The 72,089-nt window shown below is 40.6% G+C and overlaps 2 protein-coding genes across 2 annotated transcripts; one reads left to right on the top strand and one right to left on the bottom strand.

The window, feature by feature from the left end:
- The first annotated feature begins 17,626 nt into the window (after positions 1-17,626).
- spata6l (spermatogenesis associated 6-like) lies at positions 17,627-43,904 on the top strand. The gene is made up of 12 exons (XM_070993376.1): positions 17,627-17,674; positions 25,876-26,013; positions 26,381-26,429; positions 27,745-27,786; positions 27,961-28,085; positions 28,606-28,698; positions 29,412-29,645; positions 39,833-39,932; positions 40,132-40,178; positions 42,425-42,540; positions 42,836-42,935; positions 43,815-43,904. Exons 1-12 carry the CDS (start codon positions 17,627-17,629, stop codon positions 43,878-43,880), a joined length of 1,158 nt encoding a protein of 385 aa, XP_070849477.1. The 3' UTR covers positions 43,881-43,904.
- A 4,395-nt stretch (positions 43,905-48,299) lies between these two features.
- On the bottom strand, positions 48,300-68,782 carry slc1a1 (solute carrier family 1 member 1). The gene is made up of 12 exons (XM_070993346.1): positions 68,379-68,782; positions 64,710-64,850; positions 61,245-61,337; positions 60,950-61,064; positions 59,686-59,728; positions 59,447-59,542; positions 58,831-59,015; positions 57,722-57,829; positions 56,238-56,360; positions 55,887-56,081; positions 53,394-53,528; positions 48,300-53,279 (listed from the first exon to the last, which is right to left on the bottom strand). Exons 1-12 carry the CDS (start codon positions 68,488-68,490, stop codon positions 53,039-53,041), a joined length of 1,587 nt encoding a protein of 528 aa, XP_070849447.1. The 5' UTR covers positions 68,491-68,782; the 3' UTR covers positions 48,300-53,038.
- Between the last annotated feature and the right edge of the window lie 3,307 nt (positions 68,783-72,089).

Below are 72,089 nucleotides of genomic sequence, written 5' to 3'. Positions count from 1 at the left end.
TTCCTACCTGGAGAAGGAGTATGCAGAGATGGAGAGAAATCTGAAGGCCGCGCTGTATGAGGTCGACTTTGTGTCAACTACCGCGGACATTTGGACTGCTAACAACAGATGCTATATGGGAGTAACGCTCCACTGGATCAGTAGATCCACATTAGAGCGCAACAAGGCTGCATTGGCATGTAGGAGAATTCGCGGCAGGCACACGTATGATGCTATTGGTGCAGGAATCGAAAACATTCACTCTTCATATGGACTACTCAACAAAGTAGTTGCAACGGTGACTGATAACGGATCCAACTTTGTCAAGGCTTTTAAAGTTTATCAGCCTGTCACGGAGTCCGATGATGAGACGGAGGAGGAAGAGTCCACTCCTCCAGATGATGATGTCATTTTTTTAGATCTGTCAGCAATCCTCTCAGACCAGAATGAAAGTGATGGCCAGCTGTCTCTTCCCCCTCACCACAGGTGTGCTTCACACACCATCAACATCATTTCCACAACTGACGTGGAGAAATATTTAGGCTCCAATGCAGAGAGCAGGGCTGTGTATAGGAGTAGCACAGCAAAATGCACAGCTCTTTGGACAAAATCAAGCAGATCTACTCTTGCATCAGAAACAGTGGAGGAAGTCACTAAAAGAAAGCTCCTGGTACCGACATCCACAAGGTGGAATTCGTTTTTTGATGCTGTAAAGAGAATCACAGAAATCCCCATGAATGAGCTGAATACTCTGTGCAACAAGTTGGGAGTTAAGAGCTTCAAAGACAAAGAGTACCAGTTCCTGCACGAGTACTGCACTGCCATGAAGCCTCTGACTGCAGCACTGGACATTTTACAAGGTGACTGTCCTTATGGGACTTTACTCCCCACACTTGAAGTTCTGATGCAGAAGACCCTAGCTGTCAAAGATGCCCTCTCCAGGATGACTGCAGGCCTTCCAGATGCCATAGTGCAGGTATGCATCTTTAAGCTAGTTCAAACTTCTTGCATCACACTATTCATGAACATGGAACAGAATTCATTATCACTGCAAATTAAGATTAAAAAACAAATAAAAATGTCATTAAGTAACCTAAAACAAAATTAAATCCATAATATTGATCCCACATTAGACATGGTTTGCAAGTAATTCAATGACATAATAAATAATAGGCCTTGTAGGCTACAACAAGATAATACTTATAAGCACATCAATTATATTTTTCAGTCTATCCAGACGCGGTTTGCCAGTGTGCTGGACAACAAAGATGCCCTTCTTGCAGCTGCCAGTTGTCCAAAATTCAAACTCCGATGGCTGAGAGATGAAGGCAGGAGGGAGCAAGTAAAGGAACTTCTGACAGCAGAGTGTCGTACAACTGCTCCTGCAGCACAGAGCCCTGCTAGTGTGCCCTCCAAGTCTGCCAGCCAAGGTGAGATGGACTTTTTTGCTTTTGAGGCAGAGACAGAGGAGACCTACTCGGCAGAAAAGGAGGTCATGGACTACCTGAGGTCAGGATATGACCTTCAGATTCTGCATCAGTTTCCAAACATAAAGAACATTTTCTTGAAGTATAACACTCCAACCCCATCAAGCGTTCCTGTGGAGCGGCTTTTCAGTCTGGGAGGTTTGGTCCTCACGCCTAGAAGAAATAGACTTTCTGACAAGAGATTTGAGAAGCTTCTGTTAATGAGGTACAACCACTGGTTTACTTGCCCCGATCCACTGTTTCATCCATCAGATAAGATTAGGCCAAAGTAACAAAATTAGACAGGATATCAGCCTGCATGTAGTGTTTTATCTGTTTTGTTTTGTAAAACCACTCCTTGCTGCTCTAATGCTGTGAACATCAGGTTTAATGTTTCTAAAACAATTTAATAGTTACAATTAAACAATGTAGATTATAAATAGTTTGTTTTACCATTACAGTTAAATATGTGAGGTCTAGAAAGACTGGCTTTATTTCATGTTTTGTTTTGTTTTTTAAAAAGTGTTTATGTTAAGTGAAGAAAGACTGGCTTTATTTCATGTTTTAGAAAAAGTATTTATGTTAAGTGAAGAAAGACTGGCTTTATTTCATGTTTTAGAAAAGTATTTATGTTAAGTGAAGAAAGACTGGCTTTATTTCATGTTTTAGAAAAGTATTTATGTTAAGTGAAGAAAGACTGGCTTTATTTCATGTTTTAGAAAAACAAGTGTTTAGGTTAAGTGAAGTCAAGAAAGACTGTCTTTATTTCATATTTTAGAAAAATTTATTTTTTTTCAGGAAATAGTATTTAAGTTAAACTTAAAATGTCAGGAGATACATTGTTTACTCGACGCCACTCTTAAAAATGCACTTCCAATAAAGTGAGTATTTACAAAACTGGTTGTCATTTCTATATTGAGGCAGGGGGTTGTCAGCAGCTGCTTAATGTAACTAATAAAGTAACTAGTAATCTAACTTAGCTACTTTTAAAATCAAGTAATCAGTAAAGTAACTAAGTTACTTTTTAAATGAGTAATCAGTAGTCAATAATCGGATTACTTTTTCAAGGTAACTGTGGCAACACTGATTACAATACACTGTAACTCATGTCATTCTCTGCACTGTGAAGATCATATGTGATGCAGCTTGCATCATTACAGATGTAGAAGCCAGGTGGCCTGGCTCTGTACATGATTCCCAGATCTACTGGGAGTGTAGTCTGAGCAACAGATTTGCACGTGGCAAGGAAGCTAAAACTTTGTACAAATGTTCTTTGTCTCCCTTTTTAATGTGCTCAAATGCGTCCTCTGTAGTTACAGGAGTGCTTGATGGCTACCTACTGGGGGGTCGAGGCTATCCATGTCAGCCCACTCTGTTGACCCCTTACCCTGACCCTGGGCACCAACAGCGTTTTAATGTGGCCCACTGCAGGACTGGAGCCCGGGTAGAGATGGCCATAGGCATACTCAAATCCTGGTTCCAGTGCCTGTGTAAGCTCAGGGTCACCCCAGAGAGGGCATGTGACATCATTGTGGCATGTGCTGTTCTCCATGATATTGCAACTATTAGAGGAGAGCAACACCCTGCTGTACAAATGAATGACCCTGAGGATGACCATCCCATCCACCCTGCAGACATGCAGGATGGAAGGGCTGTAAGGGACCTAAACAGCAGAAACTACTTTTGATTAAAACTGTCAAATAATGACAAATTCACATGTGGTTTGGTCTTCCTTATTCCCTAAAAGTACAAAAGCAGCAGTTAGGATTTGTAAAATAGCTCCATCCATTAACATATTTCACCTGTGAAGTGCACCAACCTCAACTGGGGTTCCAGTAATAGAATTTCAAGGCTACGCTGTGGAAGTTCATGGACCTTCCTCCTGGTGATGCCCAGTTGTTCTGTTGAAGGACAAAAATGTGCTGGTTATTTGTCCATCATGCTCATCACTTCAGTACATGTCAAACTCCAAATTCCACTCCAGAATGTAAAGGAATGTGAATGGGCAGAGCACTGCCAGTAGCTATACATAATATGACACGCTTCAGTAGGCCTCTCTGGATCGCTCGCTGTGGCAGCAGACAGTGTTTCATCATCATCATCATCATCATCCTCCTGTGATGAAGGAAAATATACTGTTTCAGAATACTTTGGTGGTGGATGTGGCCCTCCACCCATTTTTCGGGCCTCTGCCTTCTCTCTGTTGGCTGAGCAGAAATCAAATGTTAATTTTTTTTAAATTAGTATTTTATTGAGTGTTCATGGACACATCATCACATTTTAAATGACCTCAATACCTATAAAATAAAAATGTGCAATCTACTAATAGGGATATTAAGTGAGGTGACATGTTAAAACAACATGTTGTTAGGGGTTTAAATTGCTACTTTAAGTCGCCACTGAATTAATATTTACTTTAATAGCCTCAAGTCAATTAAAAAAAAAAAAAAAATTAAAATCAAAATGAGGTACAATCATAGCCTAGGAAAATATGCCTTACCTTTTTGAATGATGTTTTTATATTTCATTTTTCGCTGCTTCTTTCTCCGCTGTTGGATTGCACCTAAATGAAAATCAGTTTTTATTCCTACTTACATTCATAACTGTATGCTACAATCTTAAGTATGGTTAAATGTTAAGTCAATGGAATAGTACATTCAAACTTACACGTTGTCTCAGGTAGCAGTTTTCTCCCATGCCGTTTCTCTCTCCTTTGCTGCTGCAGCGGTGATATATTTATGCCGAAATATGTGCTCATACTCAGCATAGGCCTGCAATAAGACCTCCAACTCTATCGGGGTAAAATAACTTGATTTATTTTATTTTTTTTTCCCAGTTGTCATGGTGACTCGTGGTATCGGGGCTCTATTGATGATGGCTTTTTATAGTGGTTGTGCACGCGCGCAACTCATGGTTAACATACTCAGAGTTGATTGAACTAACTCAGATCAGCTGTTCTGGAACCGGAAACTCAGAGTTCAGAGATAAACTTAGAGTTTGTTGAACCTCCTACCTGGAATACCCCCTGCTGTGTGACTTTCTACACAAAAATAGTTTATTTGAGGATTTCCAGTCAGGAATTAGAGTTCACAGAGACAGCACTGGTTAAAGTTACAAATGACCTTCTAATTGCATCTGATAAAGGATTTGTCTCTGTACTAGTCTTATTGGATCTTAGTGCTGCATTTGACACCATTGACCATGGTATCCTATTGCAGAGACTGGAACACTTCATTGGCATTGAGGGAACTGCGCTAAACTGGTTTAAATCCTACTTGTCAGATTGCTCTCAGTTTGTACACGTTAATGACGACTCCTCTGTGCTCACTAAAGTTGGCTATGGTGTTCCACAGGGTTCTGTGCTTGGACCAGTTCTATTCACCTTATATATGCTTCCTTTAGGTGAGATTATCAGGAAGCACTCAATAAATTTTCATTGCTATGCAGATGATACCCGGCTATATTTACCAATGAAGCCAGAAGAAAGCAGTCAGTTAACTAGACTACAAGCATGTCTTCAGGACATAAAGACCTGGATGACCTGCGATTTTCTGATGCTAAACTTGGACAAAACTGAAGTTAAAGTAGTAGGCCCTAAACATCTTAGAAACTCACTTTCTGATGACATAGCAGTTATGGATGGCATTGCGCTGGCCTCCAGCACCTCTGTAAAGAATCTGGGAGTTATCTTTGATCAGGACATGTCCTTTTACTCCCATGTAAAACAAATTTCAAGGACTGCCTTTATTCACTTACGTAATATTGAAAAAATCAGGCATATTTTGTCTCAAAATGATGCAGAAAAACTAGTCCATGCATTCGTAACTTCCAGGCTGGATTATTGCAATTCCTTACTATCAGGCTGCCCAAATTCCTTAATGAATATTCTCCAGGTTCTCCAGAATGTTGCAGCACGTATTCTGACAAAAAGGAGGAAGAGAGCATATTTCTCCAATATTAGCCACTCTGCACTGGCTCCCTGTAAAGTTTAGAGTAGAAGTTAAAATTCTCCTCCTTACTTATAAAGCCATAAATGGTCAGGCACCTTCTTCATCAAGCTCCTCTCCCGTGGAACCATCTTCCAGTCTTTGTCCAGGAGGCAGACACTGTCTCTACATTTAAGAGTAGGCTTAAAACTTTCCTTTTTGATAAAGCTTATAGTTAGGGCTGGCTCAGGCATGTCCTGGACCAGCTCCTAGTTATGCTGCTATAGTATTAGACTGTCGGGGGACCTCCAAAGATACACCAAGCTCCTCTGTTCTTCTCTTCCTCTCCATCTGCATGTTTCTATGTCCTACCACGGTGTGTTACTAACTTAGCTCCTTCCCCGGAGTCTCTGTGCTTTGTCGTCTTGCAGGTTCCCATGGACAGTGGCTAAATCAGGATTGTGGATTACACCTGCGTCTCCTGCCATGGCCCTACCTGACATCCACTGCAACTGCAATTACTGTTATTACATCCACTGTTACTGTTTCTGTGACTGCATGTGTAGGAGCCATTCTTATTTGTCTTGGTATTTGATTTGGCATGTCTTTTTGGCTTGTTTTGGTTGGCTTTGGTTTGGTATTGTGACACCTGCTGGCGGAAATTTGTACCTGCATGTTGGAAAGGTAAGGCTGTGTGGTGATTCACCTGGCTTAATTGGCCCAGGCCAGGTGAATAATCAGGCGTTTTTCTTTTGGAACAAAGAAACAGCTCCTATTGAGCATTGGGCATTGGACTTTGGGCAGGAACAAAGAGACGCCAGCAGGCAAATGATTTTCAATTTCACATATTTTATGTTGTTTTACTTGACGGTTTAAGTTGGAAAATGGACAATTAATGGACTTTGAAAACTGGAAGAATCTTTTGTTGGAATATGGAATAAACCGTTTGTTGAACAATTGAAAACATCTTATGGCGTCAAGATATGTGCTTAATAGAAGACACAACAGCATGTCTGTCTGTCTCTCTTTGTCTCTCTCTCTCTCTGACTGCATTTCTGTCTGTCTCTGTCTCACTCTCTCTCTCTTGCTCTCCCTCTCTAACCCAACCGGTCGAGGCAGATGGCCACCCACCCAGAGCCTGGTTCTGTCTGAGGTTTCTACCTGTTAAAAGGAAGTTTTTCCTCGCCACTGTCGCCAAGTGCTTGCTCATGAGTGAATTGTTGGGCCTCTGTAGATAAAGAGCTTGGCCTGTACCAGCTCTATATGGAAAGTGTCCTGAGACAACTTTTGTTGTAATTTGGCGCTATACAAATAAAATTGAAATTTAATTGAAATGTTGAGTCAATTGGTCACGTGACCTGGGAGCTATTGCACTAAATGCTAATATTTACATGTAAATAATGAATAATAATAATTATTTGGAGATTTAAAATGTAAAAACAAGAGGTGTATCTCATGCAGCTAGTGGAGGACTATTATCCCACACTGATTTTGAGTCAATTGGTCACATTACCTCGGAGCTGTTGAGCTAAAATGCTGTTATTTACATATGAAAAAATTATGAAAAATTATAAAAGGAGTAAAATGTAGCTGCACGGTGGCGCAGCAGGTAGTGCACGTGCCTCACAGCAAGAAGGTTGCCGGTTCGATCCCCGGGTCAGGCGGGGCCTTTCTGTGTGAAGTTTGCATGTTCTTCCCGTGCATGCGTGGGTTCTCTCCGGGTACTCTGGCTTCCTCCCACAGACCAAAAACATGCTCATTAGGTTAACTGATGACTCTAAATTGTCCGTAGGTGTGAATGTGAGTGTGATAGTTTGTTTGTCCTTACATGTGGCCCTGCAATCGGCTGGCGACCAGTTCAGGGTGTACCCCGCCTCTCGCCCATTGTAGCTGGGATAGGCTCCAGCCCCCCGCAACCCCGAAAGGGATAGGCGGTATAGATAATGGATGGATGGATGGATGGAGTAAAATGTAAAAATAAGACGTATCTCATGAAGACAGTTGAGTAACATAATGCAACACTAATAGGGCTACAGTTATTTTATTGTAACATATGCCCCTTGTTTCAATTGGCATAAGGGACATTTCCAGGTTTTGTCCTTGGCATCCTCTATGTCCATGGGCAGACATGAGCCATGGAACCACCAATCACAGTTATCACATTGGATCTGTTTAGGTAACAACAAATTATATATTTTATTATTTTTAATTTTCTATTTACTATCATTTGAGACTTAAACATTATTATGGGTTTTTATGGCTATATAATAATTCAATTCAATGGGTTCTATTTTCGACTCTGCTGTCAGTGCGGTGCAGGCGTGGCGCAAAGTCAGGTCTGCTTTGTCGATGGGACATGGCGGCGCAGACTTTGGTATTTTCGTGCACTTCGCCGCCGGCACATCTCCTCCTCCTTCTCATCTCAGTCCCACCCAGCAGCGCAACTCGGAAAGAGGGAGGGGAGAAGGCGCGGCTTTTTCAGACTACGAGTTTGAGGTCTGCGTGCAGGTGTAGCAGGTTGCAGTTCTGGATCTTTATTTTCAGGCAGAAAACCACATGGAAGTAGAAGGTCTCTGCAATGTTCGAGTTTTTCCATAGGAATTAATTTCAGGTCGCACTGTGTAAACAGGGAGATCGCCTGCATGTTTAACAGCAACATAGATGGCTTTCTCCCACTTGTCCTCCAACTTATGTTTACCATGAAGCCTTACATTCCGGACAAGCACTCGATCTCCTTCCACCAGAGTGGAGGGTTTAACTTTCTGGTCGAAGTGAGTTTGTTTCTTTCGGTTGACTTGGCTGCATTCTCGGAAGCAAGTTGGTAGTTTTCTTCCAGCTGAGAGTGAAGGTTCTGCACATATGTTGAGTGCGATGTCAAGGGTGCGTCTCTGACTGGTAAGCCAAAAGCAAGGTCCACAGGTAACCTTGGTGAGCGACCAAACATGAGCTTGTAGGGAGTGTAGCCTGTGACCTCATTTCTGGTACAGTTGTATGCATGGACCAGTCGCTTCACATACTCCTTCCATCTCTGTTTCTGCTCCGGCTTCAGAGTACCCAACATGCAGAGTTCGGTTGAATCTTTCAACTGGGTTCCCACGAGGATAGTATGGGGTGCTCCGAGTCTTAATGCCAGCAATGTCACAGAGTTCTCAGATGATATGGGACTCGAAATCGGGGCCTTGGTCTGTGTGCAGACACTCTGGAATGCTGTAATGCACGATATAATTCTCCCAGAGACACTTAGCAACCGTCTTCGTCTTTTTATTGGCAGTTGGGATGGCCACGGCGTACTTGGTAAAATGATCTGTGAGGATCAAGATGTCTTTGGTGTTACTTTTATCTGCCTCGAGCGTCAGATAATCCATGCACAACAACTCAAGCGGCCTGCTGGTTCTGATGTTTACTAGTGACGCAGCCCGTTTTGGAAGGGCTTTCCTTCAGATGCAGCGATTGCAGGTCTTTATTTTCTTTTCCACATCTGCAGCCATGCGTGGCCAGAAGAAACGAGATCTTACAAGGTCAAGAGTTCTCTCAACCCCCAATGGCCCATATCATCATGGAGGCTGGTGAGGACCACTTGGTGTAACTCTTCTGGTAGTACGAGCTGGAATGATAGATGCCCTCCATCCTGCCTCCTTCTGTATAGAACGTTGTCTTGGAGTTCAAGGTAGTTTCTCTCTCTGAACAGAAGGGCCAGGTGTGGAAGTTCTTTCCGCACCCTGGGAGGGACGTTCTCACCAGTCTGTGCTGTCCAGCTGTGACATATGGCGGCCCCAACATCTGGATCAAGTTCAACTGCCCTGTCATCAACATGGTCGTGAGTGAACTATTGGACCATGTCTCATTCTTTCTGACAGTGAGCATCAGATGGCTGGTGATGGGGTCTTTGGGAGAGTGCATCATCATTTCTGTTTTGGCTGCCAGCTCGAAATTGAAGTTTGAAATCATATGTGGAAAGTGCAGCAAGCCATCTGTGGCTGGCAGTGCCGAGCTTGGCACAGGTCAAGATGTATGTTAATGGATTGTTGTTGGTTACGACAACAAAACTTGTTCCATATAGATAGTCGTGGAAATGTTTCCGTTACGCTCCACTTCAAAGCCAAAAACTTCAGTTTGTGTGCTGGATATTGGGACTCACTGGCAGATAACCCACAACTGGCGTACGCTATGACACAAAGTTGTCCTTCCTGTTCCTGATAAAGTGCTGCTCCGATACCTGTAGTGCTTCCATCTGTGTGCAGGATGTACAGCTGTTTTGGATTTGCAAATCCAAGCACCGTGGCTGTCATCAGTCTGCCAATAAGTGTTTCAAAGGCAAGTTGGCATTGCGATGTCCATCTCTCATTGAAAGGCTGTTTGGCATCGTGACTTGGGGTGGATGTCCCCTTTAGGCCTTGGCGACGGGCTGGAGTGTACCCCCTCATCAGGTCGTTCAAGGGCTTTGCAATTTCGGCGTATCCGTGGATAAACCTGCGGTATTTCCCCACAAGTCCTAAGAAGGACCTTAGTTCTTTCAGTGTCTGGGGAACTGGCCAAAACTTATTTTCTCGGGATCCGTCTCCACAACGATATGGCCGAGATGCACAGATGCTTGAAAGAACTTGCACTTCTCTGGTGACAACTTGAGGCCATAGTCTTTGAGCCGATGAAATACTCTCAAGAATCGACTTTCATTTTCTTCAAGGGTATCAGAGAAGATGATTAGGTCGTCCAGAAAAACCAAAACCTCTTTGAGACGCAAGTCGCCCATGCACCTCTCCATGAGGCACTGAAAAGTGCTTGGTGCATTAGTTATGCCTTGCAGCAGTGTGGTGGTTTAGCTTGCGGTAATCAATGCATAGCCTCACATCTCCATTCTTCTTTCGGACGACTACAATAGGTGAAGCTCAATGGCGGAAGAGTGATGTTCTGGTCAGATTCATTGGTGATCATGATAGGAATCCTGTGAGGTGCGTGGCTGGGCAGGGTAACAAGACAGTTCCTTACACACAAACCTCCAGGCAGTGGAGTAGATGGTTGTTCAATCAGAGCACACTTGCCGGCTGGTGGTGGATTTGCACGGACAGAACCCTTGATGACCATGGTGCAGCCTGCTGGAACTTCGATTGGCGATTTACTAGCCAACCTCACTGCTCCGTCATTGGGCCCCTGGGTCTGCTGATGCCACAGCTGGAGCAAATGGAGGACAGCTCTGTAGCCATGCCGGGATGGTTTGTAGCTGGCACACTCACTTTCCAGATGTTGCTCGTAAAGCGGGTCCAGTGTGTGTGTGTCCCAATCCGGACTTGAGACTGGAATCCTGGCCTGATATTTGGGACCACCAGTGCCAGGGTGCACATGTCCATATCATCCCCGATGAACTCTTTTGGGAATGTGATAATCATTTCAATGTAGCCCAAATATGGGACTTCTTGCCCAGCAGCACCCTCCACTCGTAGCAAGTCACACAGTGGCTTGACAGGTTGATGTGAAAAGTGTTGATTGTAGAAATGAGATGGGTATTGTCGTTATATGTGATCCAGTGTCCAGCAAGCATGAAAATTCCTGACCAGCTATGCTTATTGGCCAGTGCATTTGGACCCAATTAAACCTCTGGGCAGGTGAATAGTCTTGGTGGAAGTGGAATGTGACTGGTGGACACACTTCACTGGCGTCTGCTTGGTGGGACATTGTTGGTCCTCTGCAGTTCCCATTCACCCCTCAACAGGAACCCAATCTAGTTTAAAGACGAGGCACCGTGGGGGTTTGGTCTTAGCCACTTTCTCTGTTTCTCTGTGAACTGTTTCTTCTTCATAGCTACAAGTGAGGGATTTGGATCATTGTCACAGTTGGATGTTATATGTCCATCTTCTCCACAATAACCTGGCTTTGATCCGGATGATGGAGTCTTGTGAGAAGAGCGAGGAGTAGCTTTGCTGGGTTTCATGCTTTCACTGAGTCTACTGACGTGAGTTGGGTGGGATAAATTGGGCTGCTTCCGATTGGACTGAGCAGTAAGGGATGTGAGCTGCTTTTGAATGTCTGCAAGCTGCTGGGTGAGCTGCTAAGTGATGGTAGTCAGCGTGTCAACTGTTGTCTCTTCTGAAGCGGCAGAGGCATATTGGGCATGCACTCTGGCTCTGGCTTTCGAACCTAGATGCTGCTTCGTACCCTGAACCTTAACAGGTTCTCTATCTTCCTCTGTCCGGGGTAACAGCAACAACTCAGCGAAAAATGGGGGATGGGACTTACGCTGCTTGAGATGGAGCTCTGATATGAGTGTGTTGTCCTAGCAGCCACGACAAAATTGGTTTAGCAGATGTCGGTCCAGTACAGTGGCTGGAACCCCTCCCCTCTTCATAGCCAAACTTAGCGCTACCTGCAGATGTTGCAAGTATGCCGATGGCTTTTCACCAGCATCCTGGAACAGCTCCATAAACTTGGCATACAGCTCATCACCATCTTGGACTGTTCCATATGCAGAGTCAAGGATCTGGAGGTAGGTCATTGGTGGTGTTTCTGGCATGAGATGTCTCACCATATCTTACTGGTGAGAGTAGACTTTCGAATATTTTCCTGGAGCGTTGCAGGTCTGAAACGGCAGGATCTTTCAAAAGGAGATCAACCCCAGATCACCAGGCCTCGTAATCAGATTCATGCTGTGGTCTCGGAACACGTCCCAAAAATGATCTGAGTCTTTGCGCTGAATGGATTGCATTGTCATCGCCTTTCACAATGTGTTTCACAACATATCACTGTATCCCCAGTGGATTGAGATCAGGGAGAGACAGCAGGAAACGAAGGCCTTGCCATGCTCTGGCCATTGGGATTTGAAGGGTTTTGTGGCAACTCATCTCATGAATCCTGTGTCTCAGCTGTAGCACCTTGAAGTGGACTGAAGGTGGCAGTGTTGGGCAACTGTGCAGGGATAGCAGTGCTGGGAGCAAACAGCACCGCTTCCTCAATGGCGCCAGTCTTCACTTTTAGGGCAGGTCTTGGCTCAGCAATGGACTGGCTCAGTAGAGACATTACAGTCTTCAAGACCTCAGCGTAGTTCTGTCCCAGCCAAATCTCTCAGTTCGCCCAGGTACTTTTGTGTTTTTAACTCACCAAAAAAATCAGAACAAACAGTTGAAAGTTCGAGAATATCATCAGGGAGAATGAGGCTCAGCCTCTCCAAAAGTGCTGTGGCAATGGAATCAACTGTGGCAGACTGCAGAGGAATAAACTCAAAAAATCTCTCCTGGACTTCATTCACTCTGTATATGTAGCAGACCACAAGAGCAAGCTGACACTGAGTGCAGATGTCCATTGTTTCGTCAGCCTGGATGGAAATGAAGTCTGCACATTGAATTTCCTCAATAATAGACTCTCTCAAAACTGCCAGCATGCAGTCAAGGAGCTCATTCCGCACTGTTTTGGATGTCCCTTTAAACACAGTCGCAGTCTGAAGGTGCTCATGGACAGCTGCATCTAGTGATGCTACAAAATCCACCAGTCCCCTGAAAACACCTGAATTTTCTGAGCTTTCACTCTCATCATGGCCTCTCAGGGCGAGCTCTAAGGCACCACAGAACTTAATGCAGTCTATTATTTTCGACAGGACATGCCTATTTTTGCTGACCTCTTTGTTATGTTTACGGATCCCTATCCTGTCGCCATCATCAAGCTGAGCAGCATTGTTAGCTCTGCCTAACATGCCCAGACCCATAGCATTCTCCATGTGGGCTCCTAGCTTGCTCGTGCCTTTTCACTTTCTCACAAAAATGCTTTACATCTGCCATACCTGTCTGAATCCACGCTTGATCAGTTCCCTTGGTTTGGAAAAGCAGGCAACGGAAGCAAAATAAAGCACCTGTGTCACTGCATCCAGTTAGCCAAGGCATCTTTTCATACCAGCGACGTGAAAAAGAGCGGGTATATTTCCTCCCTCTGTCTTCAGACTGCTGTCTAATTAAAACGTCTGGCAGGTCAGGTCCGAGCTCCTTCACTCTTAGTTTCTCCTGCAGTGTTCTCCTCTCGAACTGTGTTTTTTTCAGTGACTTCACTGAATTTTCTCTCTCCATTTTCGGCTCTCTCTGTGACTAGCTAATGATCTTTGCTAACTCCGACACTCTGCGCTCACGGCGGTTTTATTACAGGCTTGCGGGTGAACAAACTGCTCGCTCTCAGCTGCCACCCCAGGGCCGGTGGTGTGTAAAGCAGTCAGGCTGCACCCCGCTGTCTCCTATTTCTTGTATTGAAGAGGAACGAACTGCGCATGTCAAACTTATAACGAGAGTCAATGGGGAAAGATGTGTGTGCCCGTGGCCGGATATATGTCAGCTATTAGTAACTGTAGACAATGTACGACATTTCTAATCTGACTATTCAGTGCAGATTTTACATTTTAGTAACTCACTTCAGACTATATTATTCATTTTGCCTTTTTAAAACGTAGAATATACATGTAAAAGTCATTTTAAAAACTTTTTATATAGGAAGGGCTGTGTGATTCTATGATATGAGACAGAGGGGGCGGCGCCCTAGCGCCCTCTATCGGCCAGCCGCCCCTGGTATTTACAGCAAAAAATGTGTGCAGTTTCAGATGATAGATAAGTGTAAACCATGGACCCTATGTGCAATATTACAGTAGTGAAGATTATATGTAAAACACAAGAGTTTGTGAGGTTGGTGGAATAACTGTTTAAGTTACTGTTGTACAGTGTAATTGCTTGTGGCAGGAATGATTTCCTGAAGCGGTCTTTGTGACAGCAGAGCTGGAGCAGTCTATTGGAGAAGGAGCTCCGCTGTCTGTCTACGAGGTGGTGAAGAGGATGTTCAGGGTTATCCATAAAGGATAACAGTCTGTCCAGTGTTCTCCTCTCCACCACCCTCTCAAAAGGGTCCAGTTTGCAGCCAATAACAGAGCCAGCCTTCCTGATCAGTTTGTTCAGTCTGTTGGTATCAGCAGCTCTGATGCTGCTCCCTCAGCGCACTGCAGCAAAGAAGAGTGCACTGGCAACAACAGACTGGTAGAAGATCTCCAGCATCTTGCTGGAAATAATCAGGAAATAGAGTCTGCTCATCCCCTTATTGTAAACAGCGTTGATATTAGTTTTCCAGTTCAGGCTGTTTTCGAGGTGCACTCCAAGGTATTTGTAATCCTCAACCATTGTGACATTCTCCCCCAGAATGCACAGTGGTTGTGTGGTCGTCCTGTTCCTTATGAAATCAATAACCATCTCCTTGGTCTTGGCCAGGTTAAGCAGCAGGTGATTTCTACTGGACCATTCCACAAAAATGTCCATCACTGCTCTGTATTCCTCCTCTCGTCCATCCTTTATACATCCCACCACCGTTGAGTCATCCAAAAACTTCTGTAGGTGGCACAATGAAGAGGTGCACTGAAAGTCTGAGGTGTACAAGGTGAAGAGAAAAGGAGATAGAACAGTCCCCTGTGGTGCTCCTGTACTACTTTCCACAGTCTTAGACAGAGCATTGCCCAGTCCGACAAACTGTGGTCTGTCTATCAGGTAGTCAGTAATCCAGGAGATTGTGGGCACGTCACTCGCAGCTTCTCACCCACCTTGTTTCACTTTTGGTGCTGTGGTCACATGACCTTCACATTGAAAGCACACTCCTAACCTCTGACTTCTCTGACCCTCAGCAGAGACATTCAGACATATTATGGTTGTATACCTGCCTGTGGCAGGTTCTCCACATGTGTTTTTCTCCACAGAGGTCACAGCAGCTCATTCTAACAGTTCTTTGAGTTTATGGGAAGGGAAAATCCTGACACCTGGTGGACAGATGACACCATTGCAGCTTGTCTAATCACGTCTTCAGTGTGTGTCTCCAGAATAACCATGTACCAGTGGTGAGGTTCCCTGATGGATTCACCCAAAGCCTGCGCCGTATTGGACAGCTGTAAGTAACATACACACACATCAATGCAAAGACACACAGTGAACACACAAAGTGAACACAGAGACTGAGCTTCAGTTTGCATCGTCACAGACACTCTTTCAACTGTCTGATGTATCTGTCTGTCTCTTATTATCTGTGTAGGAATGGAGAGCCGCTGTGTGAGCTCCCACAGGTCTTCCTTCCATCTGCCTTTGCTGCTGCTCCACCAAACACCTCCAACTCAAATTAAGTTTGCTTTGGACAGTTTGGATCAAAATGGATGTTTCTCTTTTTTTCTGACTGGCTCTTGATCTGTGGCTGTGGTCACCATCAACAAGCCAGACTCTTCATCAAATCACAGTCTTCTTATATTTAATTTCTTTCAGTTGTTTGATTTCAGGTGTCTGTTCTTTGTCACCAGACATGTCTGCATGAATATTGTTATAATCAGTGTCTGTTAATGATTTTAATAACATGAGCTCTCACTCTGTTCTTGTCCTGTAGAAAGAGAAAGCATGAAAACCAGCAGCAGGATGATCTGCCGTGTGTCAAAAGGCCGCCAAATGCCTTCATGCTCTTCATGAAGGGGCAGAGGCCAAAAGTTGAGGCCGATGTCAGCAGAAGAGGGAGCGTGGCTGTGAATGCAGTCCTCGGTCAGAGAGTAAGTGTGCTGCTTCTGTATGTTTGACTCAATCACTGTAACAAACTTGATCAAAGTTTGGTTAAAAAAAAAAAAGTTTGTGTGCATATTTATGTGTCTGTGAATGTATTTGTGTTGGTCGTTTGTCCACAGTGGAAAACTCTGTCAAAGGAGGATAAGGCCAAATAAGAGAAGGACTCCTCCATGCCCAGCAACACCCGGAGTGGACCAGCAGGGAAAAAATACGTGTACCGTAATTTCCAGACTATTGAGCGCACCTGAATATAAGCCGCACCAACTAAATTTAGAAAGAAAAAAAGATGTGTACATATAGGCCGCACCTGTCTATAAGCCGCAGGTGCCCATGTTGTAGCATGAGATATCTACACAGAAAGATGGTACACAGTAAGATTTTTTTTCATTTTCAATTACCGTAGATAAATGTTTTTTTCCAAACAATATCTGTAACACAGCAGTAACACAGCCGTAGCACAGTAGTAAAACAACAGCAAACGTGCAGCAACGCAGCAGTAAAACGACTGTAAAAGTGCAGTAACACAGCTGGTTAAAAACATAAGCAGCCTAGCAGCCGTAGCCTGTTAGCCTACCAGAAAACACAATCGAAATAGCGTCTTCCTCTGTGCATTATCTCTTCCACCTGTCTGTCTTGCTCTTGCATTTCCTGCTAGAGCGCCCCCTTGGCGGCTGTTAGCCCGTAAAAATATATAGATTAGCCACTTCGTTGTTTAAGCCGCAGAGTTCAAAGCATGTGAAAAATGTAGCGGTTTATAGTCCGGAAATTACAGTAAGTATACTGAGCTCACACAGCAGTGCACAAGAGCAAATGAAACACAGTCACTGCAAAGAGTCTTCATCAGCTGACACCAGATGGTCTGTTTGTTTTGTTTACAGGGCAAAAAGAGGAAAAGAGACAGGAGAAAGGAACCCAGGACACATGTGACGGAGGCTCCATGCACTCAGACAGGTGTGACGGTGCCCCGTCACCTGTAGACGGTCCAGGTTCAGCTGCCACACACACAGGCTCCAGTGACCACGTCTGTGTAGGGGGTCAGACCTGGCATCTGGTTGGATGCTTCAAGAACATCGTCCACCTAACTGGCCTCCCCTGCTGGCCGCCCTCAAATCAATTAATAAACTATTATATAAATACTTCTTCTACTTTTGAAAGCCATATATTATTATTCAAACACTGGAAAACAGCATCAAGGAAAGGGAACAGCAGCCACATGTTGAAACAGGCCAACAGGCATCTGAGCAACATGTAAAGAACACAGGAGGTGGTTGGCACTGCTGACTAACATGTAATCTATAACAAATCATATTTAGCAGTGTCGTTTATATCAGTGAGTTTGAGCTAAATAACACAACACTTCTCTGTATAATGCAATACAGTTGAATCAACAGCTCTCTGAATGCAAATGTTGAAATGTATTCATGAGAAGCGAGATTGTTAATTAAAAATTCAGTTAAACCATGGCGGCAGGCTACAGGAAAAATATTGACGTATTTATATGTTATTTTATGGAAAGATTGGTCATGGTGAACGAACTGTAAGCTTCAGACAACATGCAACACTGTCCTGGACCGTCCTGGTCCTGGCGACTAACCCGGAAGTTGTTGTATCCATGGTAACAAGGTAACGGGACGCTAATACGGACAACGTTAGGCTTTATCTTTATCTTGAAGTTGTAGCCAATCCTCCTTGTCACCTTTGATAGAAGAAGGCAATGTTCCGAAAAGCACTGAAAGTGGTGGTGGAATTAAACTTCAGAGCGGTAAGATTTTTCACCCTTCAGTCCAACTGCGCCTAAGACTTTGTCATTTCAGTATTTTCTTACCTGCCGGCAGACATGTTTGTTCGACTTTAGCTACAATTCTGAAGAAATGTTAAGTGTTACAAGTCAGCATGTGACTTAACGTTAGCTAATGCACTAAAGATAGCGATTAGCTTAATTACAGCGTGTAGACTGGGTTCTCCTGTTCTCACCACCAAGCGACGTAGCTGCTTCACCTATAGTGTTGTGTTTGGAAGTAAGATACTTAATTCAGCTGGTGGTAACTCAAGTATATGATGCAATTTGTTTGTGGACATTCAGTTTTGTTTTGTTTTTTTTGTTGTTGTTTGTTTGCTTTTTGTTTTTTGGCGTATCGTCCCCACTAGAAGCTCGAGAGACTTTGTATTTATTGTTTAAGATTATTTTTGGGGGGACTTTTGCCTTGACGATGACAGAGACAGCTAAAGATATGACAGCAAATAGAGCAGAGAGAGGGGACGACACGCAGCAAATGAGCCGCAGGTGGGAGTCGAACCTGCGGCCACTGCAGAGGACTCAGTACATGGGGCGCCTCGAAACATTGTATTTTTCGCTATTTTACACTTCTGCGCAGTGACTGCATAGCTAACTCATCTGCACTGGCTGCAACAATAATAAATCCCGTCTACAGAATGAAGGAGCAACGATAATTTGACATTTGAAGGGAGGCATTTTTTTATTATCTTGGCATAGAATATTATTATAGTGCATTTTGGTGTTGCTACTTTCACTGACAGTGAAGGATCTCCTCCCATCACTTTCCACAGGGCTGAACAGACCACATGGATTATCCTGTAAAGTGCCTTTTAATAACGGTCTCAGAAATATATATTTTATGTAATATACAGGTGCAGCTCAAAAAACTAGAATATCGTGAAAAAAAAACTATATTTTTTGTCAGGCATTTCAGAAAGTGAAACTCTTATATAGATTCATTACACATAGAGTAAGTTAGAATATTGTGAAAAAGTTCAATATTGGAAACTCACTCTAATCAGCTAATTAACTCAAAACACCTGCAAAAGTTTCCTGAGCCTTTAAATGGTCTCAGTCTGGTTCAGTAGGCTACACAATCATGGGGAGGACTGCTGACTTGACAGATGTCCAGAAGACAGTCATTGACACTCTCCACATGGAGGGTAAGCCACAAAAGGTCATTGCTAAAGAAGCTGTGTGTTCACAGAGTGCTGTATCCAAGCACATTAATAGAAAGTTGAGTGGAAGGAAAAAGTGTGGTAGGAAAAGGTGCACAAGCAACAGGGATAACTGCAACCTCAAGGGGATTGTCAAGCAAAACCCATTCAAGAATTTGGGGGAGCTTCACATGGAGTGGACTAAGGCTGGAGTCAAGAGCCACCACGCACAGACGAATCCAGGACATGGGCTACAAACGTCGCATACCTTGTGTCAAACCACACCTAAACCAGAGACAACATCTGGGCTAAGGAGAGAAAAGAGCTGGACTGTTGCTCAGTGGTCCAAAGTCCTCTTTTCAGATAAAAGTAAATTTTGCATGTCATTTGGAAATCAAGGTCCCAGAGTCTGGAGGAAGAGTGGAGAGGCAGAGAATCCAAGCTGCTTGAAGTCCAGTGTGAATTGTCCTCAGGCAGTGATGATTTGGGTGCCACGTCATCTGCTGGTGTTGGTCCACTGTGTTTTCCAAAGTCCAAAGTCAACGCAGCCATCTACCAGGAAATTTTAGAGCACTTCATGCTTCCTTCTGCTGACAAGCTTTATGGAGATGCTGATTTCATTTTCCAACAGGACTTGGCACCTGGCCACACTGCCAAAAGTACCAAAAGCTGGTTCAATGACCATGGTATTACTGTGCTGGATTGGCCAGTAAATTCGCCTGACCTGAACCCCATGTTATGTCTCTAGAAATAAGTTTATCATTAGAAACACAGTTCTGTGTGATTTGTTTATTATTGTAACCATAGCAACAGAAGCAGTGCATCCTGGGAAGCAGGAAGAAAATTCTCCATGTGGTGGTCAGTTGTCGTGTTGAGACATTCATCATTAGCAGTTGTCTGCTCCTCGGTTAAGACGTTATTCTTCATTTTCCCTCTTTGCTAAGGCAACGTCTGTGAGTATTATTCATCCAATAACATGAGGGCGTCAAGTTATTTTGTGTTTCTGTGAATAGAAACACAGTTGGATGCTAAATGCGTTGCTAAGTCAAGCTAGCTCAACAGTTCATTGCTGCTTATCGTTTAACTATAGGTTAGCTGTGTTTTCTTCATATTAGCTACGTGGCTAGGCTAGCTAGGCCCTGCGAATTGCCTAGATACTGCTGTGGTATGTTTATTTGCTTGATAATGCTGCTTAATAATGCACATACTTTTTGTTGTATTGTGATTACAGTTTCACAAGATTCCCAGTAAACTTTATGGAAATTATTCATCTGTGTCCTGGAGTTTTTGGGAGTGTTTAAACTGATTGGAAAGACAGCCCATGACACCCATAGAGAATCTATGGGGTATTGTCAAGAGGAAGATGAGAGACACCAGACCCAACAATGAAGATGAGCTGAAGGCCGCTATCAAAGCAAGCTGGGCTTCCATTACACCTCAGCAGAGCCACAGGCTAATCGCCTCCATGCCTCGCCACATTGATGCAGCAATTCATGCAAAAGGAGCCCCAACCAAGTATTGAGTGCATAGAAATGAACATACTTTTCAGAAGTCTGACATTTCTGTTTTAAAAATCTTTTTTTTATTGATCTTATGTAATATTCTAATTTTCTTGGACATTGAATTTTGGATTTTCATTAGCTGTAAGCCATAATCATCAAAATTACAAGAAATAATGGCTTGCAATAATTCTCTCAGTTTCAATACTTTCTGAAATGACTGACCAAAAATATTGAACTTTTTCACAATATCCAAATTTTTTGAGGTGCTCCTGTATGTGTGACATAAATGTAAATGAATTAGATTAAAACAGGCTGGACCACATATCTTGATGAAAGTGCAGAATTACTGTCTAATATATCTTAAAACAGCTGCTGTGGAGGTCATGTAGCATTCACTCTTTATTTCGGAACAAAATTCTTGATGTCTGCAACGACTGAGATTCTCCAATCAGGAAAAATACAGAATAATGAACCTAAGGAAATGAGCATAGAGTTAAGAAGGGCACCTGTTTCACACTTCTACCAAACCTTATGTTTTTTTTATGTTGATTGAGAAAAAGGTAATCCTAGCTTTACCTTGTTTGTTTGTGCAATGGTGGCCAGGTAGGGAAGGTGTGTCATCATGTTATATCACGCCTCATATCAAAGACCCAAACAATCCCAATTCAACCATTGCACATTACTGAGAAATGTCTAATTAGCCAGACACTCTTTACCTGTGTGAGCTGATTTAGTCTTGTGAAAACAGGAAGGTGTGCTAAACAGTTTAGATGCCTCACAAAATCCAAATCCTGGGGGTTAAATGTTTACATTTTGACAGAAAGGATGCTTGTAGTAGTATTTTGATGCATTATATATGGGTCAGTGACAAATAAGGGTTGGCAAGATGAGAAATTCAAAAACTTTTTAAAATTCTGTTTTAAAAGCATTCATCAGGTCTGTCATAATGTACATTTTGTGTTCTACAAAAATCACACAGAATGTGCCTGAAAATGTCAAATGGTGTAACCGAAAAAGAGTGACAAATTTTAAAAATCTAATCCACCTAGAATGCATATAAATACAGCCATAAAAATAATTACCTGATTTTAAAATATCACATTAAAATAGATTTTATAAGGATTACCTCCAAATGTACATTTTAGGCTTTTTTAAATACATTGAGTGGGACATATACTGTAATCATCCTTTGTGTTCTAAATAATCTTTGACAAATCATGTAAAAAATGTTTAAAAACATGTTATTGCACTGCAATAGAGGGTTACTTTATATTCCACATTAATTTTTTCTGTATATTATAATATTTTCATGAAAAATACTGGTTACGCCAATTGACACTAACCAGTTACACCACCTGACAATGTTGCTTTTATAGTCAAAAGTCACTGTTTCTTGAAAAAAATGACACTGAAAATCAAGAATGACAGTCAAATGAATTCAAGCTTAATTGAACTTTATTTTTTTCAGCGTAGAAAAACATTTGTCATGTCTTCTGTAGAGGAAGCAGAGACTGGGAACTCGGAGGTCGATTCATCCATCACCAGGGCTGAAGTCACTGAGGTAGTTTGCAAGCTCCTCAGTGGCGGAGCACCGGGGTCGGATGAGATCCGCCCTGAGTACCTCAAGTCTCTGGATGTTGTAGGACTGTCTTGGTTGACACCCCTCTGCAACATCGCGTGGCAGTTGGGCACTGGGGTGGTGGTCCCTCTTTTTAAAAAGGGGGACTGGAGGGTGTGTTCCAACTATCAGGGGATCGCATTCCTCAGCCTCCCTGGGAAAGTCTATTCCAGCATACTGGAGAGGAGAATCTGGCCAACAGTCGAACTTCGGATTCAGGAGGAACAATGCGGTTTTCGTCCTGGCCGTGGAACACTGGACCAGCTCTATACCCTCCGCAGGGTGCTTGAGGGTTCACGGGAGTTTGCCCAAGCAGTCCACATATGTTTTGTGGACTTGGAGAAGGCATTCGACCGTGTCCCTCGCGTCATTCTGTGGGAGGTGCTCCGGGAGTATGGGGTTGGAGGCTCTCTGTTGAACTGGAGCAGGAGCTTGGTCCGCATTGCCAGAAGTAAGTCAGACCTGTTCCCGGTGCATGTTGGACTCCGGCAGGGCTGCCCTTTGTCACCGGTTCTGTTCATTATTTTTATGGACAGAATTTCTAGGCGCAGCCAGGGGCCGGAAGGTGTTTGGTTCGGGGGCCGGCAGATTTTCTCTCTGCTTTTTGTGGATGATGTTGTTTTGTTGGCTCGAGCCAGGACCTTCAGCATGCACTGGGGCGGTTCACAGCCGAGTGTGAAGCAGCTGGGATGAGCTCTGTCACCCGGGAGGAGCTCAGAGTAGAGTCACTGCTCCTCCACATCGAAAGGAGTCAGCTGAGGTGGGTTGGGCATCTCTATCGGATGCCCCCTGGACGCCTCCCTAGGGAGGTGTTCCAGGCATGTCTCACCGGGAGGAGGCCCCGAGGAAGACCCAGGACACGCTGGAGTGACTATGTCACTCGGCCGGCCTGGGAATGCCTCGGGATCCCCTGAGCTAGAGGAAGTGTTCCGGTGAGAGGGAAGTTTGGGGCGTCCCTGCTCAGACTGCAGCCCCGCGACCCAGCCCCGGATGAAGTGGGAGACAATGGATAGATGGATGGATGGACTAACATTTATCCTATCACTAAATTATTGAAGTTTTGTCTTTTAAAGCTGCTGTTAATGTTGAAAGGTAGGTGTCACTGTACACCTACTTAATTCTGCTACATTATTAAATTAATACTTTACACTTAAAAATAGTTTCACATAATAAGTAGTTTATATTACAACATAAATCAGCATCATAAACTACTGATATTTGATAAAATTGACCTATAACAGAGAGGTTTGTAATAGGAGTCAAATGGTGTAACCGGTTACACCATTTGACATTTCAATTTAAAATCAAATTTGACAGGCATTATTATGGACACATATGTACACACATGGCCTTTGTGTGAATATTTCAAACTGAATTTCTAAAGTAAATACTCATTTTTGTAATTATGAAGATTAATTAATGTTTTCCTGGGGTCATACCATTTGACATGTAAACATAAGCATACCTGACCGTACCCCAAAAATGTAAAATTATCTCAAATTTGAAAGAGAGTTACTAACTTTGGCACATGGCAGTTAGTCTCATCAGGGGTCCTTCTCTGTGATGTCATTTCCTGTCACACCGTCTTCTTACATGATATTACCAAAATGGCTCCTTGAATGGTGGTTACACCCATAGACATAATATACGTAGACGCCTCATTGACTGACGCTTCCTATTGGAGCTGACGTTCAGCGCGGCCGCCATCTTGGATGGGTCTCCCATGCGTTCCCAGTGCATTTATTTCTATGGAGGAAGGTGTATGCCCAGCTATTATAATCATCATAACTCCTCCAATTTTTACCCGATTTTCACACGGTTTGGTTTGTTACAAACGTCAGAGATGTAGTTATGATACAGGACGCTGTCACACATTAAAAACAAATGCTTTCATGCTGAAATACTTTGTCTTTGTTAAAGAGCATAATACAGGCATATGGTATGGCACATAATAAATGTAGATTTTAATAAAGATAGTTTGATTGTTCATTTGATTTCTCTCTCTCTCTCTCTCTCTCACACACACACACACACTACAGTTTTCTCACAGCATCTCAGAAAACGTTTTTTCTAAATAAGGCACATGCACGCGTGAGCGCGCACACAACACACGCACAAAAACCAGACATCTCGCATAACCTGTTGACATGCGTATTAAACTTTAAGTTTTTATACTCATTTGTGTTGGAATAAAACTTCACCAAAACAAACTGTCGAAACGAGGAAGGTTTTTTCTTTTTGGCCAACTCATCGTGTGTGTCGGCCCACAGTCCACTGCTGCTTTCAAACACACACACACACACACACACACACACACACACACACACACACACACACACACACACACACACACCGTCTGGCCTGACGTGTCTAAATTTAAACAACTGTTCACAGCTTTAGGATGACAAAGATTCCATAATAGCCTGGACTGAAACTGCTGATGTTTGTGATACACTGATTTTAACACATACATACATATAAAGCTCCCATATTCCTGCTCAGTACATTTTTTTCTTATTTCTTTTTTTTTTTAAGGCCTGGAAAAGTTAGCTTTAAAAGTCCAGGTCATTCCAGCGTCTTACACTACCCTGTTAAGCTTGTAACTGGGGCTGGGAAGCTAAATAAAATTCAATTCAATTTTATTTGTATAGCGCCAAATCACAACAGAAGTTGTCTCAGGACACTTTCCATATAGAGCTGGTACAGACCAAGCTCTTTTATCTACAAAGAAACCAACAAAATAAAATAAATAAATAAAATAGGGGCATTGTTGCGCTCTTTACGTTGACTTCAGTTGGCTCTGGTGCTAGCGGAGACCCACCCAATATGGCGGCGACGCTGGATTACGCTCCAGCACGTAATGAGGCGTCTACGAATATTATGTCTATGGTTACACCACCCTGACACTTCAGGATTTTGACTTGATGGACAAAATTCCCCAAATAAAATATAAAATTCTGAACAACTGTGTTTTATTACTTTTATTTACTATTAAATAAATCTAATGTAAGATTATGCCAAACTAGTTGATAGCATGCTTTTTTGAAAATTTTAACCTTTTTAAGCAAGTTAAACTATTTGGTACCAAGTTTTTAGGGTTACACCACATGACATTTTTGCCATTATCCCCCAAATATTCTCTCAAAATATATTAAAACCATATATTTTAGACTAGGTCTTCAAAAAAAGGAATGTATGCAAGTAATATGTAAGTTTATTTTAAAATTTTTACCTTTTTAAATGTAAGCAAATCACATGGACACAAAAAAATAAGTGTCACAAGAGAACTGAGAACTGGAATTGAGAGTAGTTTTAAAAACTGTTATGCAGTTTGAAACACCACTGGTCCTCACTCTGCAAGAAATTATGTGGGACTATGATGCCAAGCAGTGTCCAGAAGAACTGGGGAGAATAAAAAATTATGTCAGTTCACACTATTTAAATCCAGACATGACCAGCTCTCCAGTCATACAACTATCTTTCAATCCTTGCCTTACATCCCATATTATGTGAATGTTACATGTCTGAGGCAAAAAGGCATCATCTTCACCAGTTGATGATCCATCTAGAATACATGGAAATAAAGGAGTAGCCTTTTGCAATGTGGAGCTAGTTTGTCTGTTACAGAATGTAAATGACACAGTGTGATTTTTCCAATCTTAAAGTCACTTCAGGGGGAAATAAACATATTAATAAAGGGGTAGCTAGAGGCAGAAGAAATGGCTAATCCACTTAATTAAGTGAAAGATATATCCTTCAGTGATGGAGTGCTCCTTAAAGCTTCATAAAGTAATATGGGACTTATGTCACCCTTCACTAGAAACCAGTAGAAAATATCTCAGGCACAGCACAGATTTTACTAATAACCAGATTTCATTAAACTTATATATGTCCCTCCTCTGTTATCAGGTTTCTTGCCCTGGAGTTCATCTGCCAGCCAAGCATGATATCTACCTTAGCATGCGCTTCATGGGCCAGTGCGGTCAGTCTGAATGTCTCCCAGCCATCTTTCCTCTGCTGTTTCAAGAGAAGATGACCTTTGAAAAGGTGAGTATTTACTTATGGTCCATATGGGAGAAGGGCAGTTAAATGAAGGGAGGTTTGCTTTTTTTCTAGAGCACATTGAGCTGAACCTTTGTGAGTACAATGTCAAGTCAATCGGACTCACAGTGAGCTCTACCATCTGGCTCATTGAGCTTATATTTCTTGTGAAGCACATGGACATTATTTCCAGTAATTTGACCAAGTTTCATGTTTCTAGCTCATTCCAGCCCACAGCAATTTGAGCTGATGAGACAGAAAAAGTAAATAAATAATTAAACCGGGACAAACACAATAGAGCTGTGCCCCTTCGGGGCTTGAGCCCTACAAAGGAAGTTGAATAAAAAAACATTATTAGTTTGTTTCTGTTTAGATTTTCAGGCATGCAGTTGACCCTGGAGACATTGCTGTGATGCTTGAGTGTAAGTTGCTTCATATTTGGTTATATACAGTTCTGTTTTCTGCGGCAGATACTTATCGTATTAGTTCATATAATGATGTTTTATACTCCTATTCCTACTTTTTTCTTATAGTCATGTACAAATGTATCTTCAGAAATGAAATCCTGAAGGCAGTCTCGTGAAGAAATCTATGTAATTTTTTGAATAATTCAGTGAAAAAGTTGGTGTAAAAGGGTGTTTTATGTTTATGTCGCAATTCTGACTGGTTTGAACACACAGTGCCCAACAAAGCAATATAATAAACACAGAATCTGTTTCCTATCCGGTTTTATTTAAAAATAGTGTCAGACACCACCCTGCCATCTTGTGACCCACAATACCATGGTACTGTAACATACCAAAGATAAGAGCCAGCCAAAACAATGGCACTGTGGGTCTCTCAATGTTGCAAATAGCCTCTGAGATTTCATTTTGAATATGTCCAAAACCTGACTTGAAGACACTTTCGGATAATGATAATTCTTATACAAAATAGGTTACCAAAACGTGCGTATGTGTATTTTTTATTTAAGACTATTTCTTTAGGCTATGAGCAACATGGATTACATTTTATTATTTTAAAAGAATAAATCCATACTGGACGTCTTAAAGATTTTATCTACTAAAAATCTTTTTCATATCTAATTAATCACATTGGTTGTTAACCTTCTGTTGTGGGTCTTTGATGACTTCATCCTCACTTCAAACTAGACCCCTGCCAAAAACTCTAGCCCTAGCTAGACTGACGCCAATGTCCCTTTCTGTCTCTGACATGCTGTCTCTGATATTCATAAAAAAACACACTACTGCTCTTGCTCAACTTTAAATCAAGATTTACTTACATGCTTATTCTGGATTTTCAACCAAATCTTAAGGTCTTCATCAGTGTTATCATGTAACCTAAGTATGGAACTTTGGTCACAATTGAACTATCTCCATGAAAATGGACTCTGTCTCCTTCCACTAATGACGAGCTATGCGTGGTGTCCCTCCACCAGCCATCTGAACTACTGATATCATGAATGTCATCACAGTTTGCTGGAAGCCATAACCGAGGTCCTGGAGTGAAATTTAAGGACACAATAACTTGATCCTAATCATAAAATGTGTCTCCTTCACAATTAAATTAGTATTTAGTGCGCTGAGGTGGCTCTGTCATTAACCTGACAAGTGATATTGAACCAGACTGCATCATAGCCTGCAATGTTCCTAATATCTTTATAGGGACTTAGCACACATCTGATTCTTGACACACAGTATCATGGATCTTTCTCACCTCGATACCTTTTATCTTCAGATGAGACAGTCACAATTGAATTGGTGCAGCTGATTCCTCCAGGTGAGGCTGTTCATTTTCATACTTCTTTGTTCTACTGATTGTTTACTGAAGACATATAAACTTAGACCTGACTCCTCTTTCTTGTCGGTGGAAAGAATGTGGAAGCATTAACATGATTCTAGCCAGAATGACCTTTGTTGAAGTTTAATAACAGCAGTGTGTTTGTGTTTGCAGTGGGGGACACTCTGGCCTGCTTTGAAGAAGATGCTCGACGTTTCTTATTCCCAGAGCCCAAACTGGTTCCCTCCTTCTCTGGAGTAGATCGAGATGTTCTGATGACCCGAGCATCTCACTTTCCAGTAGGGTTCAACCCTTGGAAAGTATTTTAAAGTGCTGTTTATGTCTATTGTCAGCCTGTGGCTAAAAGATGAAAGATATAGAACCTTTTCACATGGATGCATCACTAGCATGTATTTTTTATTTACATTTATTAAGTGACTGCAAGCAAATGATGCTCTATGTGACACCATCAAACTTCTAATGTAAATTTTATTTTCATTGTTTAATTTCCTTAACTAAATTATACAATGGCCTGGCAAATGTGCCAATCCAAGATTTGTACACACTACTTATGTCGCTGTCACATACACACTGTTGTCATAATGTTAATATGCTTTTCCATTCTACTGTAATGTGTCTGCAGTGAACATTTAAATGAGAAACAGCGTTTACAAAATTTCCTTTACCTGCTTTCCCATTTTTCTAATCATTATCACATTGTCTGGACCAGAGTAGATGGGGAAATGTATAAAAAGAATGATGACTGACTTTCATGATGTCATGATGGCACAAATACTTCCTCTCCTCTTTTTTCCTCAGGGTATCGCTCCCAGGTTGGAGTTTTCCACCAAAACAATCATCGTTGAGTGCTCAGCTGATGCAGAGATTAACATTTACCCTAATGTGTGCATGGTACAGATTCTATTATGTGGCTCAAAATCTTTGTCAATAATATATAACAAAATGGACTGCATCATATCTTTGATGACCACATTAACTGGACCAGACTGACAAAGTGACAGCAGCAGAAACAAACAGCAGAGGCGTCTGCCTGAACTCAGCAGTCTAAACAGTCCATTGCTGGGGTATGAAGTATCTCTCATAATATTTTGGGCTTTCAGCTTCATCCTCCTGGTGTAGGTGTCCTGTAGGGTGAGAGGAGGTGTTCTGCTGGTAGATTGAGCTTAGAGCCAGAAGGAGGATTCAAAGAAGACTCTGGGTTGTACAGGAGTGGGTCAGAGGCAGGAGTTATATATTATTAGTTATATGTTGCATGTTCTGGGACCAGTCTGAGCTGTGCTATATTATGTAATCAGTCAAATTAACAAATTTGTAAGAGGCCAATGCAAGGGTGATGATTTGCATACCCATGTAAAGCCCAATTTACTGAATTCTGATCTACTTTGTGGTGTGATAGTTGCTTCTGACAGACAGGAGTGCAGAAGCAGTCAAGTTAGGAACAGAAAAAAGCTTAGAAAACCCTTCCAAATCTGATTCATTTTGGAGAACATTTTCATATTTGAAACAAATGTAGCAGCTGTGGTTCCAGCAGAAGGCAGCTAGAAAGCCCAGCTGCTTATTTCGTATTTAGGCTGTATTTGAGACATTCACTCTTTTGTTTCCAGAGGCCAGTGATGAAGAGGAACAGGAAACGCTCCAGCAGACCCAGGACCTCCTCTCCTCAGAGGAACCATCCTCAAAACCTTGGCAGGGCATGCAGGGAAAGACACAGCAGCACCAGATCACCATCACACATTTCCCGCTCCCAGTCCCTGTCCCCTCAGAGAGCTGGAAACATCCAACGTCTGGCCCGACTCAGCCTGGACTCTGCATCTCCTGGCCCTGATGACTCCCAATCTGTAAGCACCAACAACATTTCTTTATTTCATTTCCAGCCAGCAGGTGGCAGAGAAAAGCTAGGTTATGTACTTCTCCACACAGCAGTTACTGTTTTACTGAGTGTGCCCTACAACTTGTACCTAGTACCTCCCTTATCTAATAGCTTGTCTGTTGCGTGATGGAATGTTTTACCAGTGAGAGGCTTTGAGAGTCAGTCATAGTAGTGCTATCTATCTATCTATCTATCTATCTATCTATCTATCTATCTATCTATCTATCTATCTATCTATCTATCTACTTAGATAGATTTAGAAGTGGCAATTACGACAGGACTTTGAATTTTCTAGGAAACAACAGGAATGTCTCCTGATTAAAAATGTTAATCTGAGAAATGCTAACATGTGATTTAACAATAGCATGAGTAGAGTTGTAAAGTCTGACACTTGACTTACTAATATCAGATAAACAACAGTGTATCTATGTTTTGCTAATATTACCTACAATTAGCCAACATCAGCTACTGGTTATACCTGACTAAATAAGGCGGAAACAGCAAAACTATGGACTTAATTTTGTGTCTTTATTATGCAATCAAAAAGATTAGGAGCACTTTGGGGAACTAAATAGAGCTCCGTAGACTGGCTGGCTGACAGGATTTTCTGAGGGATCGATCAGACAGCAGCAATGAAACGGGGCCTTGAATTGGAAGTCTATTCAGGACTACTGCCAGATCAAGAGTGTCAGCTGCTTTCCTCACAGGTTTGTAATCAAACCCGACACTCCATGGCTTGGCTTATCTCCAGATGAGGTTGTCCTCAGAGAATCGCCAATTTTGCCTTGTTGAAATTAAGTGTCCTAGTGGATGCAACAAGACCTACGTGCAGCAGCGGACTGGGACAAGAAATGGGCCCTGGCATTTTGGACCAGACTGGCCCACCACATTTGATAACGCACACCTTTTCTGTCTTTTCAGTCTCTTGAATGTGTATACCAACTGTGCAACTCTTTAAAACCACGTACCTTAAGCCATACAATGAGTTAATCAGTTCATCAGTGAGAGTGGACACATTAAATACCTCCAAAAAGTCTAATTTATTAACACTACAAAAAAGTATACTCCACCACTAATAGAATAGAGATGAGAAATGATGGATCAGATGCTAACTCTTCCAAAAGTAGTACTCAAACTGTGAAGTGACCCAGTCCAAAAGGTTGAATGTAGCTAGACTCCTGAATGAACTTTGAACTCTGTGTATGTATGCTTGAGAGAGAAAGACAGAGATTTAATTATTGGTCAGTCTTCAAGATAAAAATAGCAGCTTAGAAACTGAAAACTTAAGAGGGATGATGACTCATGAATGAGGGAGAGGACTACATACACAATGTCTTATAAATACCTGCATATACAGGTATTACAAACTAACTAGAATACAAACTAACCTAGCCAGAGAACATTAGCCAAAAATATGTTATTGACATTTCGTCATTGTCAGATTTACCAAAGGGTTGGGTTGCTTTACTCATTACAAGTGTTCTGAAAGCAGTCCAGCTTACTGCAGGTTTTACTGTCATCGGCCACGGGAGCTGATGAAGGCCCTGCTGTGGCAAACATATCAGAAATTTTTGCGCATTTACTGACGCATAAGAGGGGAAGTGTTTCATGATATGATTGATCATCACGTGTCAGTGAACAAAATAACCTATGGGCCGCAGACCAGCGTGTGTAGAGGGCCGGTCGGTGGTTATAAACAACTGCGTTGACTTTTTTTTTTTTTGCCGAATGGATTACACCGGCAGGACCAAAGCGAAAGGGGTTGGTGTTTAATGATGTGATTGGGCCAGCCCAATGTCAATCGGGCTGCTGATCAACTGTCTGGTATTATGGGCCGGTCAGACCAATCTTTAAAATGAAAAAAAAAAAAAGTGGCCAAGTATCGGCCCAAATAGCACGTCAGCCAACTGGGAAAATGCCCGATATGCCACATGGTCAGTCCGTCCCTGCCTACATGCATAGGTGCCCATGTCTGGTGTTTCTTAAATCACTGTAGTTTTGTAATGAGATACAGATTAAGTAATGTTCATTATTTTAATGCCTGATTGAGACAAATAGGTTACCATGTTCAGTAACCTTTAACAACATTCATACTGTAACTGCTGTGGTGTGATAATGAAGGCCACGCATCATACAGATGTCTTTTACCTTTTTATTTTATCCAAGCTCAGCCGACACCATGAAAACGTGTGCGCCTCTGAGACCACGCAGAATGAATTTGTTTGTAGGTCACGTTTCCTCCTTAGCAATGTTGGCCTCCCTCTGCAGCCGTATTGCATGACCCACAATCCCACAGGTGAGACCCCTAACTAAACTGCGGTGGTCATATGAATTGTTTCATTCCTCAAATACATTTACAAAAAAAATAGCGTAACCTTTTAAGCCAAACATCAATTTTTAAAATTACACATCTTCAAATTCCTTTCTGAACATTTTATTGACTGTGTTTTTAATTAATTTAAAAGACCACATGAATTCAAATATATATGAAATGATGACAGAAGAAAGAAACTTTAAAAACAGATATCACAACAATAACTGTCCCCTGGATAGTTACACTCCCACCAAATTACTGTGATTTATAATACCTTATTACAAACATTCAATAAATCCAGTGATTTCCCCAGTCAGACACCCAGTGTTTTATACCTCTCAAGTCAAACTGATACCTTGAAGGTTCTACACAGGCAAGTAACTTGAGATTGACTGAACACCTTTTAGTTGTTTTCCACAAGCACAACTAATTTATGAATAGGACGTTCAAGTATGGATGCAATAATTTTCCCAACTTTTCGGTTTCCAATTTGTACTGTAGCTTTTCGCACTAGTCCATCATCATCTTTGCAAACATCTAGTACCCTTCCAAGCCTCCACTCATTGCGGGGAACTTCGTTCTCCTTCACAATGACGATATCTCCAGTCTTCACGTTTCGCTTTGAAGAATGCCAGCGTTGTCTGAGGGTGATGTTTGCCAAGTACTCCTTTCTCCATCTATGCCAAAACTGCTCTGACAGGTACTGTACCCTACGCCACCTTTTCCTGACACATACATCCTCTGCCACAAATTTTCCTGGAGGAGGCAGTGGGACAGAGCTTTTCATGGTAAGCAAATGGTTTGGCGTAAGTGGTTCTAACCCTTTGGGATTACTGATACTGTCAGTGGTGAGCGGGCGGCTGTTTACAATTGACATGGCTTCATAGAAAAATGTCTTTAGAGAAGCATCGTCCAATCTTCCTGCATTCTTAGAGAAAGCCCAGCTAAGGACACTCCTGACTGTCCTGATCTGCCGTTCCCAAACTCCTCCCATGTGACTGGCATCAGGAACATTCATAATGAAATCACATTGTTTCTCAGCCAGGTAAACCTTTAACCTTTGGTGCTGAGTTTTGTCATGACAGTAGCCTAGAATCAGATGAGTAATCACAGTCTTTTGGCAAAATAACTGGATGTTTCAAGTCCTGAGGCAAGGAAGCCTTCAGGGTCAAGCTGAAACAGCCGATGGCTACGTGGCAGTTTACCATGACTTAACAATAGCATTTCCTCTTTGAAAGTATCTTTCTGTGCTAGCTTTACAAGTGTGAGACTCGCTGTTCTTCTGTCTTCGACGTTTACGGGCTCTGTCATTTTGGCCCCTTTTGCTAATCTCTGAATTCGAGCAACAACATTCAGTGCTGTATGCCATTTTGAGAACCGTTCAAGTCTCTCTAAAAAACTGTCCTCTTCAACTGCTTTTGCTTGTAGTATATGCATCGTTTTGAGTTCTGGATCTCCAACCATAAGCTGTGGAGTAGGTTTTTGTGTTACAATCTCTCTTTCCCACAGGAATTTTGGCCCTGTAAACCAAGTTGAGCTTATCAACTCTGACACATTCAGACCTCTGGAAGCGTGATCTGCTGGGTTTTGGTCACTGTCAACATAGTTGTTGGGTTTGTCGTTTCTCGGATTCTTTGGACTCTATTAGCAACAAAGACATGAAATCTTCGAGCTTCATTGTTAATGTAGCCCAAAACTACCTGAGAATCTGTCCAAAAGTATTCTTGGTCAATTTTAAGCTCCAGCTCCTCCTTTAATACTCTACTGACAGCTGAAGAAACCACTGCAGCTGTCAACTCTAGCCTAGGTATGGTGACAACTTTGGTAGGTGCAACTCTTGCCTTTCCTATGACTAAGGAGCAATGTACCTTGTCCTCTGTCACCACTCTGATATAGGAGCACTGACCATACCCATGGCTACTAGCATCTGAAAAGTGATGCAGTTCAATCCTCTGAACCTTCCCAAGATCTTCAGGAGCAAAACATCTTGGGATCTGGAGTTTCTCCAGATTTTCCAGATCACGTAGCCAGCACTGCCACTGTGGTTTTAAGTCTGTGGGTAGTTGTTCATCCCAGCCTATACCCTTTTGACACATTTCTTGTAGTATTTTCTTTCCCACCAGTAGAAAAGAAGCCAGGAAACCCAGCGGGTCAAATACTGAAGCAACTGTGGAGAGAATTCCCCGCCGTGTTGCAGGCTTAACATCCAGATTGACTTTAAAGGAAAAAGTGTCACTATTCACACTCCATTTCACTCCCAACACAGTCTGGACTGGAAGTTCATCAAGACGGAGATCCACATCATGAACTCCACTAGCACGTTCGCTGTCCGGAATAGACTTCAGAACTTCTCTGTTGTTTGAAATGAACTTGTGCAGGTGTAATCTCCCTTTTTCGCAAACATTCTGCGTTTCTCTGACCAGTTTGATGGCTGCGTCCACAGACTTTACACTGATAAGGCCATCATCAACGTAGAAATTCTTTCTGATAAAGTTAGCTGCTACAGGAAAGTCCTTTTCATTTTTGTTGCAAGGTACTACATTCCAAAATTGGCGCAGCCAGGAGAAGATGCGGCTCCAAAAAGATGGACTCGCATGCGATACTCTGTTGGCTCCAATGTTGTATCGCCATTTTCCCACCGCAGGAAACGTAAGTAGTCTCTATCCTCTGGGCTTGCATGAAACCTGTGAAACATTTTTTCCACATCACATATCACTGCGATTGGATGATTGCGGAACCTGCAGAGCACTCCTGTCAGTCCGTTTGTGAGGTCAGGTCCGGCGAGCAAGTGATCATTTAGAGCTGTACCCTCGTACTTGGCGGAGCAGTCAAAAACGACCCTGATTTTCTCCGGCTTCCTGGGGTGATAAACACCCTAATGAGGAATATACCACACGTTTCCTGGTATAGGTTGGTTCTCAGCCCTCTCTGCATCTCCATCCCTAAAGACTCCTTCCATAAACTTGATGTAGTCCTCCTTGAATTTGTGATTTCTCTCAAATTTTCTTTGGAGTTGCTTCAGCCTCACCAAAGCCAGTCGCTTGTTTTCTGGTAGTTGTGGACGTGCTTTAAAAGGGAGTGGCATTTCCAGGTGCCCATCAGCATTCTGATGCGTCTTTTCATTTAAGAACTGCATAAACTGAATGTCATCCTGTGAGATGCTCTTTTCCCCAAAGTTGGTATCTTTGAAATCCGCTTCAAGTGCTCTGATGACAGTAGCTGGTGTCAAAGTTGGAAATTCCTTGACTGACACACGATGACACAAACCTGTTACTTCAGTTGACCTTGCAACACCTGCTGAGCTTCCAACAATGCTCCAACCAAGGTCAGTTTTGATTCCATATGGCTCATCATCACCTCCTGTAATGACTTGACGTGGAGCCAAGGCTCTTGGGCAGTAATAACCTATGAGAAGTCCAACGTCACACTCCATCAGCTCTGGTATTTCCTGTGCTATTTGGTTGAGATGTTTCCACTTTTTAGCGGTTTCAGTGGTAGGAATGTGAGAACGTTCAAGCGGGATGAAGTCTCTGGTATAAGCAGGTGGCAAGTTGACAAAGCTTTGTGAGGAAAACCCTCTAACTCTAAGCCCACTAACTCTCTCACTCTGTACAATGGAGTCTCTTCCCATCATAGTGGTAAGCTTCAACTTAACTGGCTCTCACACTTTGAATTGTGTCCTCTCCTAAGACAGGCAAAGAACAAGTTTTTGTCCAATATAAACCTTCTTTTTTCCTCCACAGGCTTACTGGAGAACTTCTGGCATTTGTGGATGGAATGACTGTCTTCACAAAACATGCATGGAACTGGGTTTGCCGGTGATAATGCAATATTGACTCTCTTTGATTCATTTAGATTTTTAAAGCTGTTATCCACAGCACTGTATGTTTTCGTTGCTGACCATGACTTATCTGATGGTCTCACATTTGTGACATACACATTAGCCTTTGATCGCTTTACCTCTCTTGGCGACTTTTCTTCAGTAGACTTCAAGGCTTGAAAAGATGTCACAGGATTACATGCAATGTCTGCTTCTTTTGCCACAAAATCAGTTTGTCGCAGCTGTTTTGTGACATGTCGATTCCACCGAGAGGTCAACCAATCAGGAAGTTTTTGAAGCATCTTTTGATTCTCCTCACAGTCATTTAACATCTGAAGCCCTTTGATATGTGGCATGGCATTGCTACAGGCTACCAGAAAATCACTAAATTGTCTTAGCTTAGCTGACTCTCTTGAACCAATCTTTGGCCAGTTATTCAGTTTTTCTCTAAAGCACGCTGGATTACAAAGGGATGGCCATACCGAGCATTCAGTGTTTCCCATGCTTGGCTATAAGCTTCATCATCTTTTCTGAAGAAGCTTCCTTCAACTACAGATCGTGCTTCTCCACTGATGTACTTCTGGAGATAGAACAATCTTTCTGCTGGATTTATACAGCGACGTTCTATCAATGACTTGAAACTTGTGCTCCACTCTAAAAACTTAAGTGGATCCCCTGAGAAGACTTGAGGCTCAGGTGCAGGAAGTCTGGTAAGAACCATTGTGTCATGCAGAGCTTGAACTAATGAGGCTTTGCAAGAATTGTTTGTTTGCTCATTAGTATTGTTCTGCCATGTTTGTTCCCCTTTAATTTCCCTAACAGGTACTGGAGAATAACTGGTCATCTTACCATACACTGCTTTATTTTCATCACAGGCCTCACCTGAGTCTGCTTCAGAGTACACCTTAAGCCTGGCGGTTAACACATCTAGATCTCTCTTATTTTCTAGTCTTTTGAGTTCTTGCTTTTGAGAAGCTATTGCCTCCTCCATGTTAATTTCAGCCTTCTTTGTGGCCAATTGTGCAGCACACTCTGCTCTTTTTGCTGAGATGCTTTTCTCTGATGCACCTGAAGACCGGCCTGAGAGGTAGCTGCGAACGGTAGATTTGGCCATTGTAGATCCAAATATTGACTGGGCATACTCTTTGTGAAGTAGTAAACGAAGCCTTGTGCTTTCTGCTTCCGCATCAAATTCTTCTTGCCCCACTTCACTCATGCGAACTTTCATTAGTTCCATCAAATCTCTTGTTACTGCTGTGCAGGAGTCCATTTTTCGTCTAACCTCAGTAGAAGGTGCTAATTGAGATCGTATATTTTCATACGCATCTTTCACTTGTGTCTCCAGCTCTTCAACAGCATCCATCAAGTCACTTAAGTCTTTATCTGAGCACTCTTCCTTGAGTTTGGCACGTATATCTTTAGCCTGCTCTTTCCATTTTTCATAGATCTTGATGAATTTACCCTCCTCCCAAAGAGCTTGTTGTTGTTTCAGTTCTAGCATCTTTGGAGTTAACTTTCTTTCTCGTGTAGATTTCCTGATTTCAACTGTCTGGGATGCAGTAGAAGTAGGCTCAACCATTGTTATTTTGAGTATTTCTATTTTAGCATGAATATCACCTATAAGTGACTAAGTTCTCTTTTTCAACATCATTCGTTTGTGATTGTAATTGTTCCCTTAATCTGTTAACTTCATTTTAAAGGAGCTTAATCTCTACTTCAGTACTTTGTGATTTTTCCTCATGGACTGGCATTTCACAGGCTTAAGAAAGGGCATTGTATCATCAACTTACTGTTAAATGCTTGAATAACTACATACAGCCATCAGCTATATCAATGCAAATGCAACTTCTATTCACTTCAATAAGTCTTTTTGAATATGCACTTAAACTCTCAGATAAAGAACACCACGCGAAACATTGATAATAATTGCACTAGTAAATCAGGAAATAAGGCTATGAAGGTAAACCACCTGCTCTCTCATTAATAAACCAGTATGTTATTGTTTTCTTTTTAAACAAGTCCTCTCTTTCAAAGTACGCTATTGTCCATGGAGAAGTATATGGTCGCACAGTCAAACCTGCCGCTGTCTGCAGAGCCGCTTCCTTCTCTGTTGACACAGTTCGGATGAAACAGTCACTGCACTCTGATGCCTACAGAGGATGTCTGCAGAGCTGTAGTCCACGCTCCCGTGAAACGCGGTACTCTCCACCCGGTATCAGCCGCGACTCTCCCGTCTTCTAATCAGCCTCCTCTCCGGTCACGGACACGCCGCTCCTCACTCTGGGACTCTCGGCCGTACTAGCGTTACGTTTTCACTGTAACTGCTCTGGTCTGATAATGAAGGCCACGCATCATACAGATGTCTTTTACCTTTTTATTTTATCCAAACTCAGCCGACACCGTGAAAACGTGTGCGCCTCTCAGACCACGCAGAATGAATTTGTTTGTAGGTCACGTTTCCTCCTTAGCAATGTTGGCGTCTCCCTCTGCAGCCATATTGCATGACCCACAATCCCACAGGTGAGACCCTTAACTAAACTGCGGTGGTCATGTGACTTGTTTCATTCCTCAAATACATTTACAAAAAAAAAAAATAGCGTAACCTTTTAAGCCAAACATCAATTTTTAAAATTACACATCTTCAAATTCCTTTCTGAACATTTTATTGACTGTGTTTTTAATTAATTTAAAAGACCACATGAATTCAAATATATATGAAATGATGACAGAAGAAAGAAACTTTAAAAACAGAAATCACAACAATAACTGTCCCCTGGACAGTTACACAAACACTTGCAGATTATGTTAAAATGGCTTTATTTTACCTTGTCAAAGCAGTTGCGTAATTCATAACCTGCCCAATATTTAAGACAAAAATGTAAAGAGCATATAGTTCATACTCTTAAGCAGTACACTGATATTGCCATTCTGATGACCCAGGGACAGGTGAGTGGTGAACAGGGTTATGATATAATCTAATATAAATAATGGGCAACATTTTAAGAGATGTGGTTAAGGCACTATAAATAATTTTCAATGTAAATTCTAAGATTATTTAATAGAATTAGAAGAATTTAATTATTTTTGTCCTTAAAAAAAGAAGTGAAAATGTCCATCCAGGTCCAGGACGGAAAGTTAAAGAAAAAATATTTATCTTACAGTAAATTTCATTTTCATAAGCTAATCAACTAATTCAGTGTTTCAACTCAGTGTTTACTCAAGTGTGCAGTGTGTTAGGGCAAGCTGCATCCTCAGATTCAGGTTTCACATTTGGTTTCCTTTAGACAGACGGGTAGGCTGGTGAACTTTTCCAGGGACAAAGTCATCTACTAAGAAATCTTTAATCAACCATAACCATTATGTCAGGGGACAGGAGAGGTACTTGCGAGTGAGTGGTCACCGGTGTCACGTTCGGCCAAGACGTGCAAAACTGTCGTTACAATGACAAATGTTTTACCATATTAAAAATGTGCTTTACTGTAGCTGTGATAACATGCAGGTAGGGGGCTATGCATGTACTCATAGAAGTGGAGTTACATCCAGTAATTAGTAGTGAGTAATTTCCTCACTACAACACTACTACTTGCCAACTCTGGCAACACAAAGATATAGATAGTTACATTATGCAACAAATGACAATTTCTCTGTTGTCAGCTGAACCAAACATTACATTATTATTAACATTATCTCCACAATTAATACTGCAACACAAGCTGGATTTACTGTTACAGGAAAACATCCTCTGCTGCATTCTGTGTCAGTATGTGTGTCTGTTGCTGCCATATGTAGATGTACTTCATAGACATGCCCCGTAGTACATTGATGAGTACATAATATACTTTGGGTTTTCTGCTGAAACAATGCTGTTGAGATACCTAATCAACTCCTTATGGCACTGAGGGACTGCTTTGACACCACTGACTGGAGAGTGTTGTGCAGTCCACACAGAGAGGACACTGACAGTTCGATAACCTGCATTTTGGACTACATCAGCTTCATAATGTCATTCTCCTCTCTGTAGATGTTGGCTTCATGGCCTGGAGCCAGTCGACCTGCCTCACCCCAGCGCTCTGCAGTGTTTACCAACTCCTCTTCACCTTTGACCAGGTCTTCATCCACAGGTGAAAAATTTACCATTATTGTTATACTGCTCTGTTGACATGACCTGACTCACTTTTCAAGCTGTTTCAAGTTTGATGATGAAAACATACTAAAAGTGATCTATTATACAATAACCTACACACAATTTGTTTTCTATCACCAAATTAATGCAAATCTGTTTTGACTCAAAAACATTTTTCCATCTTTTTTCTATTTTAGTGAGATATTCTCCAACTGGCAGAAGAAAATCTTTATCCAATGGTTTGGTAAGTTCCTCCTCTTTGGCCTTGTAGACAAGAATTCATGGGATCTATCAAATGTAGTTCTAATTTCAAACATAATAAGCATTAAAGGAATAATTAAATGTTTCGATAGATGGATACCAAACTCCTGTCTATGTGTTAAGTACAGTGCTGGATTTAGGGCATGGTTAGCCGATCTTAGCATAAAGAGTGGAAGAAGGGGAAAACAGCTCTAAAGCTGCATCCTCAGATTCAGGTTTCACATTTGGTTTCCTTTAGACAGACGGGTAGGCTGGTGAACTTTTCCAGGGACAAAGTCATCTACTAAGAAATCTTTAATCAACCATAACCATTATGTCAGGGGACAGGAGAGGTACTTGCGAGTGAGTGGTCACCGGTGTCACGTTCGGCCAAGACGTGCAAAACTGTCGTTACAATGACAAATGTTTTACCATATTAAAAATGTGCTTTACTGTAGCTGTGATAACATGCAGGTAGGGGGCTATGCATGTACTCATAGAAGTGGAGTTACATCCAGTAATTAGAAGTGAGTAATTTCCTCACTACAACACTACTACTTGCCAACTCTGGCAACACAAAGATATAGATAGTTACATTATGCAACAAATGACAATTTCTCTGTTGTCAGCTGAACCAAACATTACATTATTATTAACATTATCTCCACAATTAATACTGCAACACAAGCTGGATTTACTGTTACAGGAAAACATCCTCTGCTGCATTCTGTGTCAGTATGTGTGTCTGTTGCTGCCATATGTAGATGTACTTCATAGACATGCCCCGTAGTACATTGATGAGTACATAATATACTTTGGGTTTTCTGCTGAAACAATGCTGTTGAGATACCTAATCAACTCCTTATGGCACTGAGGGACTGCTTTGACACCACTGACTGGAAAGTGTTGTGCAGTCCACACAGAGAGGACACTGACAGTTCGATAACCTGCATTTTGGACTACATCAGCTTCATAATGTCATTCTCCTCTCTGTAGATGTTGGCTTCATGGCCTGGAGCCAGTCGACCTGCCTCACCCCAGCGCTCTGCAGTGTTTACCAACTCCTCTTCACCTTTGACCAGGTCTTCATCCACAGGTGAAAAATTTACCATTATTGTTATACTGCTCTGTTGACATGACCTGATTCACTTTTCAAGCTGTTTCAAGTTTGATGATGAAAACATACTAAAAGTGATCTATTATACAATAACCTACACACAATTTGTTTTCTATCACCAAATTAATGCAAATCTGTTTTGACTCAAAAACATTTTTCCATCTTTTTTCTATTTTAGTGAGATATTCTCCAACTGGCAGAAGAAAATCTTTATCCAATGGTTTGGTAAGTTCCTCCTCTTTGGCCTTGTAGACAAGAATTCATGGGATCTATCAAATGTAGTTCTAATTTCAAACATAATAAGCATTAAAGGAATAATTAAATGTTTCGATAGATGGATACCAAACTCCTGTCTATGTGTTAAGTACAGTGCTGGATTTAGGGCATGGTTAGCCGATCTTAGCATAAAGAGTGGAAGAAGGGGAAAACAGCTCTAAAGCTCACTAATTAACACATTGTATCCTGTTTGTTTACTTTGTACAGAAACAGAAATGTACAAACTGCTGTATAAAATTTTTAGGATGTTAACCTGCTGGAATGTTAACCTGCTGAACAGCTCTTTGCAGCTTCCTGGAGTCTTGATGTCACAGCGAATGTGTTGATTAGTGGGCTTTAGAGGTGTTGGAAGGTGTATTTTGGAACTTATGACAGAACCATACTAGCTGTTTCTCCCCTGCTTCCAGTCGTTATGCTAAGCTAGGTTAACCACATCCTGACTCCACCTTTGTACTTGTCACAGACAAAAATTGACATCCACATTCTCACTCTCAGAAAGAAAGCAGACAAGTGTGTTTCACAACATGTTGAACTATTCTTTCAAGACCTTGGACCTTGAACTGGAACCTGTGACCTGTGAATTTACTGAAGTTTACTTGTAATGTCTGTAGTCACTGACCTAAATTTGAATTATGATCAGCTGAGAAACACACAAAAAAGTAGATTAGCGATTTGTGTGTCTCTCTAATATAGTGTCAGAAATGTAAGTTTGCAAAGAAAATACTGATTGAGCCTTTAATAGCTAAAGTTTAAACTACCATTGAAATTAATTAATTCCAGAGGTGCTGATGCATTAGTGGTTATCTAACAATGAAAGTAACAAATAGAAAGTAACTCTACTCTTCCTCAATTAGCAGGTTGGAGGTGTATTGGAGGACGAATCAAGCTCTTCAGAAACACACGACTCCCTTGACTACCACCAAGGTCCTGACCCTTCAAGACTGTGGCAGTCTTATAGAGAACAGGCCAGGCAGGTCCTTTTCATAGAATATTGACATTCATAGAATATTCATGCACCTCATTACGAAGGCAGGGGACATAATAAATAAATCTAAATAACTGCGTATTTTAAATGCTTTCCCAATCATCACATAAGTTTTAAAAGATTTTAAATGTGGGGTCTGTTGGAAGATGTATTTTTTCACTTTTGATGGAATTAAGATTCTGTTTCTCCTTTCTTTTAAAGTCTTTATGCTAAGCTAGGCTAAACACACCTTAGACTGAGAGTACAGTCCCTCAAGCTGAAATTCCCTGACTATTGGTATAATGTTCAGGTCTCAGTCCAGGTCTCACAGAGAATGGGAAGAGGTCCATAAACGTGTTCGGGGACTCCTTACGACACCAAAAGCTGTACGCCGACTTGTCTATGTAAGTAATGCATAATATTAGAGTCTGTGTTGGATATCATGACATCATTATGCGTTTCACTCTGATGTTAGACTTGTTGCTATTATACAGGCTATTTTATCTTTTTGTTTCAGGTGTTGCAAAATTGCAGTTGTAGATAGTTAGCTAATAGGAATATCAGCTGCTTTCACTCCTCGTTTCAGCGAGCTGTCACAATGTGTTTTTTTAAACAAGAATTGCTGAAAAAACATATTGTCCTTAAAAAAATATTCTCTTATTTTTAATTACCATTAATTCTCAAATGAATTTACCTCAACTGCAGAGGGAATCTCTTTATTTACTGTCCTCTCAGAAGTTGGAAATTGTCCAGCGTAACATGTGAGTTTCCAGTCTCTGTGAAGCACATCGTACTACACTCCAGGTACTCCCTCTGCATTCTGGTTAGCGCTTCATTCATATGTACATCGCTTTGGACAAAAGCGTCTAACAAATGAGTAATTGTAATTGTAAGAAAGACTGAAAAGGTAATCACTAGGCTCACCAGTTGTACATCCATATGTACGCATGATAGAGCCAGACTAGTGACGGAAAAAGCATGAGAAAAGCACAAAAACACACTAAGACAAAGAAAAATGGTCAGAGCTGCTGTAACGAGCAGCCACTTGTGTGGCACCATCTTGAAAAAACCCTCCTATGCTGAGGATTTTTATTGAAGCAGCTAGGAGTGAATGTCAGAGGCGTGACGGCGTGAAGGGGAACACAGATAACAGACTTTACACAAACAGCCCGTGGAAAGTTGAGAGCAAAGTTGCAGTTTGCTGAATTTTGGGGACTCAAACAAACAAAACCCACCTTGTAACTTGACAGAGACTCATGAATATGACTATTGTTGTGTTTTAGGGGGCCACACACTCTGAGATAGACAAGGTTTTAGCCAGGAGGTCCATCTCTCCAGGTCCTCCATGATGTCCTGGCCAGGCCCTGGAAAGGTGAGATGGACCTGCTCTGTGTATCCATGAGTTTCATTTTTGCCTTTAAAAATGCTGGTGGTTAAGGTGCATGTAATTACAAGATCCATGGTTTAATTCCAGATTGTGACCTTTGTTACATGTCAAACTACTTTTCTCTCTAAAATTCAGTAAAGACAAAAAAATACCCCAAACTCATTTTTTTACTAGTGCTGTCAATCGATTAAAATATTTAATCACGATTAATCTCATGAATGTCATAGTTGACTTGGGATTAATCGCAAATTAATCGTGCATTTTTATCTATTCTAAATGTCCCTCGAATTATCATTTTAATACTGTTATCAACATGGAAAAGTGGATAGGCTTGCTTTGTGCAAATGTTTTTTAATTGAAAACAACAATGTGCAGTGTTATATTTCACACTAACATTCTCACTTTGAGCAGTCATTCACATGTGAATGAATCAAATCTCATATCTCAAATTTAACATTGTCAATAAACAAATGACAAAAGAAAATAAACACTTGGTTATAAAAAAAGCCCTTTCAACAACCCTTTCTAAGGGATCAAAACAGGGTGATCCAAAATAAAGTTGCAATGTGCACATCATTGGAAACTAGGACTCAGCCTATAGTGCACTGAAACCATGGCTTAAACCTTCCTTTCTTAAGTTTCCTTTGAACATACAAGCAGTCAGACGATAATGCTCTTCTATTTATTCACAAGAGGCTTATCAACCCAGCCTCTTATTTCTCTCCAGAAAGAATGAACATTACTTCGCTATGGCTGCAGTAAGCTTGTTCTTAGTTGCGGTATCCATATGATTCTGTCGAAAGCCATCCATTGTCACCTGGTTTTGACAAGGAGGCGGTGGAGAATTCGCATTTGCCATGTGTTTAGCCATCAAGTGGTATTTCAGACTGGATGTGCTACGTTGATAATTCATTTCACACCAACAATACACACAGATAACTTTGGTCTTGTCAGAAACTTTCCATTCAGAATCTTGTTCACATCCATTTTGGCGTTTCGTGCTTGACATCCACACAAACCGGTAGCCTACTTTTTTACAGCTAGCGAGCAGGCGAGACCAAACAAGTGCATGGGGCGTGTCTATTGTTTTGCTTCCGGTTTACAACCGGATCTTGTAGTTCTTCTTACGTTACTAGCAGTGGCCACAGCTTATAAAAAACTACAAGTTCACTAGGTCACAAAGAGCGTTAATCTTGCAATAAAAAAATGCAATAATAACTATAATTAATAACGCAATATTTTTGACAGCACTACTTTTTACAAAAACTTTTCTGGCTTTCTGGGTGTGAACTGGTTGAAACTATGTAAGGTCTGGTATTATAGATTATGTTTGGATGGAGCAACCGCCAATGCAATTTTTGTCAATATAAAAATAATACAAGCACATGATGGTGCATTTTCAAAGCAACTGAGACCCAGCTCTTTTGATTTAATGTATATAAATTACTCATGTTGTTAATTTGTCTTTAGTTTTAGGACAGGTTAATTTGGCAACACCTGTGGTTACCAAGGTAATAACAAATGTGGTTTTCTGGGAGCAATTCTGGGTGCAGCAAACACTCTTCGAGCAGCTACTTTCTCAGAAATACAACAGAAAACCAAATTTGTTTACAGAGCAGCCAGTTAAACTCAAGTTGTAATTAAGAAGTCAGTCAAACATAATTGCAACCACAATCAGATTTCATTATACACTTGGTCTGGTAGATCAGCAGACCACATTAAAGTTGGTTACCTCTCTGAGCACTTGGAGGTAAGCCACCTGTTCATCTAATAGCTCACAGTGGCTGCTCCGAACTGTTTCATTACTCCCTGACATATTAACAACTGATAAGCTGTCATGAGCATGACGTTTGTCCTTTTGTAGATGTGTTTTTGATGAACGTACCATAACGTTTTCTGTGACTCCTTACAGTAAAATCCACGTTGTGTTTTCATTAACAATAAATAAATTAATACAGCTCTGACAAGGTGTAAAGAGAGCGAACAGTAAACAGTGACACTGATATCAGTGAGAACAAATTACGCTGGATTACATGCATGCATTGTTTCCTGTGAATTTCTTGTGCGGTGATGGTAATTTGAATCCAGTGGTCATGATGTATGCCACCAACAATAACAACAGTAAAACTGTAAAGGGTAACAATAGGAAGACATATTTTATATTATTATAGCTATGTTTTACTGTATTATCATGCGTTATCTGTTCATATACCACCGTCCACTTCTATGTTGTAGTTGAAAAATACATTAATAAACAATTATACCACCTTGCAGCTATATTATAGTGTTATAAACCATCGATGAAATGGTAATATAATGGCTATAAATGCAATGTTTAAAACTTCGCCTCTAGAGGGCAGTAACAAGACTTTAAACTCAAGTCGCTCATCACCCCTCCTGTCCTGTGTCTTCCAAACCTCTTGTACACCCACTGTACCACAAATGGCAAGTTAGGCTACCTTTCCGAGGCACTAAAGCTGTGAAAGAAAAAAGCCCAAATTTATATTGTTGTTATATGTATGTGATGTCAGATATCTGTCTTTTTCCTCCCCTTTAGGCAACCTTGCCAATGGAGTCTTCAGATGTCAAGACTCTTCTGATAATTATACATGTCCAAAACAGAGAGGTATTTCACTGCAGCGGATTGATAAATTTCCACACACCCTGTATTAATGATGCATTAATGCAAAATAATGTGTTAATATTAAAATAAACCTTTTAGAATTGAAACTCATTGTTATATCTCAGCTTGAGTGCAGTCAGGAGGCGTCGTATGAGTTTGATGTCATAAGTCCCTTTTCCATTAATCTGTCAAGCTGACATTGTCGAGTCCTCAGGTAAATCAACTGAAGGCCATTAAAAGCTAATTGTGTCTTTGGCAATGCAGCTCTGTGTGAACTACTGCCATATATCAGAGAAATAACTGCCCACCACTGTATGACTGTGAGGCATTAAGCACCAGCTCGACCAGGAACATTGTGATCTATTGTAGAATGGCTGCTGAATCTGAACTCTATTTTTGTGTTATAAGCAGTCAGACCATGGGCCTTCATGGCAGTGAAGATATTTTAGTGGTTAGCTTGGTCATTTTTAACAAAAGTCTTTAAATAATGCTATAGATAACAAGCCGTTTGGAACTAAGAATGACTGCTGTCAAAGGAACAGTCCTACAGTAAATAGGTGCACTGCTGTGTTCCTGCCTAGGAGCTTGAAACATACTAAACTGGATAAGCTGCAAGGACAAAGGACAAAGTTAACGCTCTTTGATGGAGTTTCATCAGATTTAATGATGATGATTTTAAAAACTGTGTCATGGTCTCGGGGTTTTTCGTTATGTCTGATTATTTCCATCTGTTCTTTTTCCGTTTCACCACAGCTGATCTCGGTGCGGAGAGGCGGAGCTGCTGGCACGAGGGCGAGGCACACGAGTCGCACCTGCAGCGCATCAGCAATCAGCCGGCTTTCATATGCTCCAAGCACGCTCATTTCTGTGCCAGACTATTCTCATGTCCAGCCGTGATTCCCTCGTGTCTCTTGCTCTCGTGCCAGTAGCTAGTTACCTACGTGCTTTGTCTACAGTGTGTTTTCCTCCGCCAGTTTTTTAGAGCGTGAGTTTTTTGTTACAAGCATTAATAAGACTTGTTTCTCCCTTTTGGAGTTTTTCAGTTTGTTTGTCCACTTTTAGTTCTTAACTGTTTGAGAGGGTTTTTTCTGCCAGTTTTTGTGTTGGGCGAGTTTTCAGTTCTAGCAATAGTAAGTCTAGTCTCTCCCTTTTGGAGCTCTTTTGGTTTTGTGTTGTACTTTGATTTTTTCCCGTTCCCAGTGATTTTCAGTTGTACTTTGTTTATTAATAAAGACTCTGTTTTGTGACTCTGCCATTTGGGGTTCTGGCCTTGTTTTCTCGTACACAACAAACTGATTAAAAACATGAACAAATTTAAGCATAAACCTTATGGCATAGTCTTGAAGAAGGTTGTGTTGTTGCAGTCTTAACAAAGAACCTTGAGTTGGGATTGTTTTGTCAAACTACTTTGTACAAGGTCAAGAATCAACTGTCATGCTGAACAGATAAGCCAAAGCCATCTCAGAGTTCTTAAAGTTCTTATAAATTCATAACATCTAATGAGTTTGATGCAAGCAACCGATCTGAATGATCTTGAATCAAGGTCACATTTTCCATATTAATGCAGCTAATTCTGGATGTATTTATTTTTTGTCAAGAAATATTATATACAACCCCAACAACTAAGTTTACCCAAAACTTGTGGATTCCTCTCAAGACAATTGGTGCTAAATGACCAATTTCCAACCACATCATCCTTATCATGGTGGATATGAGTAATATTTAACAATAATGAAAACAATAACATCCAACAAAAAACTGAGCAACTTTCTTTTATTTGTTTGCAGTTACACATAATGTAATACATGTTGATTCACATACTGTAGATAGTAAAGTAGTTGTCTGTACAGAGAAAGGGTTGGTTGATGCCATTGTGCTTTTGAAATGTAGAATGTGACCTAATTTGTGAGGGCTCATCTGCATGTCAGTACAAGCACCTTCATTTATCTATATTTTATTTCAAATGTGGCCCTTTTGGCAGTGTGGGGATGGCTAAAATGGAGACACTGAGTCCAGACACAATGGATTTGGAAATTTTCACCTCTTGGGGTAAAAAGCAATGGAGGTACCTTTCCACATGAAAGCCCAAGTAAGAAAATTAGGCTAAAATATGTTATCACCTACGATAAAGTCATATGAAACCACAATAAACCTGACAGCACTCTGTAAACACCATTATTTTATTGAATATCTTTAATATTCTGAAAATAGGCAAAGTTTGAATTTTGAACACATCTTGAAAACATCTGCATGATACTTGGTCAAAGATAAAGCTATAAAGATAAAATAGCATTTGCAGATATTTTTCTGTGCTAGGTAGCTACTAATAATACAAAGTACTGACTCATTAGCTGTTGCTTTAGGAACAGTATTTTACACTGAGCGAAGAAAATCTCATAAGAGTTTCTTCTGTGATTTTTTTCAAGCTGGACTGTTGACATCAGCATATATCTACCTAGCAAGGACTTTTTATGAGTACCATTTGCAGTGGCTAATTTTTTACACCAGCCTAACTACTAATATTGGTAAGTACTGTTAGCTGTTATTTTGGGAGCAGTACTATACATAAACAAAAAATAAATAAACAACAGTTGTTGCTTGCTTGATGTTTGGACCGCTAAAATTAGCATGCCTAGCTTCTGGGGAATTTGCGACTTCCACTTTGTACACATTGTATAGTATAATATTGTGCTTTAAACTACTCTGGCTGTTTAGTCATCACAGTCTGAAAAAAGGACTGAGTGGAAGCTTGTAGTTGTCTCGTAATGAACGTAGATCTTGTATATCTGTTGTTCTAAGAATACATACCCCGTTAGCATGTGATGAATCACATTTTCATTGAGTTGTGTTTCAATGGATTATTGTGTTTCTGCCAGGAGATTGGAAAGGTATTTTGCTCAGAGTCTAGCTGTTGACTCCAGGTTGACTTCACCATTTAAACAGCACGCCGAGCTTAAGTATTAGCTGCTGCATGGAGTCAAATACACAGCTCTTGGTTCAAGCCATAGACATTTCACGAAAAAAGCATAAGAACACAAGCATCACAAGTAACAGTGCACTGAGTGCAGCCAGTGGGCCTCAACATAAGTACTGCATTTGCATTGTTTGTGGAATTTGTATCAAAGCATTAACCATCACTGAAGGACACTTTTGTCCAGGGCACGAGTATTTAAAAAACTACTGGCCAGACTATTGCCATGATCAAGCCCACATTCCAGCTTTACACAAGAAATATCTAAATGTAATGGTGAAATTGATGTAAAATTATGTACATTGTTGCTCCCCTGAAGATGAACCCTTCTGTTTTGGGCACTGTTTTACCTTTCCTCTTGCACTTTTGTTGGCCTAAATCTCAGCTTTTTACATTAGATACATCATAATTACAATCGGGCTGCAACTAAAAATTACTTTTATTCTTAATCTGTCAATTCATTTTTCATTTTTCTTCTTGGTAAAATCAGAAAATATTGAAAAATCACCACAATTTCCCAGAGCCCAAGGTGACATCTTTAAATGTTTTGTCCAACAAACTGTACATAACCCAAAGACATTCATTTAATTTTTAATGATATACAACAGTAAAAAGCAGCAAGTCCTCACGTTGGAACCAACAGGTTTTGTTAATCTACAAACCAAATATCGAGAAGATGATAAACCTTTTTGATCTTAATGGAATCGTGTTTTCCTCTTTGTCCAACTCTAGAATTGTGGTTTGCTATGAACTTTGGTGCCTTTAAGGACTACAGTATGTTGTGTTCTGGCATGGCAGCTGGCCAATCTAGTCGTACATTGGTATTTTTTAAAATGTAGGTTCTTTTTTTATGCATTTTGGCTTTTCGTAACCTTGTAAACCTTGTTTACATGTTTAAGTAAGATGTACAGTTACTCTTATATTGAAGAATAGTTGCATTGACATTACTTTTTCCTCTGATTGGCTATCACTCATTTCCTTATTAGTTGGGTTGGTTAGGTTTAAGCATGAGGAGTGATGTTTGGTTAGGGTTAAGGTTGCAATGTAAGTGCAAACCAAAAACAGCAGAGTAGGACAGTCATCCTTTCGCCAAAGTAGGGTTGGTAAATTCAGCTCTAATTGCATGTAGCCTACCAGTAATAGTATTTTTCAGGCTTGTGATTGGGTTAGGGTTATATTGCCACTGTTGGTTTGGCATACTCTTGACTTCTTCAATGATGTTTTTGTGTTTTCATATTGATAGCTTTTAAAAATAGTACGACAAAGACAAGACCTTAGCTTGTGAGAAACAAATGAGGCATCTGGGCTGTGAGTTGCCAAACATACTGTAACATGAAGAAAAAAAAAACATGAGTGTAGTACGTTGACATTTTTATAGCTTTGCTAGTTAGCTACTACTGCAGTTACTCTCATAGGTATTCAAGCCCTGTGGCAGCGGTTCCTCACCTTTTTTGCATCTGTTTTTATATGTTGGCGTTGTTGTAGACCAGTTAACAAAGGCAGAGAATGGTGTCACTACTGAAAGAGTGTAACATTTGAATATTATAACAAGGTATTTTTAGCTTTTCTTTTTGTTCGTGTGAAGTAACTACTTGAAAATGTAGTAGAAATATTGCACATGTTAACTGAGTAGCTATGTCAGTGATGGTGGGCTTTATTTGGCTAGCGTGGGCACAACATGAAATGATCAGAAGTGATGCAGATAAGACAATGTCACGTTTATTAGTGCATAAAGTGCCCATAAAATTATAGAATTCTTATTAAGAGTTTTGGATGCATCATATCATTTCAACTAAGCTCCACAGAAAGTGGTGGTGTGGTTAAGGTTTGCAGCTCAATAAGGATGGCTACAAACCAAATGTAGTCAAGAATTAGGTCTTTTTGAAACATTATAAACAACAATGTTGCTCTGAATTTCCCAATCTTGTTTAATGTTTTACTTTTAATGTAGAGGTTGCCTTGGAAATGAAACTACCAAAGTCAAAGCTGACATAGCTTCTAGGGCGCTATATTTTGTTGCTGTTCATCCATCTGAGCCTACTTTTTTGCAGGTTTTGCCGAAGTAATAATTCAATATTTTGGGAAAATCGATATCTCTCCCATGTCTGTGCATTAAGCACTAACTAAAGTTAACTTGGGTTACCAGAAGGACTGAAAACAAGGGGAAACAGCCAGCCTGGTGCTGTCCAAAGATCACGAACACACCTACAAACTCCTCCAAAGCTCATTAACATGTATCTCATTTCTTTAATTAGTTACATGTTAAAAAAAAATGTATGAAATGTAAAAACCACATTTTTTAGTAGGTGTATATTTGAACTTTGGACTTAGCCCGGTTAGCTGTTTCCACCTGCTTCCAGTCTTGTCGAAGCTAACCTCCGCCTCACTCTAGCTCTTAATATTTAACACAGACTCATATTGATCTTTTCATCTCACTCTCTGCAAGAAAGCATATGTATATTTCCCAAAATGTCAAACTGTTACCGGCCATATGTGGCTCACCACATGGCTATGCCACAGCTGAGCAATGGGTTTAAGTATACTATACTATAGTAGCAAAATTTTGAAAAAGCACTTAATAAGACACACTCTTATTATGTGATGATACACATAAATCCATCAGGTGACAATTTAAATAGTTTGTTTTTTTGGTTTTTTTTGAGAAGGTACAATTTGGGCTTATGTACTGTCATTTTCCCCTTGCTGCCTAAACACAGACACTATCTGTGACCATAATACCTTTCAATAAATCAATGAAAATTAGTGTTTTGGTTCTGAAAAAATGTGCTCAAATTTCACAGTGTTCAATGACTTCATGCGCCTTTGTTAACCATCTCTAGTCTCTGCGAAGTCTCCATAAAAAATCAGCCTGCAGTTAGCGATTAGCATTTCTTTAACATATTGCTTCATGCAACTTGGTGGAAAATCTCTTCATATGTTTGTCACAGTTTAAATATACAGATAGATACAGTACACAAGCAGTGCATTATGGGACATAGACATTCAACAACAGCCACACAAAAAAGATCATTCAGACAATTCAGAGAATTATTGTCTACTCAAGGAGCAAAGAAAGTAGGATTGAAATTTCACATTCAGGTTATTGTTTTCACTTGTGTTCAATTGACATTTTCTTTTTTGCAAAATACATACACACACCTCAGATACAGTACATCCAAAACAATGTCCTCGTGCACACTCACACAAAAACAGTTCTTCTTTTGAATGGATCTTTGCGAGAAAGAACACACTCTCATTCAAAAGAAAACTGACTTTTCTAAATCTTGGCACAATTTGAATGTAAGAAGGAAGCACTTTAATCTAGTCGTGGTTGTAACTGTCCAACATGAGGGGTGATCATCTTGGATAAGCTTAATGGAAGCTGCTATTGCTGATGTCTGAGCTTGGATTGATCTGGTTGGATAATTTCCCTCTCTCGTCATGGTGCTGATACATGATGGAAGATTTTCTGTTTTATATCCATAGCAGCATGGCACTTTCTCATCTCCTCTGAGCCGGCCAGAGGCTAAAACTGGGAGGTTTCAGTAAAGGAGATCGCATCTGTCTTGTCAACAGTGAAGCCTCCGTTGACGTAGGATTTCTTCTCGCACTCTTCGTCATCCAAAGTGGCTTCCAGAGCGAAGGGGTTGGCAACGTCCACGTCTGAGGTTAGATCCATCCTCTCCAGTTCTCTCTTGGACAGTTTCTGCACGATTCCGGCTCCATAAGCATCACCTAGAACATTGATCATAGTGCGGAACCGGTCCCTGAAACACAGCACTCAAAGTCATTTAAAGCATTGATATTAAGTTAGAATTTAAACTATTGTGTAGAAAAGATGGTGAAGACAGTCCATATAGAATGTCAACAGATAAACTTACAGAAGCCAATCCACAGCCACTATCAGAGTGACATCACTTGCAGGTAATCCAACAGCTGTTAAGACTATTACCATGGTAACAAGGCCAGCGTTAGGGACTCCCGCTGCTCCAATACTGGCAACTGTGGCTGTTATGCTGAAACAAAGAGACACAATTTTGTACATCAGTGGTCCCAAATGGCAGTAGGAGGTACCTGTTTGAAACACTCAACACCATCTGTAAGCTAAGTGTGAACAAGAAGAACTGTTGCTCCTGAGACATACAATCTGCAGTATGTGATGTATCAAAACAGTAGCTTCTAATTATGCAGGGCAAGGGTATAATGTCTGCATAGTTTACAGATGGCATCTGTGGGCATATGGGTGTGTGTAATTCTGCCCTCAAAGGGAAATAAATGGGAGTCAGGACAGTGTTCTCCCAAGTAAAAGGACAGCAACAGGCATTTGTTCAAATGGCTAAAACTACCATAGGCTCAAGGCTCCATGTGAGTTATTCCAGTTGTCTGTTGGGAGTAAAAGCAGAAGATGGGGTGAATGGATGGGTTGGCAAAGTGTTGTAGCAGAACTGGCCTCTAACTGACTTTCTCTTACCCTCTCTGACTTCTCATGAGAAACGGAGTTGTAAACCAGTCTAACTGATTGAAGTATAGACCATCTAGAATGCTCATAATGAAATGTGATTTCAAAGAGAGACAGGATGTCTGGCTCAGTAAAGTACTCTTCTCACATGTTGAAAAAGAGAAAGCCAAAAGGTCAACGTCTACCTCCTACCCAGGATGTCCCACTCAATGCTGACTACTCCCCCAATAGCCCTAAGGACTCAATACAGTAAAGCCAGCTGGGAAGAACAAAGGCCAGGTTTCAACTGAATCCACAAACCGAGTCTGCTGATGGGTTGCAAGTCAGCCAACCTTGAAATGAACTGTTTGTAAGCCGGAGGACTTCGTTTCTTGGTATACCTGACATTGCATCTCTGTATGACTCAACGCTGGATATATCCACATGACTAACCCATGATCTGTATGATGCCCATGTTCTCTCATGTCCCATGACAAAGCTGTGAATCCAACCTTGTTTTAAGATTTGCCTGAGGCTCTGCCATGGAGCCTTCCTACCATCTAAGGGTTCGTAGGGTTGAAGTTGATTGTGCTTTATGAGACTTTTATTAAGGAATAATCATAAGGATGATAATCATTTTGGCAAGTATAGTCTGCCTTTCTTTATTTCTTTATCTTTATTTCTTTCTTTTTCTTTTTTTTGTATTAGTTATACATTGAGTCATTATACATGTTGGGATGAAACTGTACCAAGATTATCATTTAATGTTGTCACCCAACCATAGGAAGTGCCTAATGCATGCTGTGAACAATGTTGAAATGTCACTGAAAATTTGTCATTGAAATTATATGTGATTGACCATAGTGAGAAGCAGATGAGCCCCTCGGATGAGTCATTGATTAATTCCAGCTCCTTGAGGCGGTTTTACCATTGCGTTGCCATAAGTTTCTTTTGTGTTATGTCATATCATCTCATATCTTCTGTCGTACTATTCATGATATATCACTCATTATCCATAATTCTGCTTAATAAATTATATTTTGATATAAGTCCTGGTTAGACGGTGTCCTTTTGAACTGAATATATACGATCCCTGTATCCAGAGTTTACACTTCAGGTTATCAGACTGGTTTACTGTTAGTTCATTCGTTAGTATTTTATCAGCGTTATAGCAGTTAATTTCTGCAGTCCTTCTTAGCTGAGGAAGGTGGTGCCCCGTTATTCTATTAACGAATGCAACATCAAATTAAGGTAGTTCCCCTACACACTACAGTGTGTTGCTTAAGTTTCCTTTCAACAGTCAGCTTTGATTTCTTTTAATCCTTATCATGATAATTCCCTAATCTTAACTAAGTTTTTTTTTTTGTTTTTTGTTTTTTTTAATCCCAAAACACCTAATTCTAACCAAGTAGATGTTGAAAGTTCATTCATGACCTTGGAAATCAAGTGGACCTTTAAACCCTGAGATGTTGTTTTTTTTTTCTTATTTTAAATTTGTTTGTCAAACTTGACAAAGTCGTTTTTTAAGACAAATTATGGTCTAACCATGATTGCATGCTAACCCAAGTGGATTTTGTCCCTAGAATACGAGGAGTTCAAGTGTATCGTGTGTTATCGATAATATTTTACTTTCTCTCTTCATAAAATTGCCATCATTTTATCCTGTACATTTTTTTCTTGATCCTTTTGTGCCACTATTTTTGCTTTTTTATAATGCTTGCTGGCTGTAATGACTTAATTTCCACAGCGTGGGATCAGTAAAGTCTTATCTTATCTTAATTCTTACACTGTTAATAATTGTCACTTCTTTGTTGAGTGGTTTTTAAATGGAAGGGCAAGTGTTTTATGTTTTTATGTTTTCCAGATGGGTTATGATTGGAGTCAGCAAGAAATTTCTTGGTTGACAACTCAGTGCCCCTGAGTAACTGTAGTGTACCTGATAGTAACAATCTGGCCCACATCTAGAGCGTAGTCATTCAGCTGGGCGATGAAGATGGCTGCCACTGCCTCATAGAGTGCCGTGCCGTCCATGTTAATGGTGGCACCCACTGGCAGGACAAAGCGGGTGATCCGCTTGTCGATGTGATTGTTCTCCTCAGCACATCGGAAGGTGACAGGCAGGGTGGCAGAGCTGGAAGGCAAGACAATAATTGACTTTATTACTGTGACCTTATGGGTTAGCGTACAGTGGCTGTGAGTCATAAATATGAAATTGCGTATGTTAGTGTGAGAATATACAGAATATGATTTGGTTTTACAATCAGTTTGGAGGTCACTGGGTTCTGACCTGGAGGAGATCATGAGGGCTGTCACCAGGGCCTGAGCCATTCCCAGAGTGAATGTATACGGGTTCTTCCTCACAATGACAAAGAAGATGAGGGGCAGGCAGACGGTGGCATGGATAGCTAGACTGAGGGGCGAAACAGAAAGATTAAAGAATAGTACTTGAGAGGAATTACCATATACTGTATTACAAGCACAATATTAAGACAGTTGGAAAAATAGGTACATTTTCATATTATATCCCTAATGATCAGAAAAAAAGTGGTTTAAGTTAAATATCATTTAAATAACCATTCGGTTCTCAAACTCTTTTCCCGACAAAAATATCACTCATGAAGTACTACCTGTTGAAATTACATGGGTTCTGCATTTTTAAGCTCATACATTATGAAAATGCAGTTAAGTATCATTCATAATTATGTATAGAACCAATTTATCACTTCGGTATCCAGAAACTAGCCTCTCTGCTGCAGCTTCTCAATGGACATTCTAATGGGGCAGTTGTTAAAGGAACAGTTTGCATAAAAAGTGGAAGCAGGGGCAAACAGCTAACCTGGCTCTCTCAAAATCATGCAACAATAGCAACGGTTGTTCTTACATTTCTGTTTATGTACAGATAAAAGAAACTAGGTACAACATTTAATTAGTGACGTTTAGAGGTGTTGGTAGGTGTATTTTTGAAGTTTGCTGACAGCTGACAGTAATTGTTCTGCACTCTAAAGTCTTTTTAAATTTCAGTTTCACCTGTAAAAAGTTGTAGGTTAGGAACACAACTGTTGCACCAGAATTAGCGCATATATGCAGTTTGCTTAGTTTTTTTAATGTGGCAAAAAATTTGAAAATATTCTTTTCCCATTGGCTTTCTGTTTTTTTTTTTTTTTTTTCCCTGGTGTGTCACATTTGACATCACAAATGTGCTGGGAAGCAGGGAACAGTAGTAGTGATGAGGGCCCTGAATAAAGGGAGAACAATCTCAATTGTCAGTTAACTGCTCTGACTTAGATAGATTTCACTGCTAATAAAAAGACAAATTTGGAGAGATCTGACTTCACTTTGACATTAAAGAACCTTTTTCTATTGATCACATCAAAAACAAAAGTAATATAGAAGTAATTTAAAGCCACAAAGCATAAAATGTGTGAAAAACAAATTTTATAGCCACTGAAGGCTGCTTTCAAAACATTTCAAGAAAGTGTGAAAATTGCGTGTACATGTCGTCACAGGACCACAGAGCCGTGCACTAACCCTGTGACCTAACTGGATGGGATTTACTGTACAGCCTTTAATGGTGTCACTTAGATTTAGAGGCATGAGCGAGGTTTTCATTACTGCATCTGCAGGTTGAGCAGTTTTAAATGTCCTTGGCCCTTATCAGTGCCTACACAGAGCTCAGCTTTTACTGTATCACTGGAGGGAGAATTGGCCCAAATGTCAACCATAAATCCCAGTGTCTGGAAGAGGCGGATACAGAGTAATGGGTGAGCTTACCCACTCAGCACGGTCACCATATAAAGACCCATCTTCTTGAAGATCTCCCAGTCTTCCACCTCGATGATCTTAGCAGCAATTAGGAACAGGATCCCCACTGGCATGTAGCTGAAAAAATACGTAACTGAGTCTCTTGGGTTATAGATTCTAAAGTTATAGCAAATAATGCATCTGGACTACAGCTCATACATGTAGATTCAATGATTTGTCTATCAACAGTAAAATTATATTATTGAGTTAGAAATTGCAATTTTAATAATGGATTAATCATTTAAGTAATTTTTTAAAGCAAAAAAAAAAAAACACAAAAAAAACACTGGTTCTAGCTTCTCAAATGTTAATATTTGCTGGTTTTTGGTTGGACAAATGAAGCAATTTGTCAACACAGCACAGTGTAAAAATGTATTTGAATGTGCCAAAGAAAAGTCCTAATGATTATGAAGACCTCTTCTGGACTGACAACTGTTGTGACAACTGCTAGAAAAAAAAAAAAAAATCCCACTGGTTACAAACAGTGTAGAGATCACAATGCTACTCTAATATACAGTAGCAAGAAAAGAGGCAACTCCATAAATCTTAGAGAGCTTCATTATTGGTAATTTGACAGAATGCTCTGATCATCAATCAATCATCAATTTTCATTTGATGCTACATTATATTTTCATTTCAATATTAACTCTACCAGAGGTTAACACAGGCTAACAACTGTTGCCATGCATCACTTTTTTTTATTTAATTATATATTTTTTTTTACAAAATAGCAGGAATAAAAATGTTGCTTTTATGATACTTGTTCAATCGTGCTTTTACTTGATGTAAAGTATATTTAGCTGATAATTCTCATGTATTTATACAAAAGTAATATTTAGGCATATTTTACTTGAGAATGTACTAAGGACAGTACATGGAATTTGCAGCTCAAAACTAATAGCTCCATCTGATGAGGAAGATCACAAGATGCAACTGAAAATCCTGGAAAAAGCTAGTAAGTGGACCTTGAGTGTTTCCAAGATCAACAGCGTGAAACCATTTTTTGTCAGTCTAAAATTCAGGTTTTTAGGCCCATCCAGGACTTAACTCATACCTGTAGTTTAGTCTTTTATACATACCACATAATGATCTGGACCAGTTTCATGGTTGCTTCATTCAGGGCATCAAAAAATTCCAGGAGGATCCGGCCCTTTTCACCCATCTTCCCAATGACAAGGCCAAATGCAACACAGAACACGATGAGCCCTAATACGTTCATTCCATCTGAATATGTCCCGATGATTTTATAGTCCTTGGTTATATTCTGCCAAGAGAGGAAACAAGGAGGCCATTCATTCAGCTAACCAAGACTAGGCCAGGAAGCTGCTTTCACAACCACATTAGCTGACTCTAAAGACCCATTGATGAGCTGTGCAAATGTTTTCTCCAGGATAATGACCCAATGACCCATGGCTACTTATGATTCATTATTGTGTCTTCTGATGCATTTAGATCAGACACTGGTTGTCAGGTACAGAAACATGAAACCTAAATTGCAGCAGACGGATCAACAAGGACTCAGTGTTGTCACTTAAATATCAAAACCCCAACAGTCATGTTAATGGATGTTCGCAACAGAAGACACTTGTGCAAGTATTGCTTGGCTTACTTGCTAAACAAGGCAGTGGATCAAAAGCAATAAGATACAGTACTGACTGACCTAGAGGAGCAGGACAAAGTGATATGTACACTTACCTCTACTGCTGCCATGATCGTTGTTGTGAGAGGTGGAATTGTCGTGGTGTCTTCTGAAACTTTTGGTGGCTCCACCTCTTTGCGCTTGGTCTTGTACTAATTGGTCACATTTCACATCAGTTACTTTCATATGACTACATACTATATAACCACCACACCCTGATGCAGGTTTATATTACACTTAAAATATGGGAAGAAAGTGGAAAAGGAATGACTGATGGATGAACAAAGCCTCTTACCTGCTGAAAACAAGCCTGCACCAGATTTTCTGGAAACATGTTTCTGTTGATGGGAAAAGACATGATTGGGTGTGACTGAAATACACAGAAGATAATGGTGTGAATTACAATCATTCCTTGACAGATGCAAGAACTCAATCTCAGTCAAAATCCAGGATAGAATGATTGTCATATTCATAAAGAGGCTGTGAATGTGGTTAACGTCTTTTGAGGTAGTGGAGCTAAAACACTTAACATCAGTTCTTTGCAGACACCTTCCCCAGGAATGCCAATAGTTTGTCAAAAGAAAATTGTGGGTGAACTTGGTTTTCATTACACGGTGTCCATTGTTTTGAACAAAAGCAATTGCTTTTAATTAAGAAAAAATGAGGGCTGGATATATGAACCTTAGATTAAGCTAAAAAGATCATCTAAAAGCACCTGTAAACCCCTTTCTGACAAGTGACTCAACTGTCCATGTTGGGTACCTTTTCTGGTTGATGTAGACTTTCGAGTTGACCTCACTTTCAGAGTTAATGTAACATTTAGTGTTGATGTAACTTTCTGACTTAATGGAACAGTTCAAATTAATGTACTGTAAGTTTCAGAGTAGACATTTTTTTGCACGGACATAATTATACAAGTTAATGTAACGTTTGAGTTGAACACAATTCTCATTTGAAAACAAATACTGACTCAATACTGACTTATTTTCAACTTATTTACGTACTGTACGCTAACTTAGATAATGTACTTAAGTCACATCATTTACGTAATGTGTACTTGTATCACATCCATAAACATAACATTACTTATTTTAATCCAAACCGTGATCTTTTCCTAAACCTATCCCATCAGTTTTGGTGTCTAAACCTAACCAAATGTGTTAGAAAGGCTTTCTGGTAGAAAGACTTCCTGATAGGCATCTCATACAGACGCTGAAGGGTATTTTGTTTGTCTGTATGTGATGCCAAGAGGCATGACAAAACATTGTTGGTATTTGATGAGAATGAGTTGGGTTTTAACTCTGCCGTTGACTGTGGTCATTCAGAACAAGTATAAACACTTTTGCCTTTTTATGCGGTTGAATGACGTATTGTACAAACTAGTTTGTCTAAAGCATGGAGCCAGGATAGAGGTGACAAATGATAAATTGACTCATTATTATTACTGACTATCAAGAAAACTATCAGGAAAATTCTCTCTTTCACGTCAACATCTGAATGAGTCGACACTTCATGTTTAGGAGAAATTTGTAGTTTCTATCACATGGCTGGGAGGTCACCTGAGGAGGTCCAAGAGTGTGTCAACTGTTGTGACGTTAGGAGTGGTTCCAGCTCTGTCAATGTGTTCAGCTGTCTGAGAGACTCCTGGTTTGATGGTCATCACCAAAATGATGCCTGCAAAAGGCGATGGTGTTTAGTATGATGACAATGTAACTCATAGAATGTGAAACTCATATAGGTCATATCGACCACCACTTTTCCGTAACACCATTTGAGTAACTTAACTGTAGAACAACTGAAATAAACAGGAGAATTAAATACAGTGTTACTGAGAGAGGGAAAATATCAACTCACCGAGAACAACTGCAATGATGGTTGTTGAGAAGTAATAAATAACAGCTCGCAGACCTATTTTTCCTGATACCTCAGAATCCAGGGCAGCGACGCCTATGGGCAGAATGGTCAATGTTTAAATGTTTGTGTGTGGATTTGCAATAATTTATCTGGTCAAGAATTTTACAGATTGGACCTTTATCACAAACCATTGTACTAATTTAGTGAAATAACTAATGATATTTTTTTTATCATTATTGAGCCGACAGGTGACTTAGATTGCTATATTCATTTGATTTTAAGAACTACAGCTCTCTAAATAACCAGTCATCATACAGTGCTTCAATTGAAATAATTGGAAAAAATGATTTAAGTGTAATCATGTATCATCCACTGTCCCTCCTCCAGGATGCTAGCACTATTTTGAACAACTTGTCATGAAAACAATCCAGGTACAATGCACAATAAAGTACATATCTGAAACCTTGAAAATATGGTGTCATTATGGTGGTTTGGAAAACTTGAGGTCTCTTGTAAACTGTGGAGAGGTTTGGGGCTTTGTTTCCTGTGTTTCCTTTTGTTTGGCAGAGGCTGGGCGTGGTTCTCCAGGTGGTTTGGGAGCTGGCTCCAACACAGCTGGGACTCATCACAATCAAGCACAGCATAGACTGTGGACTACAATGGACTTGTTGCCAGATTGTTTCTGCTGCTTAGTGGTAGAGTTGGCCATTTACCAATGTTACGAGTATTGGTAATTATATAGTTTTTTGTTCTCTTGCGTTTATCCTCAGTGCCTGATTGCCTGTGTCTTCTTTTCTGAAGAAAAGATCAGTGAGTTCTCCTGCACCGTTCTCCAGCTCCAGCGTCTCTGCCACCACACTGCCCAGCCTCTTGCCCCCACCAGCATCAAGCCTCAGTCACCACATGCCCTCAATGCAAGTACTCACACCACCTGAGCACTGTGCACTCCAGTGTATCCATGAACAACCTCATGCCTCACCTGCTGCTCTCAGGACTTCCCTGCTATGAGTTTACTATGTACCTGGAATCTCCACTAACTGCTCATTCAATAAACTCCTATTTTTACCCTTACTCCACGTCTGCATGTTTGCTGTTGAGTCTTAATCCTACTAAAACATAACAGTCATCATACCACTGATGCACTCTGACAGTCCAATTATATAATACATCCTTGAATACCTTCTTTCAAATTCTTTGCAGGGGTCTAATGATCAAGCAATACTACAGTACAAGGGTTGGAAGGGGTTAAACACTTAATGTTATTGTTATTGATTTATGTTGTTATGTTGACATTCATGTTGATTTTCTGCCCACTAGCTGACTAGCTTTTTTTCTGAGGTTTCAGCTGCATCTCACAATTTTCGTCATTGGACGGGTTGAGAAAACTCCATCCCATGCCTACCAAGTACTAAGTACCAAGCATTAAATTAGATCAGGCATGATGGAGTCCATCAGTCCATGAATACAGAGATACTTTTGAAAGCAAGAGCTAATAAGTGCCGCCTGAGTTCAGATTATTTTGTCAAAGATGTTTTTTTCTGATTATTCTGGGGCGCCTTTGTTCGATTGCTGGCAGTGGAAAGATGAGAGATGTATATTGGAACCTAGTCGTGGCACACAGTGAGAAATGATGGAATGCAGGTGGTGAAAACTCGAGGGAAATGCAGGTGGAAAAAACAAAACCTGAGCAACCAATTCAGGAACTGCTACCATGGACTAACGATGGAACAAAATGCTCAATACAGTTAGGTTTCGAGAGCAAGATCAGTCTGAAGCTTCTGTGAAATATTCCATCTAATTGCTTCAATTTGAAGCCCTAAGAATGAGCTGCTGCTGCTGCTGCTGCTGCTGCAGGGCCTAATTCCATGTCAGCAGGGAGCCCCGATTTGCCGCTGTGGATGAGGTGAGGTGGTTGGATTAGTCAGAGAACATGTAATGCAGCTCCTGAATGACATTTTTCAACAGTCTCAGACTCAGGGTTTACTCTCTCTAGACAGCAGGACTGAGATATAACCAGAAACTGTTCATATGCTGACATGCTCTGATTACATCTCACACATAGAGATTACTATTATTTTATGCTATACACTATACATATACAATATTTCTTTTGTTTTTCAGTATTGTTTCAATTTGACATAACTAGCTACCAAATGCTCAATAAGTCCTAAACATGTTCTCAAATTTGCAAATTTGCAAATCTGCAAATTTGTGACTCTCCTGTAGGACTGAAACTAATTACTTGTTGTCAGTTAATCTTTAATCTGTGAATTAATTGATGAATTCTTTAGACATTGTTGTAAAAGACAGAACAATGTTCATTGCAAATCCCCACAGCCAAAGATGCATCTTCAAATTGTTGACAATTGATCTATTCGTTATCAGTTATCTGTTTAATATCATGTAAGACAACGAAAACCTGAAAAATGACTTACACTATTAACAACATTGTTACTGTTTCAGCTCTACTGTCCACTCACTGATAAAGAGCCTGTGTTTGCTCCAATCCTGTGGCTGAACAGAACATTGACACTTAGCAAATCTGCAGAAACACAAACGACATTCAATGACAGTGTTTTTAACATCCAAGTTTTAAGTTTTTAAGGTTTTTTCTGTCTACAATATGTTTTGCATGACAACTAGACTGTGGTTGCGGTTAGGGAAAGATTGCAGTAGATGCCAATAGAACATGGCTAAGATATGATTTATAAAACACTTAGTTAAGGTTAAGGAAAAGGATATGACAGAAGCAGTGGTGGAAGAACTATTAAGTACCAATAGCAGACTGTGAAAAATCCCTATTACAAGTGAAAGCATTCAAAACCTGCAGTAAATTGCTTACTGTCAGTGTTTTACTATTATATATGTATCTGGATGAATAATGCTGCTGCATGTAGGTATATAATACATTGTATTGTTGTAGTTGTGTATGGCTGTGCTTACTTTGACTACGATATACTCCCACACATATATACTGTTGGGTAATTTAATTACAAACTTTTAATCAACAAAATTCAAATTCAGAATCACTGAATTTCCGCTCATCTCTGTAGGAAATGAAGAAACTTGTTGATTGTGTTGACACCAATCGTCATATCTTCAGTATGGACCTGTTTTTATGTACTTTATTTATAGTTATACAGTTTAGGTAACATAAAATTGTTAAGGATCACAAATGACTATTTCTCCAAAAAGCAAAAGCCAAAAAAAAAAAGAAAGAAAGGAAGAAAAGAAAGGAAAAGCATGATAGAGATGGATTTTTGAGGGGCTATATAGTAGCAAATCACTCAAGGGCCCATTCTATATTGTTGGAGGGCCTTCTCTCTCTACAAGAACCCCCATCCCACAAGCCCCAGTACAACTGCACTATCTGCATCCCCGCCCCTGACTTATCCTCATTTCTTTAAATGTAACTGTATCTGTCATTGCACTACATACTATGACATACAACCATATTCCAGTCACCTGTTATCATGCTAGAAATGATGAGCGGAAGGATGACGAGCTTCAGCATTCGCATGAGGATCTCTCCGGGGAAGCCGAAGTACTGCTTGTGGAGCTGGGAGAGGGACGCGTACTCTCTGACCACGACACCCAAACTGATCCCTGAAAGGTTGGGAGAAAGAGGTCCAATCATAAAGAATTCTTGGTTTCAGCTGAAGAAAATGTATTCCATGAAGTCCTTGGGTCACAGAGCAGATAGCAGTGATGGCTGTGTACAGTATATGCATGGCTCAGGTTCTGCAGAATTTGCTCTGCATAAGAAACTGTCACTGTCACCTTATGTCAGGGGGGTTTCATCCAAACAGAATTTGTGAGGCGCAGCACACATTGCTCGATATTTTTCAGCAATAAAACTCACATGTATCCCACTCAATGATTTCAGTAATGTTTTTTGCTTTGTAATTAGCAGAAATTTATGGTTTAATAAAAACAGGATGCTCATGATTTTGTTAAACTGTCATTCTGGGGCAGGAAACGCAGGAACATCAGATTGGTGGGGTGGCTTCTCAGCATGTTTGACTACTCCTGCCTGCTTCTCCAAGGTAAATGATCACCTTTCCAGCATCAATAAAAATGCCATTGGTAGACATTAAAACCATGTTCTTGGTTGAAATTTAACAGACATGAGGCAGTAATAAAATTGCAAGGGTCCGCAAGTGAACTGACAAACTAATTGTACCATTTAAATTGTCCTTGATGATCGCAGAATCGTTTCATTTCACAAGGTCTGCTTCCTCAGGATGAATTTTCACACCCTGAGTTTCCATTCAGGTCACAATTTATATTCATCAATTAGTTTAGTATTCAAGAGTTTATTGTAGTTACACTTCAATTTCAGGGAACTTCTACAGTATACAGTAGAGTATATAGCTGATGGCAGATTTGTCTGTGCATTTTCCTTCAATTCTCAGACTCACTCCATGGTTTCATTACAGCACCAGACAACATGCCACTTCCAGCAACCCTCCGATGATGTTTTTAGCCTCAACCTTTAACTGTGCTGAGTTCAGAACAATGACAGTGCACTGGAAGAAACGTGGACTTTTGGGAAACTGTTACATCCTATGATGAAATCAAGGCCTGTACCTTTAACACTCTCCTTCTTTTAACACTACGCATTACCAGAAAACAGTAATGTTCCCATTTAAGTCATAAACTGTAACTGATTTGAAATAAGTAAGCAATCTGGGAGGCTCCAGGTCATTAAGGTGAAAGAATGACATAAAAACAGCCATAAAAAAAGAACACAGAGTACCACTAACAGGCAACAGATGACTGAAATACCTGACATTCACCAGACTCCATTGATAATTTACTAAAATTGTACTTGTTTTAGCCAAAAATACATCTATTCTCAGACTCACGACCAGATGAAACCTGTTTGGCATTGCAATGAATAAAGCCAAATCAATAAAATTATTAATAAAAGGATATATTTTTCCTGCCTCTGAGGATTTGAATACTTTCATATCAACACTTTTGCACTTCATTTATCCTCAAGCCCACCACAAAGACATCCTTTATTAGTCACAATCCACACACCATGCAGAGTTACAGGGTACTTCTGTGAAATTCTTTTCTCCACTTTAATCCCATCCCGACAAGTCCTTCCTCCGCGGCAGACCAGGAGCGGTGGGCTGCCACCCAACAGTGGCGCCCAGGGCCCGAGTTCCTTTTTTGTCACCATTGGTCAGGTGGTGATCTTCTTGCATGTTTTTAGTGTTTTTTTTTTTTTTTATGGAGGATACCCCAGGTGAACACAGCAAACTCCACACAGAAAGGCCCCTTTCCTCGAGCAGTAGGCACCAAAGGTATGGTGGAGGACACACCCCCAGCGCCCACAGCGGGAATCGAACCTCAGACCATCTAGCTGTGAGGCAACAGTGTTACCACCATTCCACCGTGCCACCTAGTTACACTGCTTCATGCACTCATGTCTTTGTTTTAGTAAACATATTATGGAATGAGCACAATATACTGAACTCAGGTCTTTTGGGGGCAATGGGGATGTGGGGTCATTGTCCAGTTGGCCGTCCAGCCTGGAGATTCATGCTAATGCTACTGTATTTATTTCCTGCTTTTATGTTCAAGTCTCCTGATTCAACAGTTGACATTACGCCAGAACAAACTAACCCCTAGACAAAACATTAAATTACGAAACAGATTATTCTTTCTAGTACTTAACCAATGATTTGAGAGAGGCTGAAAATAAAAGGTGTAACACAAGACAGAACATTAGTTAAAAAGCTATTACAGGTCCAAAGTACAAGTCTGTGGCTGTTAGTCAGTCAATGATAGAACAATGACATTTCTGTTTTAAGCAAATACAGTTTATAGATAAAATCTTTGAATGGTTAAACAATATAGAAAGAGCAGAACACAGGACAGGCAAGCAGATGTGTATGGGAAGAGATTTCAGCTAGACTTGAATACTTACATAAAATCATTCTTAGTGTTTATACAAATGCAAGTACGATTGTTAAAAGCCACAAATCCAGACAATAAACAGATAAAAACAGGAAAATACTCATCCCAAGTAATTTGTGTATTTACTTGGAGGCAGAGTACAAGTTCATGTCCAGGTTTCTTTCATTACAGTACAGTGTAACAGTAAAGTAACCATTAAAGGTGCAATTCAGAATTTTATTTGGTTTCTTTCTGAGAGTGAGATGAGAGAATCCATATCAACTGCATGCCTATGTACAGACCCATAGAGCTGGAGTCAGGCTGTGGTTAGCCTAGCTTAGCATAAGGACTGGAAACAGGGGAAACAGCTAGCCTGGCCCTAATCAAAGTTCAGAAACACACCTCTAAAGCTCACTTATTAAGACAATATATTTCTCTATTTTAACCTGCTTTCATATCCACATGTAAATATGACAATTTGAGAGCCAGACCAGCTGTTCCCTCTGCTTCTAGTCTTTATGCTAAGCTAGGCTAATTGCCTCCTGACACAGATATGAATGGGCAATTATTTTCCAATATTGATGAACTATTCCTTTAATAGGCATTAAACCTGAATTAGTGATGCAAGCAGATACTACTAATTGTCACCTGGATATAATCTAACAGAAGCTGTCAAAAACAAAAAATATGAAAAGAAAAATACATCTAATTATTCAATTAACAACATGTGAAGCCTGCCAAGCCCACATGTTTTGAGCACCTGCTGATACTGCAGGCTATGTGCTCCATGCACTGTGCTGCCTCAGTACTGGGACTCCTCACATAGACCCAGCATCAGCTGTCCCCTCAGTCTGGTCACGTTTGACTGAGACACGTCCAGACACAGGGGGGAGAGGACAGAGGCTATGTCTCCTATAACACCACACTCAGCACCTATCCTCCATTCTTTAAGGAAATATAATGATGAAATACAATGCATGTGCTTCCGAACACACAACTCAGCTTTTACTGTTGCTCTGTGGTCAAGCAGTGGCCAGCCGATGCAAAAAAGGTTGATTTATTTTAACAGTGACAGCAGCTAAAAGCAAGATTGAATGGTTAAACAAAGAGGGAGGGATGCACATACAAACAGTGATGAAGATTAGTGAATAATAGCATCAGTGAAGATGAAAGCATCTCATTCTCTGAGCATACATGAGCAGACATTAAGTGGCTTCCACATACCGAGCAGCACTGATAAAACGGTGGCAATCAGAGGCCAGTTCCTCCTCAGCAAGCCTTTGAAATTCACGCCTCGTCTCTCTCTGTTACCCATCATGTCCATGGTGTTGCTCATTCTCCAAAAAGGGAGGAACAACAATGGCCCCCGTGGAGACACAAAAGACTCCTGCCGTCGGGATGTCAGATGCAGACGATGCAGAGGATGGAGAAGCCGCGTTGCTACAGCGAAAGGATGCAGCCGTCAGACACTGCTGATGGCAAGCGATGTAGTGAAGGAGGGAGTGTGTGTATGTGTGTGTGTATGTGTGTGAGTGTGGAGAGAGAGAGAGACAGAGAGAGAGAGAGAGGTGGCAGGGAGGGAGCCACCCCTCCCCCACACAAGGTGTCTGACATTTTCTCCTTTTTATGAGTGACACCAGCCTGTTTTGTATGCAGAGGAATTAGCACTAAATTCTCCATTTGTGAACAAATTTAATATGAAGGGATGATTTCAAGATTTTCAATCGATCAGACGTCAACCTACAGCAGTTCCATAAACTGAAATTCTGTTCAAATTAAGGTTTATTCATGTAACATCTCAGTCTTGATTCTACCAAAAAGGGCCCAACGTTCAGTGTCTGTGAAAGGCGATATCTTTGTGCAGACAGACTCTGCAGCTTTGGTTTGAAATGTTTTAACTTATCATGTCAGCCTGATCTTGTATTATTGTCTGACTGTTCTTACAGGCAGTGATGGAGCACAAAAATGTGGGCCCTGTAAAAATGTTTAATTGCCCCCGTTCCCATTTTACCACATTCATGGTGATGCCTGCACAAATAACTGAATCAGCATGCAAACACATGCATGTGTGGTGGTTATGAGGATTTTAAACATACTGAGGAAGATCTCTGCATCGTTCATCCCTCTTTTAGTGAGAAAGCATTAGATTATTTCATAATAAAAGACATGAATAAGACTGCAAAATGAGATAACAGTAATTAGTTTCCAATATGTGCTGTTGCAACATAGAAGCACCATAATAAAAGTTAAGAAACCTAAAGGCACAATCCATATATTAATAAAAAGAAAAAGATAGCCCCAGTATTAAAATGAAAAACAATAGTATGTAATTCTCATAGACCTGCTTGGTGTAAACGTTGCAGATGACATGAGAAGATGGTTAACACACAGCTGATCATCAATAACAATATTATATACCAATATTCAACTTTTCTTAAGCACTGCTGTCTGTCCTGATTTGACTTTTTTTGAAACATGATTGGTTACAATGTTCACCTATAGTCCGTAACAACATTTACTGTAAAGACGCTGATGCACTGTAATGAATACAAAGAAAAACAAACTTTTAGTTCAAGGCCCTTAGGGACCCCTCCTAACACTCAGCCCACCGTCACCAAGTTCCACTATTCATCTCCCTGCAACACCAGCGCCTCCCTCAAAATCTGTCAAGTGATTATGCTGCCACCTACTGGACCACCTTGGGACCAGTATGTGCCATCTGAAATCAAGAGCTATATTCCAATACCGATACTACTGTGCTATTTAGTATGTCAGAAAAAGATTTAGTATGTATTAATGCATAGCATGTCAAATGCTCTATGGCAAAAACACCAGGATGTTCTACTACATCTGGTCATACTTTGCAGTTTGCATGCCAGCATGCTTTACTGGCTGTTCTGACCTACAATCTTCTGCCCGGGCAAAAGATACATCACATATAAATTTGTAATTAATGTAGCACCAAATATACCAAAACCTGTATACTTTTTTTTTTTTTTACTTCAAATTTCATGTTACGGATCTCAACAGTGTTATGACAATGAAGTCTGTCCCAATTGTGTGCATACTGCTTTTACCGCCAGTGCGTCCCTTGCAAGGGCAGCTATGCAATAAAAGTAAAAAGGAAGAGGTGTGTGATTTGGAACACAGCCATTGTCTACTGACTCCTGGTCTATGACCTTTGACTGGATTTGGTCTGGTGTTCACAGACCACTACTTAATGCATGACTGTAACTCCCAGCTGATGACAGCTGAGCCAGTTCTTGTCTATGATGCGCTTTAAAGTTCAGAAGTCGACCTTGAGCTTGTCACAAAAATCCCAAAGAGTATAAAGTATATAAGGCTCTACAATAAAGGATACCTGGTTTCCCTTCAGGTATTTTAATCTCATCCTAGCACTTGCTTGTAATTCTATTGTACATGTTTTGTCCCTTCAACAAACCCACATGTGACCATCGGAATGTATTCCTCCACCACAACTCAACGAGGAAACGGTGTTCATGGAAAAGATCGCACTAAAAGACTGTAACTTTGGAAAATATCCTCTTCATATGGCCAGCTCAGGCCCTGCCTCATATCGGGTAGCATCAGCTGAATTTCATAAGATGATCATGAGTTTAGACATTAGCATGAAAATGGTCTTCCATGACATGTGCTGTAGGTGTTCGCAGTTAGTTGCTGAATCCTGAAGCTATTAGTGACTTTTTCTTCTAGGTCAACATTTCTAGTGGTGCACAAGAAACACTAAAGTCTTATGGATGCTTTAGGCACTAACAGATTCTTACTACCTAGAACATGAACCCCTTCCATTGTAAACACTCTGTCAGTGTTCCTCTAGCTTATTTGAACTACACCTTTAAATTTTAACAACCCTATGACCTGTCCTTTAACACCACCCTCAGGGTAAACTTGACATTTTTGCTACTACTGTTGAAGCTCTAATAATAGTGAAGCCTTTGTATGTTGCTCATTTCAGCCAACACTTTCATTTTGTGGGCTGTGATGAACTTTCAGCATCTGGGGCTTTAATTTACTTGCACTCTGGAATCATTTTCAATGTCATTAGTGAGTCCTCCAAGCTGGTTGCTATGGAGCCGTGTTTCCTCTGCTGCTGACCTGGAGACAGTGCACTGTTGGTACCAGCCTCCACCTGGGACCTAGCCAGGCATACTTCACTGTCTCTCCCCAGCACAAGAGCCATGCTTCTGAATTTGAACATGGAGCAGCACAGCACAACCATGACTGATGGTAGTCCATTTATAACACGTACAATAAATATGTGCAAATGTACGTAAACAGTTTTAGATTGAAAAAACTTGGCAGATATAATGAACCCCATAAGAGACAGAGGAACCACTGGAAAACACTTGAAAAAGATCAAGTCGTGATCCATATTCTGGAAATTATGGATCCATGAAACTGGATCTGGGCTTATTTTTTAGCTGTCATTTGCGGTCACAGCACCTCTCTGTCGACAAAATGCACCATGTCCATCAGACTGGCTGCCTTGAAATAATCACTGATGTGTATTTATAGTATCTGACATTTTACACACATGACGATCTGGATCGCTTGTAGCAGGAATGTTACGGATACCCAGTTTAAGATTGGAAGTTCATTTCTGAAACAATCTCATCTCAGTGTCCATTTAATAACTTTTATGGAGATTTGAGCTTTATCTCACCATCTTCGTCCAGAACAGCTACTGAGTAGACCTTGTGGAGTCCAGTTCATTTGAAGTTCATGTATTGTTTGCTTTCCTAAAATGAAATAGAAGTACTGTTAAAGTAAAAGACAAAATCAAATACAGGAAGAACAGGTGGACTCAATGACACTACTGTGACATCACTACTGGGTGTGGCTACAGGTGCTACAAGCACTTTCCTGACCACACCCAACCACACCCTGTGAAACTAGGGAGACAGGGCAACAGAA

Source organism: Chaetodon trifascialis, chromosome 23 (genome assembly GCF_039877785.1).
Source record: "Chaetodon trifascialis isolate fChaTrf1 chromosome 23, fChaTrf1.hap1, whole genome shotgun sequence".
NCBI classification, from domain to species: Eukaryota; Metazoa; Chordata; class Actinopteri; order Chaetodontiformes; family Chaetodontidae; genus Chaetodon; species Chaetodon trifascialis.
The sequence above is the reverse complement of the archived record's forward strand: the minus strand, read 5'-3'. Positions and strand labels throughout refer to the sequence as shown.

Bases quoted from the DNA above. Each gene is read 5' to 3' on its own strand.
- slc1a1 (XM_070993346.1), bottom strand. From the start codon at position 68,490: ATGAGCAACACCATGGACATGATGGGTAACAGAGAGAGACGAGGCGTG. The intron at 59,729-60,949 runs GTGACCTCCCAG...TCCCATCAACAG, and splicing joins ACACTCTTGGACCTCCTCAG to AAACATGTTTCCAGAAAATC. The intron at 53,280-53,393 runs GTAAGTTTATCT...GCTGTGTTTCAG, and splicing joins GTGGCTGTGGATTGGCTTCT to GGACCGGTTCCGCACTATGA.
- spata6l (XM_070993376.1), top strand. From the start codon at position 17,627: ATGTTCCGAAAAGCACTGAAAGTGGTGGTGGAATTAAACTTCAGAGCG. The intron at 26,430-27,744 runs GTAAGTTGCTTC...TTTTATCTTCAG, and splicing joins CATTGCTGTGATGCTTGAGT to ATGAGACAGTCACAATTGAA. The intron at 40,179-42,424 runs GTAAGTTCCTCC...CTCAATTAGCAG, and splicing joins AATCTTTATCCAATGGTTTG to GTTGGAGGTGTATTGGAGGA.